The following is a 72089-nucleotide window of genomic DNA, read 5'->3' on the forward strand; positions in this document are numbered from 1 at the left end:
GTTAGGGTATTTCATTTCTTGGTTCTTTTTTCTGGTTTGGCCAATGAAACTAAGATGTGGTAGGGTCCTTGGAAGATTCTTTTTTCATTTTAGAAGAAAAATTTGAGGGCATTGGCAACCTCTCCTCTTCAGCCAAATTCATCAGTATATCCAAGAATTTGTCAGAGTTAGTGCTAAGTTGTGCTTTAGTAAGGTTATCTTGATCCTGTAGCCGAGATTCAGACAAATCATCCCCTTCTTTTTGTTTGCCTTTAGTCCGAGTGCTAGGGAGTGAAGCTTCTTTAGAGTCCAAGGATTCAGCAAAGGACAGCCCCTATGCTTGACTCATGGGGCCGTCTGGGGGGGTTGTAAGATTCTGGGTTTGAGCATTATTAGGGTTCATTGGAGTAGTAGGAAATGACTCTAAATCCACCTCTTTTGCATCATTATCTATTGTATCTAGCTACTAGTTTTCGTTATCTGCTTTATCCTCTTGCAAGTCATAACTAAAAGGGTCAAAAACATCTTGAAGTAGGAGACTAAAGCTGTTTTTGTTCCTAGCAGCTCACTGTTTAGGATATTTGCAAATTTTGGCACTATTTATTTTTTAAACTAGTTGAACACAATCTTTTTTTTCCCCTTGAAGAAGCTCCTCTTGTGGGGGCTGAGGTTCGAGGTATGGGCAATCCTTGATGCAATGGCCCTTGAATTGGTTGAAAGGAATCTTTTTTTTGTTAAGAAGATCCTCTTGTGGGGGCTAAGGTTTGAGGTTTGGGCAGTCCTTGATATAATGCCCCTTGAACTAGTTGAAAGGAATCTTTTTTTTTAAAGATCCTTCTGTGGGGGTTGAGGTTTGAGGTTTGGGTAGTCCTTGATGTAATGCCCCTGCTTTATACAATGAAAGCCGACATTGGGAAGGTTTTTGTGCATAATAGTTGGCAACAAATGACAGTTCGCAAGTGAAGGTAGCTACCAACAAAGTCTGTGATTGGGATCAACCCCTTCAATTTTGTCTTCAAAGCGACTTTAACTAGGAGTTGTGGGTCCCATTCAGGGTTAACCACCCCCCCCCCCCCGCCAACCCCATCTTTTCCCTAAAACCCTGCATATGCATGAACCAATAGTCTTAAGCCAAGGGTAGAATTCAATAGGGAGGTCAAGGAAATCCACCAACACATGGGCCTTGGTTGGGAGCCAAGTGAGTTTGGGGAAAAAGGATTATGTTGGTGTGATATTTATGCAAAATGATTTCAATTGTTTGAATGAGGTGGTGTAGTGGTGTCTTGGAGATTGGAGGCTTGTTTTGTTTGGTAGTGTGCTTATTGCTTCTACACCATTGTTTGGGATTATGATATTCTCCTTTTTTGCTAGGAGGTTTGAGAAGTACCTTGATAAACCGCGGGTTGTGTAAATGATAAGCCAAGTTAAGGTTATGTTTTTGTTTTGTCTCCTGGAAACAAGTTATGGATTATTTTTGAATGATGGGTCGTTTCGTACGGATGGGTTGGAAAATTGCACCCATTTATATATGCTTGCTACATGGAGGCTTGTTTTATTTGGAAGTGTGATTGTTGCTTCTATAGCATTGTTTGGGATGGTGTTGTTCTCAATTTTCTTTTAAAAGGTGGAACTATATTTTTTTTATTAAAAAAAAAGAAAAAAGAAAAAAGAAAAAAGAAACTTCTTTAATAACTCCTTGGGGGGTTCATCTCTTAGACATGTAACTTGTTACGTGAGTTCAAATGAATGGGTTATTTAAAATTTTAAAATTGTAAAAGAATTATATTTGCATAAGGGATTTTTTAATCGATTTTAGAGAAAACTCATAAGTTTTTGAAGAAAACGGGATCATGTTAATACCTTAAGCATGTAAGTATCTGGTTCCCTTTTGAATCACAAAATTCCTTGGACACATATTACCTACCCTTGTTTGTTCTTAGACACGTTAATCTCTTGCCACATTTGTTCTTCACAAGGGTGAAAAATTTATATAACATTGTCAAGACATCATCATTTTTTTATAAAAGATACCCCCACACCTTGCATGAGAAGTCATCTACAAGTGTGACAAACTATGATGCACCACCCAAAGATAAAGTAGGCATAGGCCCAGATAAATCACATAGCCCAAAGATAAAGTAAGCATAGGCCCATAAAAATCACTACGAATGTGTAACAATGGTCATTGTTTGGCCAGTGCAGCTTGCACGCATTCTCCTCGTTAGACACACAACCAAAATTTTGATATATTGTATCGTGTTTTTTTGAGAACCATGTAAATGAGCATGTGCAATTTGATCCTAGAGCTGAACTTTTTGACTTGTAAATGTCTGATTATGTACTCAAGGCTCAGAGTAGCCGACAAATGGCCATTTTTGAAAGCCTTAGGTATAAAAGCCAATAGCTCTAGTTTGAAAGGGATAGACATTTTTTTGGATAGAAGAAAAAGGAGCTCTTTTGTACATATTGTCAACTAGCTACTCTGCTTAGATTTTTAATCAATATATCTCATGATTGAGTAATCTAAATCGAGTTTCAAAAATTGCATTGTGTTCCTCTTTTCATGCTCTTTCATTCAAGTGTAAGCATTTTCAAGTTATGTAATGGTTTGTGACTTCGTGTCTATAAGCCTTATCTTTAGTTTTGATTGCTCAAGTCATTGTTTTTTGACATTTTGACTATAAGAAAGTGTTAATAGACCTTAGGGTGACCTATTTGAATCGTTCTATTGCAATTTTTATGACCTGGTAAATGATGGATCGTGATTTTTATACCTTGTCAAAATGTTATCAAATTTTGTAGACTTGTCCCCTTAGGTCTAACATAGCTTCCCTGAAAGGTTCATGGCTATCCAAGTCCATTTAGTCATTGAAATAGCGTGATGATCAAGAGAGGTGAGAAAGGACATATGCAAATTTTTTGATCGGTGAGTTAGTGATTTGCTTATTGAGACCCAACATGTTTTCTTGTTAGGTTCACTTCTTGAGGATTGACTCCTCCCGTGCCTTGTGTATTGACATGAGTATGTTAGTGCTAAAAAGCAAGGTACATATGGATTATAATACAAATGATTATGTTTATCTTTTGAAGTTTTTATGTAGAATAATTGAGGAGTTTCTAATTGGCTGTAAGATTTTGCCAAGGACATAACATTAATTCTCTACGAGTTTTGAAAGTATGTCTCCCAATTCTTCTTATTATTTGTATTATTCCTATGAACTCCTCATTAGTTTCCCATGTGTAGCGGACTGGATCTTTGCAAGCTAATTATGGCGCGTGCGCAGATATGAGAGAGAGAGAGAGAGAGAGAGAGAGAGAGAGAGAGAGAGAAATGAAATGAAATGTTTATTAACGTCAGCAAAAGGCCTAAAAGACCTATGAGACCAATACATCACATCCTCATCAATGTGCCAAGTGTCCAATACAAATTACAAAAGATAGTGTGCTGAAGTAAAGACCAAACAACTAAAAGGGAAAAAGGGGATGACATACATCCTAGTAGAAGCAACATTGTGAATGGGAGAATCAAACCAATCTATGTAATTTGATCCTAAAGCTATAGATTTTTAGCCATAACTGTCTAATTATCTACTCAAGGCTCAGAGCAGCCGACCAATGGCCATTTTTGAACGCCCTAGGTATAAAAGTCAATAGCTCTAGTTTGAAAGGGGATATATATTTATTTAGATAGAAGATGGACATCATATGCGTATGATGTCTTTTGTCTACAAATAGCTTGTAACTCATATGATAGGATGTCCACATCATCATGGGCATAGTGCCTATAGCTTCAGAACTAAAATTGAGCTTGAAAATGGATGTCAAAAGTCAATAATGGGATTTGTAAGCTTAGATTTCCATCATATGGGTGAGAATAGGTCAAATGATATCCAAATATGGTGAAATTTTTTTGGCAAGCTCATAAAGATGTAATAAAAGTGTTGGGGTTGTAAAAAATACTACATCATGTCAATTTAAGGGGTCTAGACATATTTAGGTTGGCTTTTTTTTCTCAAGCTTGATGTATAGCTTTCTCATGATGTACGCATCACTGTGATGTGTCAGATTTGAATTTGGACAAGTGCCAAGGGCATAGAAGGTGTTTGTGGCACTTGAATTTGAAAAATGAAGTATATAATGACCAAAACATGTCCAATCATGTCCAGTTTGGTGTAGATGCTATATATGACATGAGAATGAATTTGGATTATCAAAATAATGACATAGTCACTATTTAGCACGTATGATGTCTATACTTGAAAAACTGAAATGTGAGCATGGGGATAGGATGTATATCTCATATATATGCTATGTGCATGCCTTGTCTCTAGTTTTCGTGAGTTTGGAGCATCATTTCTATGGATAAGATCATATTTTTCTTGAGGAATCCAACTTAGTGGTTTTTGACCAAATGGTGGCTTTATGTGGTCCAATTTGCATGAGACTAGGTATGTGAGCTGTAATGAACATGATGAAGAGGTTGGTGTGTAATATATACCATTTTCATGTGTAAAAGGGCCTACCACATCATACATATATGTTGTCTGGGATGCAAAATTTTGGTTTCAATGCATTGGAAATACCTGTTAGTACCCTAAGCACTTTTAGCTTTGGTTCATCTATAAAATTCACTAGTTTAGCTTAGAACTCTCTGTTTGGTACTATGGACTCTGAAGTCAATTTTTGCTCTCGGAGACGACTTTCCACGATGATGTTAGTTGAGCTTGATCACCTAAGCTTGTAGATTTTGTGGGGCACCTTTCCATGCCGTAGGTGTAGCCTTGGGTCTTACAGATGTCCTTTATGTGATGATTTTTCGCTCTGGAAGCGTCTTTTGGTTGAGTGATGGTCCGGTGGCAACTTTTCTTGATGTTTGACCACATTTCTTATTTTTCAAGGTATGTCGATGCTGCTCATGAAGTTTGGTGGCAAACAGACGCTCCATCTAGCGATGAGAGCCAAATGATGCTTTGCGTGTTTGAAGCTGAGATCAAAGTTTTGATCCACTTTTGGTAGATTTCTTATGGAGGAAGTTACATGGGCTTATAGACAACCTCAAGGAGCACCTACCCATGAAGTTTTGTGCCATTTTGGAGACTTGTCTCCGATTGTCCTCTGCAAGGTCTGAGAATGTTAGGGTTTTTACTTCTGACCTAAACTGGTATGGAAGGGCATATGCATGCTCATTTAGCCTAGTCTCAACCCCCATATCAACTCTTGTAGCTATCGGGTTAGTGGTCTTTGAGTTACGGTCCCGTTTTTCTCTCTACCCCCTCTCATATCTAGCACCGACCGGTGTGTTGTGGGCATCGTACAAATCCGTAGAAGATGCGCGCGTTCTAGGTCTCTCAAGCTCTCTCTAAGTGTGAATAGTGAAAATGAGCTAGTAAGTGTCAAATTTTCTTATATCGGGGATCTTGGAACCACTTGCCACAAAATTTGACATGTGCTTCTGTGTCATAGAGAAATGCACTTAAGACTCGAAAATTTCTCGATTTGGACTCTGTTTTCTCAACTTTCGAAACTAGTCGGATTGGACTTTTCGCAATGTTCTCATAATTGCACCCCAAATTCACCATATAGTGCCCTTGACTTGTTGATCAATCCCTCTTTTTTTTTGGCCATTACGTCACCATCTCACCTGCTTTCTCTATTTTTCTTTGGTTTTCTTCAAGAAATTACAAAAATGAAAGGAAAATAGCAAATCAATTTAGAAAAATACCAATAAATCAAAGTATTAAAAAAACAACACAATAAGCCACTATGTATATTTATTTATAATATTTTGGACTGGATTTCTTTGTTTTATCATATTTCAGCTCAAAAAATTGCTATTTTTACATACACACACACACACACACCCAGAGGCTCATTTTTGACATTTGTCCTCATATATCTGTAGATTCAAGTTAAGAAAGGGCATAAATACTTGATTTCACAAAAAATATCCGCAATCAAACACAAAAAACCCAAAAGAATAGAAAACAATGCCCTTTTTAGCACTCTTTTATGTGCTTGTTGAGGGTTCGCATTACCAGTGCCTCCCCCCGTCCTAGTTGGAGTCCTCGTGGACAATGGTGTATTTCCCTAGGGTATGTGTTGTGCATTGATATCAACATTGTGTCACTGGCATTTTTTCGTTGTTGGTCATAACTACCTTGGGTAGGACTTATGCAAAAATGATCTCCTTTGAATTGCTCTTTGGTATCCATTGCTGAAATGCGGGAAGGAAGGGTTTTTGGCCCTTATCTTTTGACTCCATTGGTTTGTCGATTGTGTGGGTAGCAAATGGAACCACCTGGATTTCCATTGCATGTTTAATGTTGATTGTATCAGAGCTCCAATCAATTTATACATTGTACTTTCTCTGCCATGGCTAACCGAGCAATAGCTGATGTTGTGCTGGCTTATCTTCGACCCCATAAAACTTATGCAGATAGACATATTGGTTAATTTCCAAAAGTATGACTGTCCATCCCATTGACTTGATTGAATGCTTGAAATAGCTTTGAATGTCGTATTGGGTGGGTTGGAGTTTTTTCTCAAGTGCAAGCTACTTGTATAAGCTGTAGGAAATAATATTACCTCGAGCTCTTGAATCTAGAAGCACATTTGCTTCCACTTGATTACTTCCAACCTTGATTCTGATTGTTGGATCCATCGTATTCTTGTTATCAAATTTTGTTACTTTGAGTGCATTGATCTGTAGTGGTGGTCAGTGTTGTTGCCCTTGTCATAGAAGCTTTCTCTTTGCCATTTGTTACTTTGCTTCCTCTTGAGCTTCTTTGATTATGTGCTATTTTTCTTGAGCTCGCTTCTTCTCTTCATGGATTTATCAAAGCATGTCTTAGGTTAGTGGAAAATATACTTTTTAAGCCGACATCCACTAATCCAATTGGGCATTTCTTCACCATCCAATGTAGCAAGCTTGACTGTCCCACTTGGTGATAGATTTTTTACCCCAAAGGGTCCCATCCCTCGCTTTTCAAGTTTCTTAACATGTTTCAATGTATATACCATGACATAATCTCCTGTTTTAAATTCTTTCAAACGAACATGCTTATTAAAAAAATTATTTTTCCTTCTTCTAAGCATAGATAGAAGCTACGGCTTTCAAGCGGAGCTCATCTAGCTTTTCAAAGTCATCTATTCTCAAAGGCAATTCATGGCTTGTCCATTCCAATTGTTTAACCACCCTCAACGTTGGGATTAAAAACTCCATGGACAAGATAGCATTACCAAACACCATGTTATACAGTGTTGTTCCAATAGATGTCTTATAAGCTACCCTGTAAACCCACAATATAGAGTGTAACTTTTGATCCCAATCGGTCCTTGAATCAAATACTATTTTAGTCAATACAGTGCACAAGGTTTTGTTTGTAGCTTCAACCATTAGCCTGTGGATGGTATGGAGATGATTTTTTGTGGATTACCATGAATATATCTAGAATAATTTCAATAACTTCATTAATGAAATTTGTGCCACAATCACTAACAGGTTCTATTGGTAGACCATATCTGACAAAGACATGTTCATAGAGAAACTATTAGTGGTCTTAGCATCCACTTTTTATGTGGATTTTAATTCAATCCATTTAGTGAGATAGTCCATGGCAACAATGATATATTGGGCATGAGTCCAAGCGGGAGGTGAAATAGGACCTACAAAGTCTATACCCCACTTAGCAAAAGCTCTAGCTCCCATCATAGGTCTTAAAGGAATCTCATCCCTCTTTATTGGCACTTTGGTACGTTGACAAGCATCACATCTTTTAGCATATTCTTCAGTGTCCATATGTAATGTATTCCACCATATTCCCATGGTTAAGACAAATTTTTTTGTCTTATCTCCTGAGAAATGGCCTCTGCTTATTCCTCCATGTGCCTGCTCTAAGATTGGAAAATACGTGCTCTCTGCTGCACATATCCCAAACTAATTATCCTTTCCTCTCTAATAGAGAGGATTTTCAATCAATGTGAAGTCTTGAGCCTCTATAGAGAATTAATTGAAAGTTCTTGGATTATTGAATCGTGTGTCATTTAAATTCTTGCTCAGTCCTATCCAATTCTCCTCCATAGGACAATAAACTGACTATCTCCTCAGACCACTTGGGTACCATTTCAACATTGAAAAGATATGCATCGGGGATGTCATCATCTATGCCTTCTGAAGCTTCTCCATATCGCAATCTGGAAATATGATCTGATCAAAGATGCGTCTTCCCTTTTTTAACCACTATTGTAAAATCAAACTCCATCAATAAAACATCGTACAATGCATCCGCTATTGCATGGTTTGTTTACAAGGTATAAGAGGGCTTGATGATCAATGAAAAACAAAAATTGGTTTGCACGGAGATAATGCCAAAATTTCTTAACAACATATATAATCCCTAGCCCTTCTCTTTCAATGGTAGTGTAGTTCTTTTTAGCACTGTCAAGTTGTCTGTTGGCATAATAGACTGGGAAGTCCATATTTCCTTCTCCTGGCTGAGCCAAGATGCATCGTATAGCAAATACTGAAGCATCAATGTGAACCAAAAAGATCTTTCCCCAATCTGGTGCTTTTAAGACTGGATTGGATATGAATGCTTTGAAATGACTCGTCACACTCCTCTGTCCATTCAAAGACTACTATAAGTCTATACAGGGGTTGAGCAATGAGTGCATACATGTCTATAACTCCTGTAATAACCACAGTGTCCCATAAAGCATTGTACCTACTTTGTGTTTTTTGGTATATGCATCTCTACAATCACCTTTATCTTATCCAAATCCGTAGATATATCATTTTTTGAGACAATATGTCCCAAGATTCTAGCTTGTCTAACCTTGAATACACACTTTTCTGGGTTAAGGCAAATCATATATGTTCTACACTTCTTGAATACTTTTTGAGGTGTTCCGTATGTTCATATCTCAAGAGAGAGTGTACACATAGATCATCCATATAAATCTCCAAGAATATCCTCAAGTACTCTTTAAAAGCATGTGCCATTAATCTCTAGAATGCTGCAGGGGCATTAGTCAATCCAAAAGACGTGAATCTATACACATATATATCCCATTCTATGACAAATGCCATCTTATATTGATCTTCAGGAGCGATTGCAAGCCGGTTGTAGCCAGAGAATCCATCTAAGAAGGAATATGCCCACTTGCCTGCCACTCATTCTAGAACATGGTCAATTATAGATAAGGGATAATTGTCCCTTATTGTCGCCGCATTAAACTTCTTTAGATTGACACACACTCAAAGTTTACCATTCTTCTTAGGCACTACCACAATTGGAGATACCCAATTGGTGTGTTCTATCATCTCGTAGATGAACTCATCTTCCTTTAGTTTACCTTGATGCGCTTAGCAAACGTATCATTATATGTGTACTGTCTCTGTCAACTAGGCTTTGCATCAGGTTTTAATGGGATCATGTGCTGGCATATTGTTGGATCTACTCCCTTTAGGTATTTATATGACCAAGAAAACACGTCCTTGTACTCCTTGAGAAGGCTTTTGAGCTTCTCTTCTTCTTTCAGACTCAGATCAGTTGCTATATAGATCAGCCTTGGCTCTTCTCCTAGTCATGCCAAGTCTACATTCTTAGCGTCCTTTGGCCCATCATATGACTCCTTGTCCTTTTGCTCTTGTATGGGCTATTTCATCACAATATTTCTGTCTTGGATAGTAATTTTTTTGTAGTGGGAAGGTACTCTCATTTTGCCATCATCTCTCATTTTGCCATCATTTTTCTCAGCCTCTGCTTCACCATCTCTATTTCCATTTTTGACACTTCCCTCAGAATTTTCTTGAGCTCTCTGTATTTTTTCTTTCTCTCAACCTTGGTCCATTTAGTTTCTCCGAACTCGTCTAGCCCTGGTTCTTTTGTTTTCTTGGGTTTTGTTTCAATTTCAGACTTTTGCATTTGTTTTTTCACATTTCTTATGATGTCTTGTGTCTTTGGATCTTGAGCTCTAGAGAATCTCCCTAAAACTTTGTCCTTAACACAATCTTCAACTTTTGCAAACATTAGAAAGTGTGTTTTGTCTCTTAATTTAGGCATCAGATTCTCTCTAGCCCTGTGTTCAGCTCTCTTGCTCTTATAGCATTGTTGACGTCTAGGCTTTTGATTTGGAAAGTCATAGAACCTGATATCCACTATTGTTTTCTCTGGTTCACTCGGGTTTTTAGAGCATTCATTATCTGCATTCTCATCTCTCTCAAGATACTTTGGAGAGTCAGAAAACAAATCCTCTTTGTCTACTTTCATTGGCTCTGTAATGGAAATTGATAACTTGATATTTATTGTAGTTGATAGGTGGAAAAATAATGATCAAGCTATGATCTATGAAAAAGGACATCTTATTTATTTATATTTCATTATTCAAGTGCTCTTTTATGAGCTATGGCCATTTATGTCCAATCGGCCAGTATGTACTCACTTTGAGCATTCAAGAAATCTATAAATAAATACATGCAAGAGAAAAATGCTCACTCTTGCACGGGGGGAGATTGCACCCAATGTCTGTGTCATTCTTCTCCTCTCTCAGACTGATGGTTTAGAGCATGACATAGTTGGTGCAAGAGAGGTGAGACTATCATTACCGAGTGGTGCATCATATGTGCTTAGACATGTGTGTCATGTGCCAGACATGACAGTGACTTTGATCTCAGTTAGTCAACTCAAAGATTGTGGGTTCCATACTTCACTTTGAGAGAAATTCTTTATTTTTAATTTGAGTTCACGGGTCCTTGCGAGAGGTTTGAGGGATGGCATGGTTTACCCTATGGACATGGATCAGGATCGAGACAGCATAGTCTCGGTATTGTTGCTGGCATGATTTGAGCAAAAGAAAATACATGTCTCCTTTGCAGGTGAGCTCCACCATGATCACAAGACAAAAGAATTTACCTCTGCAGGACATGCCAATAGACTCTGTAAGAAAAAGGTAGAGTAGTAGTGCTCTAATCAGACACAACAAGTGTTGTCAAAGTTTGTGCAGGCATAGATAGAATAGTTCTGCTCCCTAGGGACACATGCAGAGATGATAGACATGGAGTTCTTTGATATGCTCGTGTTAGAGGCTAATGAGTTGTGCCATCACGCATAGTTCTACCTATAGGTGAGAGGGATGTAGCCATCCCGGGGTCGGTGTTGACACATCCATATGTGATGGGTAGTCATGATGATGCAGTACATGTAGATAGCATAGGGGAGGTGAGTATAGCAAGGTTTGTGTAGATTTTATCAACGTTCATGCATCTCATGTACAACCTACTAGTGTCAAGGCCTGACATAACAGCTATAGTGGGAGCATTTGTAGTAAGTATTGTCAACTATACAATGGCTTGCAGTACCATGATGCATAGTGGAGTTTTGCAGACCATACACAGTAGTCTGTAGGATTTGTATGTAGGCTCTATTGTGGGTATGCACACTCGCCTATCCCTAGAGCCGATATGACTGCATGTAGATTGACTCAGCGAGCCAGTGGGTGTAGGTTGAAAGAGTCTCTCACCTGTTTTCTTATACATAATAGTAGGTTAGCTTGTAGGACCCACTTATCATCACATTTGCCTTTAAGTGGGAGATTGTTGGGGACAAGCGCATATGCCTTGCCCGATCATCCAAATTATGGCGTCCACCCACTGACACCTTATTCTTGTGTACATATACAAAGAATAAGGGGCGCTCATTGGTTGAGTCCTACTCCACCTACACACTCTCTAGTATCTCCTTCTCCCCTTCTCACACGCACACCGGATGCATTTGCACACATGCACTCTTCAGATAATGCCTAAATTTCTTTACGGCATGTATAATACCTAACCCTTCTCTTTTTGTGGTTGTGTATTTTTGGGTCCGCAATGTTCATTTGTTGACTAGCATAGCAGACTAAGAAATAAGTTGTTTCTTCTCCTGGTTGAGCCAAGATATAGCGTATTGCAAATGTTGAGGCATCAATGTGAACATGGAATATTCTATCCCAATCTGATGCTTTGAGTACTAGTGCTGATATTAGCCCATCTTTAAGTTTTTCAAATGAATCCTTGCACTCGTTTGTCCAATCAAAGACAAGTATCAACCTATACGAGGTTTGTGTAATGACTGCATACATGTATATGAATTGTCGATAGTATCCACAGTGTCCCCTAGATTGTACTTGCTTGGTAGTACTTGGCCTTGGAATTTCCATGATCACCTTGATCTTGTCAAGACCCATGGATATACCATTATCAGAGACAATATGTCCCAAGATTCTATCATGTCTTACAATGAAGACACATTTTTCAGGATCCACGCAGATTCTATAAGTCATGCACTTCTTGAATACGTTTTTGAGATGTTCAATGTGTTTTGCCATGAGGATAGAGTGAACACAAAGGTCATCCATGTATATTTCTAAAAATATCCTCAAGTATTCTTTGAAAGCATGCATCATTAGAATTTGGAATGTGGAAGGTACATTGGTTAAGCCCAAATGCATTACGCTATAAGCATAGATTTCCCATTTCGTGGTAAATGCCATTTTGTATTGGTCTTCTACCATGATATCCAATTGGTTATATCCTGAGAAAGTGTCTAAAAATGAGTAGGCCTATTTGCCAACCACCCATTTGAGCACATGTTTCGTGATTGGTAAGAGAAAGTTATCTCTTATTGTTGCAGCATTCTCTTTTTTGAGATTCAAACAAACACGTAATTTTACATTTTTCTTGGGGACAACCACAATGGGTGACACCCAATCAATGTGTTCAATCTCATACTTGAATTTTCCCTCCTTAAGCGTGTCAATCTCCTCTTTAATCCATTTGGCAAATGTGTCATTATAGGTATAGGGACGTTTTTTGCAAGGTTTGACATAAGGATTCAAGGGAATCGTGAGTTGACATATCAAGGGATCCACCCCCTTGAGGTCTTTATATGACCATGCAAAAACATCTCTATACTTCTTAAGGAGTTGGATGAGCAACTCCTCTTCTTTTGTGTTCAAATTCGTTGTTATTTAGACCAGTCTTACAGCCTCTCCAGGTTCCATAAGGTCTATTCATTTTGCACTTTTTGGCCCATCATAAGATTCATTTTTTTTCCCTCCCTAATCAATTGAATCATCACTATTTTCCTGTCTTGGATATTAATTTTTTGATAGTGGGAAGAGACATCCATAATTTCTTTTTTGGTGCTCTCTCCTTCCTCACTTTCTGGATCTATTGCCCATACTTCCTTTAATGCTCTCTTGAGTTCTTGGTATTTATTTTTACGCTTAACCTTGGTCCATTTTGGTTTTCTAAACTCATCCATCCCTGGTTTTTTTGGTTTCTTTTGTTTTATCTCTTTTTCAATCTTTTGAGCTTGCTCCCTCAAGCTCCTAATACCTTTTTTGATTTTGTGTACTAAGTTTTTGTGAATTGACCTGAGATTTTGTCTTTTACACAATCTTCTACCTTTACAAGCATCGAGAATTTTGTTTTACCTTTTACTCTTGGCATTGGATTTTTTATGGCCATGTTTAAAGCTCTCTCTTCATAGAGCGTTATTACCGCCTCAATTTTTGATTTGGAAAGTCATAAAAATTGACATCCATTATGGTCTCTTCTTGGTCACTAGAGTTGTTAGAGCATTTGTCATCCACTTCATCATCATACTTGAAATGCTCCAAAGATTTGTAAAATAACTCTTGCTCTCTTTCTTCACCTTGATTTCTTCTTTTCGGTTTTGTAGAAGGTGGGAACCAACCCCAAGTTGGACTGGCGGATGAAGGAAGTTCCTAGAAGTTGTAACTAGTGAGTCACCGCTCGCAGTAATTGACAGTACACAGTCAGTCAATCCGATAGCCTATAAATAGGACTGATTACTCATTTTGTATAGTTTTTGACTCTTTAGAATCTACACTAGTCTATGTCCAGAGCTACTTGTGCTCTTATAATCATTTTGATGCACTCTCTCTCTTCTTTTATGACAAAGATAGCTTTTGGAATATCAAATGCTCTTGTGTACTTTGCATATCTGAAATACAATTCCAGTTTCAATTTCCTTTACAATGTCTTGTCTTCAGTTCCAGTATTTCACCTTTTGATTCTAGTGTTTTCTAGTCTAGTTTCAGTCTTTTTTTCCAATAATCGTCAAATCTTTGAATCTGACATCTTTAGTTCTAAGTACCAACCTGAAATAGTTGTCAATACTTAAGTTATGGAGCATGCCGGTCAAGGGAAAGATATGGCCAATTGAATGTCGGGGGCCAATTATGGGCCAAGTTGATTGCATTGGTAGGCATGCCATCCAATGCTCTTTTGGACTTGACCAGGTTTTAGAAGATAATGCACATCATGTGGCGTTGACAAGACTTGATGGTTTGTCCATCGGGCTCACGGTTGCCAAGTGGCCTTTTGAAGCTGGGGTTCAATACTGAGCAAATGGGTACAATTTTTTTTCTCCATTTTTGGATGCATTGTTCAAGGGCCCGACAAAATCAAAATGTGGGGGGGTTTGTGCAGGTTGAGGTCGAGAAAGTGAGGTTTTGGTAGGAAGTCTTGGCTTTATGATTGGAGCATCAGGCAGAATGGCAAAGACTTAAAGTGGGGAAAATTTTGTTTTGATCACAAGTTTTTTGAGGAAAATTTTGAAGTCCAAGGGGTGGGTGAACCCAGGGCTGCCACATGGCCAATAGGCCCATATGCAATGGCATGCCATGAGGTAGAGAGTATTTAGCCTGGAGTGGTGCTTCAATTAGGAACATCACAAGGAGAGAGAGCTCCCTTGGAGCCTTGGCCATGGTGGAGCCTGTAGGCCCTGTGTCGTGGTTTGGTGGTGGTGCTATGTGGTGGTGTCGTGGTGTTGTTGGGGCTTGTGGCTGTTGTAGCTCGAGCGGGGGGGGGGGGGGGGGGGGGGTCACTATGTATAAATCGAATGGAAAAGTGTTATGAGCTCCATGACTTGCTAAAAATGGTTGAGGTGGCCTATAGAACCACTTTTTGAACTCATTTTTGGTGCTTTTGGCCCGATGATCAAGAGTATCCATCGTCAAGTGTGTCTAGTTATTTTTGAATGAAGTGAAGGATTGCCAATAGCTTGACTACACCCCGACCCCCCTTTCTTTTTTGTTGCATCTCTTTGTGTGAGTATCGGTCTCGGTGGATGTGTATGCCAGCAAACCGCTTCTTGTGGTGCACACACACACACACAGAGAGAGAGAGAGAGAGAGAGAGAGAGAGAGAGAGAGAGAGAGAGAGAGAGAGAGAGAGAGAGAGAGAGAGAGAGAGAGAGAGAGAGAGAGAGAGAGAGAGAGAGAGAGAGAGAGAGAGAGAGAGAGAGAGAGGTTGTTTGTGTGCGTTGTTGGTCTGTGTGGTAGAAATTTTGCAAACGTTGTGAGTGCATGTGTGTTTGGTCTTGGTGAGCATGTTGGTGCACTAGGTTATGTGAAAATGGTAGTTTGTTTGTGTGAGTGCATTGTTTGAAGGTGGTTTTTGAGAGTATAGGGGTGTTGTGAATACCCTGGGCTACAAAGAGGAATTATTTTTGTGTACTAGGTGTGCTTCCCATTCCCCCTCTCCATCTTTTTGTCCACCCATTGAGGAGCACGTTGTCGAAGTGCGCGTTTCTCCAAATTATTTGATTGGGAAAGCACCGGGCTTCTGACAGTATAGACGGAGAAGCAGACGAGGTGTGAACCGATGGAAACCGGTTTGGTTTGGGCTGATTTAAATTAAATAGGACCATTTAGTGATGGTTAGAGCGATTTGTAAGAGAATATCATTGATCAGAATAGAGTTGAAGGCTTAAATCCAACGTAGAATAGATATAAACACTTGATCGAGGCTGCAAACAGAAGATGTTTCCATTAATTAAATATTTGAAACCTTTGATACAAAACGGTTGCATACTCCAACATTGGTATGCTTGTCGAATTGAAATCCCTCATCTAGATAACCTAAAACCTGATGGAACAGTACACAACTTGTCACCCTGCTTATCCCTACTCGTACCCTTCTTCTTCTTTGACTCCTTCTGTCTCCTCAGAAAAAAATCTCCTCTTTTCTCTCCCTTCTCAAAAACTATCCCCTCCACACTGCCGCTTAAACTGTCCTTTAAGACGTGTCCCCCCTCCTATTTTTAGCCTCCCCATCTTTATTTAGCTTTTTCATAGCGTGTGTAATTCTTGCTTTTCCCTGTTTCTCGGACCCTAGATGCTATTATTGGCTTTTCTTAATCTCCATAGCTCAAAGAACCATGAGAAGTGGCTACATTGTTGTTACCACCTTTTCTTTAAGTAGCATTAAAGGCATGTTCAGCTACATGCCTTGTTCTTTCTTGAGAGTGATTCTTGAAACAACAATGTACATAATGCATCAAACTTGACAAAATCATGATTTCCTTGGGTCATAAGTCTCCAAGTACCAGCAAAAGACTGGTACAAATGTAACAATGCATTAAGAATAGTCTACACAAGTAAATTGTCATAAATGACTTCCCTACATAAATAAGTTGCTAATTAATATCCTTGATACTAGCAAAGAAAGTGTCCTTGTCATCTTTCTCATGCATAATCTTTGAATCCAACTCTTTACGCAACAACACAATTTTAGCCTCATTGCAACTTGCACAAAGACCAACCAAAATATCCCAAGCATGTTTTGTTGATTTAGTTGAGCAAATGTGAGGAGTAATAGTGAGCTTCACAATTAATGAAATTAATGCATGAGTTTGTGCATCTCTAACATCCCAACAAGACTGCTGAGACATAGGATTAACAACTCTAGTAGCAATAGTCCTACCACCAAAGCCTGCAACATCCTCAACATAACCCAGATCCATAGACGATAGACGTACATCAATGCCCTGCACAACATTCCAAATTCCCTTTGACACAAGAGCATGTTGCATCATGTAAGCCCACATTGGGTGGTTATCTCCATCCAATTTATCCTCAGTAGCCTAACATCTTGAAAATGTCATGTAGTGGAAATGAAGGTCAAAATGAGTCCGAATCAAAATTTTGAGCAGACCAAGCTCTACTAGTTCACCCAAAGTGCTTGTTGACCTATTGACGTCATCAAAGCTCAACAAGCAGGTGTCGGCAACATTGGCAATTATGGTCGGGAGGACAAAAACCTGCTCTGCTACTAATTGTTGGAAATAGGGTTGCAAGGAAAGACACACAGCTTGGAGATGATGAAGAAGCTCAAGACACACAATAGAGAGTATATTTATTAGTGCACAATGGAAAGATAAGTGACCCCTAGAGTGATAGGTATATATATAATGTGTAACATTTAATGGCCTAAAAACTTGTGTGTAGCGGAAATTAGCATGAACATAGTGGGCATTTCATTAGAATAGATTCCTAATGAGAATTACAAGAGTGCTTGGGTGGAGAGAGCAACAAAAAGCATAACACCTAGTTAGATAGCATGAACAATACTTTCAAAAGAGAGAGAAATTAAGCTATTGACAACAGTTGAGGACCGGATTTGCATGGAGCCGGTCCCCCCTCCAAAAGGCTTTGTATTATGGTTTCTCCCATCAAGAGCGACATTGTACAATACAATTCTTTGTGTTCCTTCAAGACTAGCTAGTGCAATGAAGATGAAATTCATGCACTAAGCAAAACACTTAGCAAACACAACATTAATTATCCCCGGTCCCCGACCCAAGACCTCACACACCTTCGAAGATGGTGAGAGCTAGCAAGGTATGAGAGTAGATTGAGAGAAAGGAGTATCTTACAAGAAAGATGTACATCTCCTCACATAATCACTCATATTAGCATAGCTTAGCTTAGTAATTAGCTTGGTAGAGGAGATGAGCATGCATTGAAGCTTGGCTCTTGGTTGGATTTGCATCCACGTGCCAAGAGTGTGTCGATGTAGGCTTCTATCTCACAAGCTTGGAGTAGGTGATGAGCTCTCCATTAAAGCTTGGGAAGAGATAGTCTTCTCTTTCTTCACCATGAGATTGTGTGAGTGTGTGTGTGATAATGCCTTGCAAAAATCAGCCCCCCCTCTCTCTTGGGCGAGCCCTCTTGCTATTTGCTCTTGCTATCTCCCCATTGGACCTCCCCAGGGCTATAGCCAATGACTATTAAGCAGCATAAGTGATAGCCTTCTGACATGTGTCCCCCTTTCCCCTTTTGTGAGAGCTTTAGGTCATTTAATAATTTAACTAAACTCTCATTGGACCTCTTTGCCTCCTAGCCAATAGGAATCAGGCAAGCCATTGGGCTCCTGAATGCTCATTAGACCCCTTGGGAGACTGTCCAATAGTCTTCTAGAGGACTTAATTCTCATTGGTTCTTTTATTAAGTGTTTTTAAATTAATTAAACTAGATTTACTCTAGCCTAATTCTCATTGGTCCACCTCCAAGGCCATCCAATACGAATTGGGCACACCTTGTGGGCATCTGGGCTAGGGAGCTGACATGTGTCCCTCATTCCCTTTGTGTAGAGGGAGCTTGTGTGTGTGTGTGTGACTTTCTCTCTCATCCCCTACAAGAAAGGCTCGCCCCCTCCTATGTAGGGATGTGCAAAGACTTTTTTGGACACACTCAAAGCATCCAATTCCCCTATGGTTGACTTTGGACACAACCTTTGAATTTTGGAACCTTAGCATTTTGGAATTCTTAATCGGCTGAACCTTAGGGTCTTTTTAGCCCATTGTTGCACATGGCTCTTTTGCAAATAGCTCCCCTTTTGGATCCCTATTTTTCGTCCTTTGGATTCCTACAGTGGCCGGTCTGCTAGCTTAACCAATAGTCTAGCTTTTTCTCCCCTGGCACTTCCCCACATTAAATGATCAGTTTAATATGAGAAAATCATTTAGGAGAATTAGATATTGATTATTATGACATAATGCACAAGGGAAAAACCTTTTTGTGATTGAAAAATGCACCGGTGTCAGGGGATATGGGATCGAAATGTGAGCCAAGAAGGCGTCTCGCCTCTGGTTGTGAGAGTTGTGACAGAGAATAAGAACAACAGGTGAAAAAGGCTATGGCAATCACCATAAACTTCAATTAATTGAATAATGCTTTGAGTTCATATTAATCAATGACCAATGCAGCCTGTTAGCAGCACCGTCACTCGGATTAACTAAAAATTAGGAGTTTAAGCTCCCTTTTTACAAGATTAACCGGGTCATTAATGACACCGGGACTTAGCAAGATGATTAATCAATCTTCAAGCTGATTAAGGTGATGGAGTTTTCCTCCATGTGCCTCTTCCTGCTTCAAGTTCCCTTATGAGCTCTGCAAACTAACTCTCTGTAGCATTCTCTAATCGCCTCTGTTGTCCTCCTCATGCTTAAATTAGAGAAGATTGAGAGAGATCTGCAAAAATCCCCCGTCTTTCTCGTTCTTCATCTCCTTCATAGATGCTCACTTTTACTCCTTCATAGATGCTCACTTTTACTCCTTCAATTTCCCTTAAGGGATCTGCCAAACTCGCCGATAGCTAAGGATTCCATAGTTCTTGTTTTGGTTCTTTGCTTGCTCTCTCCATTACTTAACCTCATGGGTTTACCTCCCCTCATCGTGTTCATCTTGCTCCTTTTTTCTTCTGCTTCCTTGCTTCACCAAGGTAGAGATAGAGCATACCCCTTGCTTATCTATGGTCAAGAGAGACAAATATCTCTATTGGAGTGAGAGATAAACATTGCCTTCCTCCTCTGCCAACAAAGAGAGAGAAAGAGAGAGAGTGAGAAAGAGAGCTTGCTCTCCCTTGAAATACACGGCTTACCCTCTCGTGCTTCTCCCTCCATCTCGTTTAACTTACTCCTCTTGATTCATGCAATTATCCTTGCTATGGTCAAGAGCGAGAGCGGGAGCATGCTTCTCCATCAAGATCTTGAGACTCCTCCGTTTCTCGATTCCCTCCTTCCTCACATCATCACCTTCCTTGCTTCTCTAGCTTCCTCTCCTCCTCAACCCTTTTTTGTCACTTCTTCGTTCCTTCTTTTTGTTTCACGCTTGCCTGCCCTATATAACCCCCATTTTTTGTTTCTTATCCCTCTTGCCCATCAATCATGGAACCGTGACAGATGTGGCATGTAAATTGGGACTTGATGATGTGACAGGCCGAATTGGGGGCAATGCCAAACCTAGCAAAACTGATGATGAATAGGGTTTCCATGTCCTGCTTAGCATCTTGCCTTTCTAATGCAAGCTCGTCTGAGCCTTCTGCCGCTCAGTGTGAGCCCATATCCTTCCATTCCCTGCGCTGCCGCCCGCTGGTCGACACCCTGCATCCCATTTTTTTCCCCTCTTCACACTTATTTACCCTTTAATTATGGGCGGCCAGCTTTTTCCTCAATTGGGTGGCCTAGCCTTCCCTTGGGCATTGGGCGGCGAAGCAAATTTGGGGGCCAATAAACTTTGTAAGGGCACCACATTTGGTATATATATTTGTCAATGCACTGCTTAGCACTCCCTGTTGCTGCTAGGCATATCCCACAATCAATACGCCCTATGAGACGAGCTGTTGCAATGAAACCTCATCAAGAACCTTATGCTTTGTTAAGGGCACCACATTTGGTATTCATATCAACATGTGTTTTATTGCCCATATCAATGTCTTGTAGGGTGCCACACGTCATCAAGATGCAAGTATCAGTGATTGCATTTGCTGTAAGGCATTCCCTCCGCATTTGGATAAAACTACCCTGAGCTTCTTTGCCACAACCATATCAGCCATATCTTGCTATCAATGTACTGCATAAGATGACATTCTGAACAAACCTCACCGTTAGTCATTGTCGCCAAATTCAAGCATTAATTTCTTACAGCTCCGGACTCCAATTGGCAATCTGTAAATTCCTTTGGCCTTCAATCATCATATAGTCTCGATACAAACCCTTGCGAGGTTGAAAGCATCTCAGATGTCATGCTGACCAAGGTGACCAGTCTGGCACGGAAATGGCCCTCGGTGCAACTTCAAATGGCAATAACTGGGCAGCCAGAACTTTGATTGCTAATCTAAAAAGACAGACATGCTCCACAAAATGAGCACTTTAGCCCCATGCATTCACTTCATTTCTATCCCCTCAGTTGCAGTTGCTCTATCCCGTACGGATCTGCATCAACTCAAACTTCAAACTAGCATAACTTTCTCACCGTGGCTCCAATCAATGAGCCCTAAAGACAGATCGGTAGAGCACTTCAAGCACTGCAGTTCAGGACCATAATCTCCCATCTATAATCACTTCAAGCATACTCTGTTGTAGCATCATCGAGGCATTTTTTGGCTCTTTAAAGACGCATATGGCAAACATTACCCATAAAACTAGCATGTTAGCAAGCCATAAACACTAATCATTAATTAGGTAAGATTAAATTATTCTTGGTATATTTCTTAGCATGGGAGCGGAGCTGCACGATATCCACCCCCTCTAAACCTGTACAGCCTCCGGTCTGTGCCAACTGCACTTCAATCTTGAGTTGCTATAGGTACCTTAAGCTCTTTGCCATCAATAGAGTCATGTAATTGGTAAACATGTGAAGAATAAGATAAGGCTTATACCCTATCATCAATAGTCTAGCTTAATCATTAGGTAGCTGCCCATTTGAATTCTTTGAACCATATCTGCCGTATCTTCAAAGCATTCAATTATGGAAAACGTCTTTAGTGAATTTTGTCTGACTCAAGTGATCCAACTAATGATGCACACGGCTTGACTATCAAGCTCGCTTTAGGGAACCCTATCAAGCTCAATTATGCCTTTCTTTGTTTGCACATGGAATGGCTATCAAGTCCTTTACTTCAAGTTCTGGTAGCAGAACCAACTCAAAAGATGTGAAGATACTTTATCAATTGTCCAAGGATGTCAACTGGAAGCTAGCCATGTAATCTTATTGATCGCATAACCAAAAACTCTTCTGACTTAGCATAAATCCAAAAAACAAAACCTTGTACCATGAAACCTGCTACAAGAGGCACTCGGTATCCTTTGAATCTGCAACTTTGCACTTTAGTAGATCCTAGGATCAAATGGAATAATAAGGAATTGCCCAAATACTAGAGCAACATAATATCTACATTAGCATACATTTCTTGTATCAATCAACATCAAGTATTTTTGGTACAAATATGCTACCCCTGGTTCAAATAGCACGCAACTACTATGCATACTTAACAGTATCTATCCATCTTGAATCTGCTTATGAATATCCTTACAATCTCTTGGATCAAACAACATTGAGATCACATAGCATTGATGGACTTCATAATATACTAGAGCTTCACCTGAAGCATAGTGCAACACCCACATCTCATAAACTTTTGGCAACTTAACCTTGTTACCAGCAAGCATTAAAGAATTCTGACTGCCTTTTACTAGCAGCCAAGACATCACTGAAATAAGCATCAATCAGAATAACATCCAAATCTAGCCACATTTGGCACATTGTCCAAGAAAATGGAAAACCCTGTGGACTTTTTGCAGTATCAATGATTATTTAGCATCATCACCCCCTCTAGCTTCATAGCCATAACAAAAAACCTTGGGAGTCTCTGGACCTGTATCATCAGAGGAATTTTTACATGTTGGGGTTTCAGCTTGATCATGAAAAAGAGCTTTATCTTGTATATCTTCATCCATAGCATCCTCGGGAAAATCACCCTTGAAAGTATCAACATTCATCAAGACTATAGGAGTTATCTCCTTATGCAGCCCATGTACAAGCATAGATGTAGAATACTTGTCAATAATCTGTTCACCATCAGCATGATCTAGGTAATCTTCATACTCATCAATATCATCCTCTACTTCCTCATCTACATCCATGCTACTTATCAATCCATCATAACACTGTAATGGTTCATATGGCACCCCTTCTAAAGAGGTACATACATCATAAAGCTCTTCTATACTGTTATAGTCACCTCCTTCAGATCTAGTCAAAAAATCATCGATTATGGCATCTTCTTCTGTGATAACAACATCTGCAAACATATTGTTGGTAGAAATCATAGGTTCATTGACATTCTCAAGCTCATCCTGTGCTGGATCCACAATCTCGGTCACTTCATCAGCTAGTGTGTATATAATAGCTTTATCTATGAAATCATCTGTAGCAAACATGTTGTCTTGCTCGACTATAATGCTAATAGTTTCAACAATATCCTATAGAGGCTCATCTGCTTGATGAACACATTCAAGATAAATCATGTCAAGGTCAACAGCTTGTGAACCACTTGATGTACAGTCTACGTCTTCACTCGAACCATTATTGGAGGTAGCTTCCATGCAAGCAGTCTTTGAAAACATTTCATCTATTTTTGTTTCAGCATTAAATTCATTGTTTATCTTTTTGAGGTTGCTCAGATATGGTCCTCTAAAGCTGAATTTGCTACCTCCAAAGTTGTATTTACTTTGGCTTTACTTCTTGCAGAAATGTGTTCCCAAAATTCATCATAGTTGAGGAACTGCATCTGATCCCCTTCACCTTTATTGAAGACAACCTAGCTTCATCACTAATCTCTTTTATTTCCAAATCTAGAATCCTTGAGCTTTCGCAAATAAATTCCTTTTCAAAATACTCCCACTATGTGGGATATGCTTATGTTAGCTCTTGAACCTGTTTTTTAAAATCTGAGTTTACAACCTCTTCAAAAGATGCAATCATCCAATTTTTGGAAACATTTCGACTCTTCATCTTGGCTTCATAACATGCAATAAAACCTTCTGGATCATATCCTTGAAAATTACAATACTGATCCCATACAGCATCGAGTGCTAGCTCTACAACATCATAAATCTTTTTTTTTATTTGCATGGCTTTTGCTTCCTGCAGACATCCCTAAACTAATTCCATCATTTTTGGTAATTCTGCAACTGCTAGATTTTAATCAAATCCATTGAATTGAAATCATCAATAAACTGCTTCAATTGTTCTGGCATCTCCATCTTTACCTCCCACCCCAGCTCAGTTTCATGTCGAGTTCATTAAATATGTTGGGGAATATGGGTTCGAAACATGACCCAGGAAGGCATCGAGCCTCTGGCTGCTGTGAGAGGTGTGAGAGAGAATAATAACAACAGGTGAAAAGGCTATGGCAATCACCGTAAACTTCAATTAATTGAATAATGCTTTGAGTTCAATTTAATCAATGACCAAGGCGGCCTGTTAGCAGCACCGTCACTTGGATTATTTGAAAATTAGGAGTTTAAGCTCCCCTTTTACAAGATTAATTGGGCTGTTAACAACACCGAGACTTAGCAAGATGATTAATCAATCTTCAAGCTGAGGATGGTGATGGAGTTTTCCTCCATGTGCCTCTTCCTGCTTCAATTTCCCTTATGAGCTCTGCAAACTAACTCTCTGTAGAATTCTCTGATCGCCTCTGTCGTCCTCCTCATGCTTAATTTAGAGAAGGATTGAGAGAGATTTGTAAAAATCCCCAGTCTGTCTCGTTCTTCATCTCGTTCATAGATGCTCACTTTTACTCCTTCAATTTCCCTTAAGGGATCTGCCAAACTTGGTGATAGCTTAGGATTCCATAGTTCTTGTTCTGGTTCTTTGCTTGCTCTCTCCTTTACTTAACCTCAAGAGTTTACCTCCCCTCATCTTGTTCATCCTGATCCTTTTTTCTTATGCTTCCTCCCTTCACCAAGGTCAAGAGAGAGCATACCCCTTGCTTATCCACGGTCGAGAGAGAGAAATCTCTCTATTGGAGTGAGAGATAAACCTTGCTTGCCTATTGTGCTAACAAAGAGAGAGAAAGAGAGAGAGAGCCTCCTCTCTCTTGCCTCTCCCTTGAAATCCACGGTTTACCCTCTTGTGCTTCTCCTTTCAACTCATTTAACTTATGCCTCTTGCTTCATGCAATGATCCTTGCTATGGTCAAGAGTGAGAGCGTCTCGATTCCCACCTTCCTCACATCATCACCTTCCTTGCTTCCTCTCCTCCTCAACCCTTCTTTTTCACTTCTTCGTTCCTTCTTTTTGCTTAACGCTCGCCTCCCCTATATAACCCCCATTTTTTTGTTTCTTATCCCTCTTTCCCATCATTCACGGCGCTGTGACTGATGTGGCATGTGAATTGGGACTTGATGATGTGGTAGGCCAAATTGGGGGCAGCACCAAACCTAGCAAAACCGATGCCGAACGGGGGTGCCATGGCATGCTTAGCATCTTCCCTTTCTAGTGCAAGCTCGTTTGAACCTTCTACCGCTTAGCGCGAGCCCGCCATCCTTCCGTTCCCTGTGCTGCCGCCCGCCAGTCGACACCCTCCATCCCCTTTTTTTTTCCATGTTCACACTTATTTACCCTTTTAATTATGGGCAGTTCGCTGGCTTTTTCCTCAATTAGGCGGGCTAGCCTTCCCTTGGGCATTGGGCGACCAATCAACTTCGTAAGGGCACCACATTGGTATATATATCTGTCAATGCATTGCCTGACACTCCTTGTTCTAGGCATATCCCACAATCAATACGCTCCATGAGACGAGTCGTTGCACAGTGAAACCTCATCCAGAATCTTATGCTTTCTTAAGGGCACCACATTTGGTATTCATATCAATGTGTGTTTTATTGCCCATATCAATGTCTTGCAGGGTGCCACAAATCGTCAAGATGCAAGTATAAGTGATTGCATTTGCCGAAAGGCATTCCCTCCGCATTCGGTTAAAACCACTCTGAGCTTCTTTGCCACAGCCATATTGGCCATATCTTGCTATCAATGTACTACATAAGATGACATTCTGAACAAACCTCACCATTAGTCATTGTCGCCGAATTCAAGCATTAATTTCTTACAGCTCCGGACTCTGATTGGCAATTTTTAAATTCCTTTGGCATTCACTCATCATATAGTCTCCATACAAACCCTTGCAAGGCTGAAAGCATATCAGATAACATGCTAACCAGTGACCGGTCTGGCATGGAAATGGCCCCTGGTGCAACTTCAAATGGCAATAACTGGACAACCAAAACTTTGATTGTTGCTGAATCTAAAAAAATGAACATGCTCCACAAAGTGAGCACTTTAGCCCCATGCATTAACTTCATTTATGTCCCCTCATCTGTAGTTGCCCAATCCAGTATGGATCTGCATCAGCTCAAACTTCAAACTAACATAACTTTCTCACTGTAGCTCCAATCGACGAGCCCTAAAGACAGACCGGTAGAGCACTTTAAGAACTGCAGTTCAAGACCATAATATACCATCTATAGTGTCATTAAAACTAATATCTAATACTCCCAAATGATTTTCTCATGTTAAACTGATCATTTAATATGGGGAAGTACCAAGGGAGTAAAAGCTAGAATATTGGTCAGGCTGCCGTAACGGTCTCTGTCAGGGATCCAAAGGAGGGAAAATAGGGATCCAAAGGGGGACCATCTGCAAAAGAGCAATGTGCTTCAATGGGGCTTAAAAGACCTAAGGTTCAACCCCATTAAGACTTCCATAGGCTAAAGTTACTAATTTTAATTGAATTATCCAAAGGCCAAAGTAGGCGAAATATTGGATGGTCATGGGAAGACTATAAAGTCTTCCCACATCCCTAGGAAGGAGGGGGCGAGCGCTTATTGTAGGGGATGAGAGAGAAACACACCCACACACACACTCTAAAGCTCCCCCTTTACACAAAGGAAATATTGGACACATGTCAGGCTCCTAGGCCATTTACTCCCAATCTCCCCTCAAATCTTATTGGATGGCCATAGAGGTGGACCACTGAGAATTATGCTAGAGTAAATTTAGTCTAACCAATTCAAAAATGCTTGATAAAATAGCTAATAGAAATTAAGCTCCCTAGAAGACTATTGGATAGTCTACCAAGGGGTCCAATGAGCATCTAGCAACCCAATGGCTTGCCTGATTCCTATTGGCCAGAAGACAAAAAGGTCCAATGAGAGTTTCGATGAATTATTTAATTACCTAAAGCTCTCACAAAAGGAGAAAGGGGGACACATGTCACAAGGCTATCAATTATGCTTCTAATTTATGATTAGCTAAGCTTTGTAGGAGCCAATGAGAGGCCAGCATGAGCAAAAAGCAAAAGGGGTCGACCAAGAGAGACAAAGCTTGGCATTTTTAGTATTACACATTTAGTTACACACACACACAAGTTATGTGTTGAGCAAGAACTCCATCTCCTTCTCCAAGCATTGAGAAGTAGAGGCCTACACCAACAACTCTTGGCTATGGAATGCAAATCCAACCAAGATCCAAGCTTCAATGGCATGCTCCTCTCCTCTACCATGCTAATTACTAAACTAAGCTATTCTATTAGAGTGATTATGTGAGAAGAATACTTCTTTCTTGTAAGATACATCTTCTTCCTCTCAATATATCCTTATTCCTTGCTAGCTCTCACCATTTTTGAAGGTGTGTGAGGTCTTGGGACTGAGGCTAGGGACACTAGGTGTGTTTTTTAAAGCATATTTTGGTGTATGAAGCTTCCATCTTCATTGCACCAACGAGTTTTTATCAAGGAACACAAGAATTGTATTGTACAAAAGTCTCCTTTGATGGGATAAGCTATAATACAAAGCCTTTATGGAGGGGGGACCGGCTCCATGTAAATTCGGTCCTCAACTATTGTCAATTGTTCTATTTCTCTCTCTTTTCAAGTATTGTCAATGCCAAATTAGCTAGGTGTAAATTGCTATGTTTCTTTCTCAAATTAAGTACTCTATCTATGCTCATTAGGAACTTCTTTTCAATGGAATGTTCACTATGTTATCAATTTCCGCTACACACAAGCTACTAGTGCATTAAATGTTACATATAGTCACTTAAAGCATACTCCTTTTTAGCATCATTGAGGCATCTGTTGGCCCTTTAAATCCGCATCTGGCATACATTAACCATAAAACTACCTTATTAGCAAGCCTTGAACACTGATTATTAATCAGGTAAGCTTCAATTAAGCTTGATGTGCATCATCCTGGTATATTTCTTAGCATGGGAGCGGAGTTGAACGACATCCACCCCCTCTGAACCTGCACAGCCTCTGGTCTGTGCCAAATGCACTTCAATCTTCAACTGCTATTATAAGTACCTTAAGCTCTTTGCCATCATTAGAGTCACATAATTGGTAAACATATGAAAAATAAGATAAGGCTTATACCCTGTCATCAATGTTCTAGCTTAATCATTAGGTAGCTGCCCATAAAAAATCTTTGAACCATATCTTTCGTATCTCTAAAGCATTCAATTATGGAAAACCTGTTTAGTGTACCCAACCTGACTCAAGTGCTCCAGTTAATGATGCACACGGCTTGACCATCAATCTCGCTTTAGGGAACCCTATCAACCTCAAGTATGCCTTTCTCTGTTTACACATGGAATGGTCGTCAAGTCCTTTACTTCAAGTTCTGGTAGCAGAACCAACTCAAAAGATGTAAAGATACTTTATCAATTGTCCAAGGATGTCATCAGGAAGCTAGCCATGTAAGCTTATTGATCGCATAACCAAAAACTCTTTTAACTTAGCATAAATCCAAAAAACAAAACCGTGTACCATGTAACTTGCTACAAGAGGAATCTGGTATCCTTTGAATCTGCAACTTTGCACTTTAGTAGCCCCCATGATCAAATGGGATAATAAGGAATTTCCCTAATACTAGAGAAATATAACATCCACATGAGCATACATTTCCTGTATCAATCAACATCAAGCATTTCTGGTGCAAATATGCTACCCATGGTTCAAATAGCACGCAATTACTATGCATACTTAACAGTATCTATCCATATTAAATTTGCTTATAAATATCCTTAGAGTCTCTTGGATCAAACATCATTGAGATCACATAGCATTGATGGACTCCAGAATATACTAGAGCTTCACCTGAAGCATAGTGCAACATCTACATCTCATAATCTTTTGGCAACGTAAGCTCCTTACCAGAAAGGATTAAAGAATTCTGACTCCCATTTACTGGCAACCAGGACATCACTCACATAAGCATCAATAGGACTAACATCCAAATCCAGCCACATTTGGCACATTGTCCAAGAAACTGAAAAACCCTATGGAATTTTTACAGTATCAATAATGATTTAGCATCATCACCCCCTCTAGCTTCATAGCCATCACGAAAAACCTTGGGAGTCTTTGGACCTATATCATCAGAGGAATTTTTACACGTTGGGGTTTCAGCTTGATCATGAAAAACAGCTTTATCCTGTAGATCTTCATCCATAGCATCCTCGGGAAAATCACCCTTGGAAGTATCAACATTCATCAAAACTATAGGAGTTATCTCTTTATGCAGCCCATGTACAAGCATAGATGTAGAATTCCTATCAATAATCTATTCACAATCAGCTTGATCTAGGCAATCTTCATACTCATCAATATCATCCTCTGCTTCCTCATCTGCATCCATGTTACTTATCAATCCATCATAGCACTGTAAAGGATCATCTGGCACCCCCTCTAAAGAGGTACATGCATCAGAAAGCTCTTCTATACTGTTATAATCATCTCCTTTAGATCTAGTCAAGAAACCATCGATTATGGCATCTTCTTCTGTGATAACAGTATCTGCAAACATATTTTTAGTAGCAATCATAGGTTCATTGACATTCTCAGGCTCATCCTATGCTAGGTCCAGATTCTCGGTCACTTCATTAGCCATTGTGTATGTAATAGCTTTATCTATAAAAACATTTGTAGCAAACATGTTGTCTTGATCGGCTATAGTGCTGATAGTTTCAATAATATCCTATAGAGGCTCATATTCTTGATGAACTCCTTCAGAATAATTCATGTCAAGGTGAGCAGCTTGTGAACCACTTGCTGTACAGTCTATGTCTTCACTTGAACCATTATTGGAGGTAACTTCCATGCGAGCAGTCTTTGAAAACATTTCATCTATTTTTGTTTCAGCATTCAATTCATTGTTTACCTTTTTGAGTTTGCTCAAAATATGGTCCTCTAAAGCTGAATATGCTACCTCCAAAGTTGTATTTACTTTGGCTTTACTTCTTGCAGAAATGTGTTCCCAAAATTCATCATAGTTGAGGAACTGCATCTGATCCCCTTCACCTTTACGAAAGACAACCTGGCTTCATTCAATAATCTCTTTTATTTCCAAATCTAGAATCCTTGAGCTTTTGCGATTAAATTCCTCTACAAAATAGTCCCACTGTGTGGTATATGCTTCTGCCAGTTCTTGCACCTGCTTTTTAAAATCTGAGTTTACAACCTCTTCAAAAGATGCAATCATGCAATTTTTGGGAACATTTCAGCTCTTCATCTTGGCTTCATAACATGCAATAAAACCTTCTGGATCATATCCTTGAAAATTACAATACTACTCCCATACAACATCAAGTGCTAGCTGTACAACATCATAAATCAGTTTTTTTATTTGCATGGCTTTTGCTTGCTACCGACATCCCTGAACTTATTCCAACATTTTTGGTAATTATGCAACTGCTAGATTTTAATCAAATACATTGAATTGAAATTGCCAATAAACTACTTTAATTGGTCTAGCATATCCATCTGTACCTCCCATCCCGACTCGATTTTCATATCAGGTTCACCAAATATGTTGGGGGATATGGGTTCAAAAGGTGAGCCGGGAAGGCGTCGGACCTCTGGCTGTGAGAGGTGTGAGAGAGAATAAGAACACCAGGTGAAAAAGTCTATGGCAATCATCATAAACTTCAATTACTTGAATAATGCTTTGAGTTCAATTTAATTAATGGCCAAGGCAGCCTGTTAGCAGCATCGTCACTCAGGTTATTTGAAAATTAGTAGTTTAATCTCCCTTTTTACAAGATTAACCTAGCCGTTAACAACACGAGGACTTAGCAAGATGATTAATCAATCTTCAAGCTGATGACAATAGTGGATTTTTCCTCAATGTGGCTCTTCCTGCTTCAATTTCCTTTATGAGCTCTGCAAACTAACTCTTTGTAGCATTGTTTGCTTACCTCTACCTCATGCTTAATTTAGAGAAAGACTGAGAGACATCTGCAAAAATCCCTCGTCTTTCTCGTTCTTCACCTCCTTCATAGATGCTCTATTTTAATCCTTCAATTTCCCTTAAGAGATTTGCCAAACTCATCGATAGCTTAGGATTCCATAGTTCTTGTTCTGGTTCTTTGCTTGCTCTCTCCTTTACTTAACCTCATGGGTTTACCTCCCCTCATCTTGTTCATCTTGCTCTTTCTTTCTTGTGCTTCCTCGCTTCACTAAGGTCGAGAGAGAGCATACCCCTTGCTTATCTACGGTCGAGAGAGAGAGATCTCTCTATTGGAGTGAGAGATAAACCTTGCCTTCCTCCTTTGCAAACAAAGAGAGAGAAAGAGAGAGAGTGAGAGAGAGAGCTTGCTCTCCCTTGAAATACACGGCTTACCATCTCGTGCTTCTCCCTCCAACTCGTTTAACTTACTCCTCTTGCTTCATGCAATTATCCTTGTTATGGTCGAGAGCGAGAGTGGGAGCTTCTCCATCAAGATCTTGAGACTCCTCCGCTTCTCAATTCCGTCCTTCCTCACATCATCACCTTCCTTGTTTCTCTAGATTCCTCTCCTCCTCAACCCTTCTTTTTCACTTCTTCGTTCCTTGTTTTTGCTTCACGCTCGCCTCCACTATATAAACCCCATTTTTTGTTTCTTGTCCCTCTTTCCCATCAATCATGCCGCCGTGACTGATGTGGCATGTGAATTGGAACTTGATGATGTGGCAAGTCAAATTGGGGGTAGTGCCAAACCTAGAGAAATCGATGCCGAACGGGGTCGCCATGGCCTGCTTAGCATCTTCCCTTTCTAATGTAAGCTCATCTGAGCCTTCTACCGCTCAGCACGAGCCCATATCCTTTCATTCCTTGTGCTGCCACCCGTTGGTCGACACCCTCCATCCCCTTTTTTTTCCCCCTCTTCACACTTATTTTACCCTTTTAATTATGGGCGGCTGGCTTTTGCCTCAATTGGGCGGCCTAGCCTTCCCTTGGGCATTGGGCGGCCAAGCAAATTTGGGCAACCAATCAACTTTGTCAGGGTACCACATTTGGTATATATATCTGTCAATGCACTGCCTGGCACTCCCTATCGCTGCTAGGCATATCCCACGCTCCATGAGATGAGCCGTTGCAATGAAACCTCATCAAGAACCTTATGCTTTCTTGAGGGCACCACATTCGGTATTCATATCAATGTGTGTTTTATTGCCCATATCAATTATAAGTGATTGCATTTGCCAAAAGGCATTCCCTCCACATTCAGTTAAAGTTAGACTGAGATTATTTTCCACAACCATATCGGCCATATCTTGTTATCGATGTACTGCATAAGATGACATTTTGAACAAACCTCACCGTTAGTCATTGTCGCCAAATTCAAGCATTAATTTCTTATAGCTTCGGACTCCGATTGGCATTTTGTAAATTCCTTTGGCCTTCACTTATCATATAGTCTCCATACAACCCCTTGCAAGGCTCAAAGCATCTTAGATGTCATGCTAACCAAGGCGACCAGTTTGGCATGGAACTGGTCCTCGATGCAACTTCAAATGTCAATAACTAGGCAACCAGAACTTTGATTGTTGATCTAAAAATACGGACATGCTCCACAAAGTGAGCACTTTAGCCCCATGCATTCACTTCATTTATGTCCCCTTACCTGCAGTTGCCCAATCCGGTAGGATCTGCATCAACTCAAACTTCAAACTAACATAACTTTCTCATCGTAGCTCCAATCGATGAGCCGTAAAGACAGACTGATAGAGCACTTTAAGCATTGCACTTCAAGACCATAATCTCCCGTCCATTTGCCCTTAAAAGCCGCATCTGGCATACATTAACCATAAAAATAGCTTGTTAGCATGCCCTGAACACTGATCATTAATCAGGTAAGCTTTAATTAAGCTCGATGCACATCTTCCTGGTATATTTCTTAGCATGGGAGCGGAGCTACACGACATCCACCCCCTCTGAACCTGTACAACCTCCGGTCTGTGCCAACTGCACTTCAATCTTCAGCTGATACTATAGGTACCTTAAGCTCTTTGCCATCATTAGAGTCATGTAATTGGTAAGCATATGAAGAATAAGATAAGGCTTATACCCTATCATCAATGTTCTAGCTTAATCATTAGGTAGTTATCCATCAGAAATCTTTGAACAATATCTATCGTATCTATTCAATTATGGAAAACATGTTTAGTGAACCCCGCCTGAATCAAGTGCTCCAGTTAATGATGCACACGACTTGACCATCAAGCTCGCTTTAGGAAACCCTATCAAGCTCAAGCATGCCTTTCTTTGTCTACACATGGAATGGTCGTCAAGTCCTTTACTTCAAGTTCTGGTAGCAGAACCAACTCAAAAGATGTGAAGATACTTTATCAATTGTCCAAGGATGTCAACAGCAAGCTAGCCATGTAAGCTGATTGATCGCATAACCAAAAACTCTTTTGACTTGGCATAAATCCAAAAAACAAAACCTTGTACCATGCACCCTACTACAAGAGGCATCTGGTATCCTTTGAATTTGCAACTTTGCACTTTAGTAGCCATCAGGATCAAATGGAATAATAAGGAATCACCCAAATACTGGAGCAACATAATATCCACATGAGTATACATTTCCTGTATCAATCAACATCAAGAATTTTTGGTGCAATTATGGTTCAAATAGCACGCAATTACTATGCATACTTAACAGTATCTATCCATATTGAATCTGCTTATGAATATCCTTAAAATCTCTTGGATCAAACACCATTGAGATCACATAGCATTGATGGACTCCACAATATACTAGAACTTCACCTGAAGCATAGTGCAACACCCACGGCTCATAATCTTTGGCAACGTAAGCTTGTTACCATCAAGCATGAAAGAATTCTGACTCCCTTTTACTGGCAGCAAGGACATCACTGACATAAGCATTAATAGGAATAACATCCAATCCAGCCACATTAGGCACATTGTCCAAGAAAATGAAAAACCATGTGGACTTTTTGCAGTATCAATAACGATTTAGCATCATCAACCCCTCTAGCTTCATAGCCATCACAAAAAACCTTGGAGTCTCTGGACCTGTATCATCAGAGGAATTTTTACATGTTGGGGTTTCAGCTTGATCATGAAAAATAGCTTTATCCTGTGATTGATCATGAAAAATAGCTTTATCCTGTAGATCTTCATCCATAGCATCCTCGAGAAAATCACCCTTAGAAGTATCAACATACATCAAACTATAGGAGTTATCTCCTGATGCAGCCCATGTACAAGCATAGATGTAGAATCCCTGTCAATAATCTGTTGATAATCAACATGATCTAGGCAATCTTCATACTCATCAATATCATCCTCTGCTTCCTCATCTGCATCCATGCTACTTATCAATCCATAATAGCATTGTCAAGGCTCATCTGGCACCCCTCTAAAGAGGTACATGCATCAGAAAGCTCTTCTATAATGTTATAATCATCTCCTTCAAATCTAGTCAAGAAAACATTGATTATGGTATCTTTTTTTGTGATAACAGTATCTGCAAACATATTGTTAGTAGAAATCATAGGTTCACTGACATTCTCAGGCTCATCATGTGTTGGATCCACAATCTCGGTCACTTCATCAGCTACTGTTTATATAATAACTTTATCTATGAAATCATCTGCAGCAAACATGTTGTCTTGCTCGGCTATAGTGCTGATAGTTTCAATAATATCCCAAAGAGGCTCATCTGTTTGATGAAATCCTTCAGAATACTTCATGTCAAGGTCAGCAGCTTGTGAACCACTTGTTGTACAGTCTATGTCTTCACCAGAACCATTATTGGAGGTAACTTCCATGCAAGCAGTCTTTGAAAAAATTTCATGTATTTTTGTTTCAACATTACCTTTTTGAGGTTGCTCAAAATATGGTCCGCTAAAGCTGAATCTACTACCTCCAAAGATGTATTTACTTTGGCTTTACTTCTTGCAGAAATGTGTTCCCAAAATTCATCATAGTTGAGGAACTGCATCTGATCCCCTTTACCTTTACTGAAGACAACCTGGCTTCATTCAGTAATCTCTTTTATTTGCAAATAAATTCCTCTGCAAAATACTCCCACTGTGTAGGATATGCTTCTGTCAGCTCTTGAACCTGATTTTAAAATATGAGTTTACAACCTCTTCAAAAGATGCAATCATCCAATTTTTTGGAACATTTCGGCTCTTCATCTCGGCTTCATAACATGCAACAAAACCTTCTGGATCATATCCTTGAAAATTACAATACTGCTCCGATACAGCACCAAGTGCTAGCTCTACAACATCATCAATCTGCTTTTTTATTTGCATGGCTTTTGCTTTCTGCAAACATCCCTGAACTTATTCCATCATTTTTGGTAATTTTGCAACTACTAGTTTAATCAAATCCATTGAATTGAAATTTCCAATAAACTACTTCAATCATTCTGGCTCTCCATATTTACCTCCCACCCCGGCTTGGTTTCATGTCAAGTGATCGCCGATGAGAGGCGCACTCTAACTGGGACATTCAAGGGATTAGTTGGCTAAGGATGGGCACCCAAGTGTGAATGGGGTGAGCTCATATAAAAGCCAACTAAACCTAAAATTCATTCATTCTCTCATTTGTGCAATAGAAGAGTGCTCTTGCTCCATCTCCATCTCCATCTTCTTCTTCTTCACCTCCTTGTGTGTGTGTGTGTGTATGTGAGAGAGAGAGAGAGGGAGAAAGTGTGTGCGATCGAGCATTATGAAGGCACGACGGCGGCGAAGCGGTTGACCGCGGCACGACTGCAGCTTCTTCTTCATCGCGGCGAGGAATCCACCACGAAGGTGAGTGTAGAGCGGTGAGTGACACACCCTTTGCTCTCTTGAGCTTGCTAGTTTAGGCTTGTTGTGTGCTTGGAGCCATTTGTGGCTCGCACACGGTGTATCGGCAAGTCCCTTGCTTCGACAGTGCGGCAAGGAGCGCACATTTTTAGCGCCGTTGCCGGGGAAATGCCCTACACTATGCTCTGTTAAGCACTTTACGCTTTCTTGTGATGCAATTTCAATTGAAGGATTTGTGAAGAAGGAAGGTGTGGTTGTGTGGAGAAGGATTTGTGAAGAAGGAAGGTGTGTGGTTGTGTGGAGAAGATTTTTGTTACACTGTATTGTCTTTTCTGTTTTCTGTAAAGAAGGAGTTACAATTTTTTTGCAATGTATTGTTAGAATTAAGGTATTAGCTATGGAATGTTAGTTCTGTAAGGTTCAATGTTAGTTCTGTAAGGTTAGTTTTGTAGATCTGTTAGCTACTGTAGTATTGTGTAAAGAGTGTTAGAGTGTGTGTGGCAATATCTCTATTAGCTGTAAGTAGATAAGCTAGGTGTAGGTTAAGTGTGTGTTATACCCGCTCAAATAGGAGATTTGGCAGCATTTGCTCAAACTATCGGTCGCTCTATTGCGGAAAACATGCGTAGTGCACCTGATAGAGAGCCTAGGAGCAAGGCAGTTCAAGTAGCCAAGCTCACACAGAAATTCAGTGGAGACGGAGATGCTAGAAAGCATATGGAAGTCTTTGAACATGTGTGCGATTCCTTGGAAGAGCACAATGAGCTACATAAGTGTAAGGCTTTGAGTTTGACCCTAAGCGGAAAGGCTGGAGATTGGTATAGAACCTTAAGAGTAGAAGAGAAAACGATCTACTCTACTCTTAGGAGACTGTTCTTAAAAGAATACATACGAGAGGGAGTACTTTGGGGTGTAGCCTCTCAGCTCCAGAAAGCCCAACGAGAAGAAGGTGAATCCGTGAGAGACTTCATTAGTCGCCTAAAGAATTTGAATTCTCGATGCAATCCAAACGAGCGATTCAACAACAACCAATTGTTCGATAGATTCATTAGGGGACTACGACATGAAAGTATCTTTAATGGCCTAGTCATTAGAGGTATCACTACTTGGGAAGCAGTCACCATGAACGCAATCCAATTGGAGGATAATTTAATGATTGCAGGAGAAAGAGTGTCTGCCGAGCCGAAGTCTAGTAGCTCGCAAGCATCAGGGCATGAGCCAAGGAAGATAAAGCCAATCGTGAAAGAGCAAACGATATCTGAGATGACTTTGGCAGATCTCACCAAGGCCATCCAAGAAAGCCTTAGGGGTAATCGTGCTCCACAAAACACTCATATGTATCCAAGAAGGGAGCAACAATGGTGCTCAATTTGTTTGGGCCCACATACTACGAGTGAATGCCCTACTTTCAGAGTAAAGTTTAACGGGACTTGTAACACGTGTGGTAGGTATGGCCATCAAGCGAAGGATTGCCTAATGCTTAAACGCATCATGGAAAATAGACCGCCTATAGCTTGGGCAGACTCACCTCGAGTTCCTGCATTGATGCCTACCCCACCCATGGAGCAACAGTTGCCATTATAGCACATGGTCCCTAGAACCCAAAATGTGGTCCAAACCACACCGTTGCCACCTCCAGTGCTAGGACCGCAACCCCCTCATCCAAGAGTTACACCTATGAACCAAATAGGTTGCGAGTCATCTAGTACTTATGTAGATTGCGAAGAGGACATAGACTCTAGTATCACCTATGGAGTCGACATGCTTGAGGAGCGTCCCATGTACTATATGGAAGACCATTGGGGAAAAATCAAACCGGTATATCAAGCTACTGCGCTAGCAGCAAGAGGCCAAAACATTAATAGTTTTGCCAGGAGACCACCTCTTCAGTGCTACGAATGTGGTGGACCACATCGAGTAGCTGAGTGCCCCATTAGAATGCAAAAGAATGCTGCACTAATGCAAACAAGTCAAGGGAGTGCATTGGCAATGCCAATACTCATTTGTAATCGTTGTGGCATAGATCATTTGATCGCACAGTGTCCTAACAATCCAAACGCGCCGAAAATCACACCATTGAACTTAATAGAGATTGTTGATGGGACACCACTAACTATAAACATAGCACCAGTGAATGCACTCACACGGTCGATGCTCCAAAAGCAAAATTACATCCTCGAAGAGAGAGATACTGCATCCATTGGCCGAGCGAGAAAGAAGAAAACACGAAGAAAGAAATCCCTTAATGCTTCTAGCTCAAAACCTAGTTCAAAGACTAACATAGGGACAGGAGAGGATCCCGTGTATATGAATGACCCTGAGGATGACTCAGATTCGATAGAGACCACGGAGACCAAAACTATTACTACAAAGTAAAAAGCCAGTGAGGAGGATCACGAGAGGGAATTACGACGAACACCAAAAGAGTATTCAAAGTTAAACCACCCAGTTGCGAACCCCAAAGATAAGCCACGAGAGACAAAAAATGAGGATTGCAAGAGAAAGATTGGAACCTATCCAAACCCAACAGTGGAAATTGAACGAGTCCAACAACTGAGGGGTTTGGTGGAAGAAACTCAACGAACATTAGAACCTGAACCCAAACATATCCAGATGTCGGGCACACTGTTTCCCACACAAGTTCAACCTCACAAGAACTACAGGCCGTTAGCTATACCTAGTATCATTCGGGAAGAGAGTGAGGGTAGGACATCTGAACGTGGACACATACCTTTCCTACTAGAGAGAATGTTCAATGAGGGAATGCCCGACCCCCTTGAGGAAGTGGAGATTCCATCTTCACCATTCTCTTGTCATGGTCCTACGTCCCACAAGATGCCATTAAATGTTGCCAAATTGATGGATTTCATGTCTTCAGAAGTTAGAACCACCATCATGTCCAAACTATATAAAGACCCCGAGCTAGTCTCAGCTCTTCGAGCCTTCCTCAATGGAGAATTACAGGCCGGATTACCACAGTTTGCACATATGAACAAACCTGAATCGGTAATGAATGATGAGTAACATTTAGCACCACCATCTGACCTAGCGGGACATGAATCTGTAATTGAAGTACCCGTTAACAAGTTGGGGCAATACTTTGAAGGTGATGAATCTAATGCTACTCTACCAATCACTACTAAAGGATTAATTGTAAAGGGGGTCCTTGACGGTGGTGCGGGTGACAAAGAGTTGTTGGGAGTCTATGGGGCGACCTCACCTTGAAGCCACAAGCGTAGTGGTAAAAATGGCTAATGGATCTATTGTTACGCCTATTGGAATGCTAAAGGATCTCAGGATCAAGGTCTTGGGACACAAGGTAAGGCAAACTTTCATTGTTATGGATTTTTCCAAGCATCCTATGTCATTTGAGATGATCTTAGGGCGTCCATTCATGAGGGAAGCAAAAATGGTGCATGACTGGTCCAAAAACCACGTCTACTTACAGTTCCAAGACTCTGTTATTCGAGTTGATCTTTTAAGTGGTCGAACGCATCCTCTAGGAAATAAATTCATCATTGATAATCAATCAGACACAACAATTCACTCAGCTCCATTACAGTATTGTTACACGTGTAACGAAGACACGGATATTGGGGAGAACTCTCCTTATATGGATATCCTACCTGGGATGACTGAGTCGGACAATGTGGATTGGGTCCACCTAGCAGCAACCATAGACACTTGGGGAAATAGGGGGACGACCTGGGTAACACCTGAGGGGATGAAATGCCTGTACCCTTAAATATGCTACAAGAAATGCATATAGCTTCTGACAAGACTCATCCTAATGTAACGAAGAAAACATACAAGTGGGTCCCTAAAGCTTCTTTAGTGACCATAGCGAGTGCTAAAAAACAGAAGCCTTGTAAGAAACGTACCACTCGCTCCAAGAAAAGTAAGAAAATGTTGCGATGGATCCCTAAACGACTATTGGAAGCCCAAGGCTACTATTAAGGAAATGATCAAATCTGGGTGCCAAAACGTAGATTGTGCTCTTACCTATCACCTAACCCATGTGAGCCCAATCCCGTAGCTCCAAAACGAATCAATGATCGTGAAAGAAAAAAATCACAGAATGCTACACACCCGCTCCCGAGCTAGTTTGGGTACCAAAGAAAGAATGATTTGTTCCACCTAGCTCAGGAAGGGGGGAGTCCCATGAAGCTTCTAGCTCCTCATGTAATGCATCTGTAGAGGTAAAAGCTTCTCCACATCCTCCACCTACAATAATGGACCTCCATAAAGCTACAAAGGAATCCACACCTCCCAGTGTTCAAGAATCACTTGATGAACTACTTCAAGTTCGATCTTGGGAGAGTACCTTACCATCCTTGCAACTCGACGAGGCGCCTAAGGTAATAGAAAACTACTGGCAAAAATCTCCACCTATTACCAACTAGAACAATTGGTTTCAAAGGGTGACAAGCTCATTTCAAACGGTATGATCTACCCAAGGAAGGGGGGAGTGTTTGATGACAGTCATCATTCATTTGTTTCCCTCTCAACCTTTTTCCCTGACCTCTCAATCACCAATCTTAGGGAATGTACATATAAAGCTTTATACTCACAAAAAACAAAAAAATAAAGAGCAAGAGCAATTAGCAAACGAGTATGCACAATAAAATTCAAAACATTGACCCAGACCTACACATTTACATCCGGTACACTGAAACAGAAACATATGTCATGAAACACCTTTGATCCTCATCACTTGAGTGATGGAGGGTAGGTAAGATTAGTACAATAGGAGTGTTTCTGTTTTAGAGTTGAGTGATTAGTAAAGTTCTCTTTTCCCACTAATGTGCCTCCTGGAGATATTCCTTTTGTTTCCTCGTGTGTACAGGAGCGTGTTGCTATTGATAGGATTTGGACCTTCATGGAATCTTTATCTCGACTCACTCTTCAAATCAAGCGCGACCATCGACACAAACAGGTGTTTCTTGTCCATTAGCATTGCCCCTTATCTTTTTTGCATATATGATTGTCTGCTTTAATTGTGATTGGTAGGATAATATCCAGCACATTTGCTTAGTAGCAAACATTTAATTCAATGTAATTTTTTGTCATAATCACTTGTCTAGGTTTAAAAATCAAGCAGTCCAACTAAGCTAGTTTGACCAAGTTAGGTGTTAGAGATCTTCTCTTAATACCATGGGGAATGCCTTCCTAATAATCAATGGTTACTTAGGTTCTTAATCCGATTTAGGCAACATTGTGTGAAATGTACTAGGGCTTTCTAGTGGGCTTGACCCTATTGACCTTTAGCTTAAGTATTATAAAGGGAGTTTACTAGTGTGATGAGCCTGGGGAGGTGTATCAGTGTTATATGACCCCCCAAAGTTACAAAATTAAAATGCTGAAAATGAACAAACAAAAAATCAAAGTGCCACACTGTAAAATCTTAAGCTGGAAGAGAAATCTCAGCTTGATTTGGTACTTCACTCACATGTATTGCCTATCGTACTAGAGCCCTAGAGGTTCCCAGTATGGGCGCTTTTACTTGAAAAGCAAAAAACCCAAGGCATACAAAATAAGCACACACATCAAAATTGAATCACTGTGAAAAGAATTTGGGGGGTCAAAGAAAAAGTAATCAGTCAGGCGATGATTTCATGAAAAATTCATTTTATGGTAGCTTAACTACAAGGTCTTCTAGATATAGCCTCTAGTCAGCCCTCGAACATGAATACTTGGCTCTCACGATTAAACAACTTAATTGACCACAGAAAATTAAGAAGCTTACCCATGGTATTAATATTCGATCTCTATTGCCTTTCGACTGTCAAATTAGTGACCCCAGACTTGTTTAATTTTTTACCTTTACATCTGTTTATGCATTTGATTACATTGCAATTTAATGTTCATTGCTGACAAATTGTTTGAAATTCTTTTACCAATCAATTTGTCTACCTAAAACTGCATATGCTTTTCAATCACTTATGAGAATGCAATTATTGTGCCAATGTTGTTTGATTTTGCAGTGACTGAAGGAGGCTAAGGACATTCATCTCAAATGCTCTTCCACCTCGACGAACGAGCTTCAAATCAATAGCTTCCGAGGATGGAATCTACATCAGGAAGGGGGGCATGTTAACCCTCACGGCTCACGGACACCCCATCACCTACGACGGACGTGTATTATGTATTTGGTAGAGTCAGGTACCGGGCTTGTCGGACCAATAGGAAAAGGGTAAGAGTGATCGCCGATGAGAGGCGCACTCTAACTGGGACATTCAAGGGATTAGTTGGCTAAGGATGGGCACCCAAGTGTGAATGGGGTGAGCTCATATAAAAGCCAACTAAACCTAAAATTCATTCATTCTCTTATTTGTGCAATAGAAGAGTGCTCTTGCTCCATCTCCATCTCCATCTTCTTCTTCTTCACCTCCTTGTGTGTGTGTGTGTGTGTGTGTGTGTATGTGAGAGAGAGAGAGAGAGAGGGAGAGTGTGTGTGCGATCGAGCATTACGAAGGCACGACAACGGCGAAGCGGTTGAGCGCGGCACGACTGCAGCTTCTTCTTCATCGCAGCGAGGAATCCACCATGAAGGCGAGCGTAGAGCGGTGAGTGACACACCCTTTGCTCTCTTGAGCTTGCTAGTTTAGGCTTGTTGTGTGCTTGGAGCCATTTGTGGCTCGCACACGGTGTATCGGCAAGTCCCTTGCTTCGACAGTGCGGCAAGGAGCGCACACATGTGAATTGGGACTTGATGATGTTGTCGTGTCACTCCGCTTCTAGATTGGGAAACAGGGCCAAAGGATAGAGATCATGCTTATTTGTCAACAAGTGCTTGAGGGGCTTTTCAGAATGTGTCTTTTACAGTGAATTTGTAGAAGGATATGCAAGGCAATGACGAGGATTACGAGCCAAGTTTTGTTCATGAAGCATGTTAAGCCAAGTAATGCTTTGGTGGATATGCCAATTATAGTGCATTGAAAATCATATTGAGGTAGAAGGGCAATATATGGCCGCTCATTAAAGGGCAGTAGTAGCAAAGGAGGGGAAGGAAGCTATTCTTGATGCACTATTCGGCAAGCTCGATTATGATGTATATGCCAAACATTGCTTTTAGCAAACCAGAGGAGATTTTTAAGCTCAGTTTATTGGATCTCTAAGAAGTGCTAAAGTTGGGTGGTTGGATATCCTTGCACCCAATGATATCATGATATGTATGCAGAAGTTGAAGTCTTTGGCAAGCTCATGTTTTTTATGCTTGAAGTGAAGAATATTGTAGCTCGTTGATCGGGAGCTATTATAGCTAGCTATGGCTCATGGTTCATAGCAGCGGGGCCCTTTGCAAGGATGATTGAGTTCGATTGTAGCCGTATGATCATCGCTATGAGAAAAGTATTTTTTGAAGTTAGATGCGGACGGCCTACTATGTTTATGTCCTGTCCTTTAGAGGCCACTTGTTCAATTTGATAGGAGGGGTATATGGATCTTATATGGTGTTTTTTTTATAGATGTGGAAGCGGGGTGTTCACCAGGGAGTGGATCGTGGGAGATGAGGCCAAGTTGGCATTTTTTGTAGGAGAAGCCATAATTAGCATAAAGCTAATAAAAGGAAAGTGCAAGGAGGATCAGGGAGCGGGGGACTGTAGACTACATGAGGGGCAAGGTGACGTGTGGAGGGGTTGCATGGGAAAGTCTGGGAACTCGTGAGTAGGTTTGAGGGAAGGACCGCCATCTGGAAGTGAATAGGGGGGCGATTATGGAGAGTTGCAGGCCAGTGGGACGAGGAGGCGGAGGTTTGTAGCCACCGAGAGGCTAAGAGGAGAAGGTGGGCATGTATGGGTTGCCCTTAGCAAGGTTGTAGATTGTGTGCAAGGGAAAAACCAAAGAAGCAGAAAGAAAGGAGGGCGTCATCAACTGGCAGGAAAGTGAGGGTGCTATCAGCTGGCAAGGAAAAGGAGAGGAAGCGCCATCTATATGGATGCATGGCAAGGGGAGAAGGAGGGCCAGTGAAAAGGGAATCAAGGAGAATGAGCCGTCAAGGGCTTGCATAGAAGGGGAGGGCACTACCAAGGGGAGTGGACAGTGAACGATTGGGGCAGTGTTTGGTTGAACCAAGCCAAAGGAAAAGGGGGAGATGCTTTGTGGGTGGTAAAGACTTGGGGGATCTCCATGGGGTTGGGAGACAAGTTGCCCTATTGTGCATGAGGTCGAGTGCATGAAAGGAGAGATTGGGTGCTACTGTGAGGAGCACAAAGCCCTTTTGCTGCAACACGGATTGAAAGGATTGGTTGTAGAGGGAAGTCAAAGGAGTTGCACTACATATAGGGAGGTATGGCCTACCTATAGTAGGCAATAGAGAGGAGGAGAAAGAGAGTGCTCCAAGGGAGCGCTATACGTTGAAGGCTGTTAGAGGGCTGCAAAGAGAACCGCCAGTTGCATGGGGAGAAAGCAGCACCATCCGAGCGCCATCAATTGGCATGAACAAGGGGGCCACAAGTGCATGAAGCGAAGGAGGTGGTCGGCTGTAGTGGGGGAAAAAAATGACTTGAGGAGGTTGGGAGCTACAGAACTTGATGAGGCAGGAGAAGGGTTGCTGAGAGGGGTCATGAGTAGACCAGGAGAAGCCAAGAGCGGTGACGGAGGCCGTGTTGAGCAACCACCTGCAGTCGCCAGTGATAAGGGGTGGCCGCCTACACAATAAGGTCATCAAGGGGAAGCTTGATCTTGGTATGCTACAGAAAGGGCCGTCAAAGGGAATTTCCAAAGAGTGCTACATAGATTGAGTGTGAGGCTGGCTTTGAAGTAGCTACAGACAAAACACCGTGGGGCATGAGCCGAGCGCAGGAGGTAGAGGATGAGCCAAACCAAGGGAAGGTGTCCACGATCGACATCCGATCACCCACCTACTTTGTCGATCAACAGTAGCAAAGTTCTCAAAAGAAGACAATAAAGAACTGCTTCATCACATGTGCCCTGCCGTCCGCTAGTCGACGCCTGTAAGGTCCCCAACCCCGAGAAGATTGGGGCGACTCGATAGATGGCCTTCCTTTATTCTCCTTTTCCATTGACGACACCCTACTCCATTTCCACAAAGTAGAGATACAAGCAATAGAAGAGGCGAAGTCCTCTATCCATTGTTTTCGTGGTTATAAGGGTCATACACCACAAGCCAAGTCGATAATTCAAGGATTCTAATGAAAACTACTTCCTAACATAAAGATGAAATCCCATTGATATATTTAGAATCCATTAAAAACGCTTTTTTCACCACATTTAAGAGGCACAGCCGCCATCCATAAACCATAAATATGATATGAGACTTAGTCTAAACTAACTAGTAATCTTGTGAAAAGTACCCGACTAATTGGGTCCATAGCTTTCAGGGGCACGTAGATCTGGGACATCTTGACTCTTGGCACAATGAGTCTCTAATTTCACTTCTCTTAATAAGAGGGAGTGGAGAGTTTCTCGACAATTCAGACCACCCATCCTTGACTGGCAACCTAAGCCAGCCCCCACTTTCCACCCCACGCTCATACCTTTTAGCTTGTTTTCTTATTACTACCACACTATTTTAAATATACAAACAGTGTTCCTTAATTAATTCCAAACACAGGTTCTTTTATATAGCCCTTCAAACAATACCAAAACAATTCAAACAAGACCTAATGAAGATAGTCCTATAATTCAACAAACATAACTTTTGCAATTTCTCATGAGTTGTCGCTACCCGCGAACTTTCTCTGTCTAACCAACAGAGCCTTTGCAAAGGATTTATTCGCTAATCGCGAATTGCACAACCTTCCCATCTTGCTAACCACGAGGCATCTTGCTAACCGACAAGCGTCTCGCTACCCGCAAGGAATCTTGCTAACCGCCACCAGGCATCCCGCTACCCGCCAGGCATCCCGCTAACTGCGAGGAACAAAAGAGAGTCGATAACCTCAGCTTAATCTCCGCTAACTGCAGAATCATCTCGCTACCCACGAGGAACAAAAGATATTCCTTTCAACAATTCTTCTTTTTAAAAGATTCTTCAAACATGATCAACCAATTCTTCATATCAATCAGTAACAACTTATCAAACAATAAAAATTTATCAAGAAATAACGGTTTAGCAACAGTGACAATTTATCAAACAGTTCTTTCACTAATCTATAAAAACATATACTTGTTTCTTGTGATAGAATCACGTTTTTTGGACAATTTAAGGGAATCCCTATGCTTAGCTTCCCAGGTCAACATGAATAGCAATGCAGAATTATAAATTTGTCTTACATACTGGATTAGCTACATGATTGGTTACCTCCCGTAATTGAGGTCGAACGGCGTCCACTTCTTCCATAACCGGAACCTTCGCTTGAGCTAAAGTTGAAGTAGTTGATGCCTTCCTTTGCACCTTTTTTGAAGTTGGAGCGACATGAGTGTGCTTCGAGCTTCGAGCCACTCATCGTATCGAGGTAGAGAAAAGGAAAAGAGAGAAAAAGAACCCAAGAATCCAAAGGGCAACACGACGATGGTAGAGAAAGACTTAGAGATGGAGAGGTAAGAGCCTGAGTGAGAGAGGTTGAGGGAAAGAAGGTAACTTGGACGTCAAGGCAAGAGAGATTCCGTTTCTGAGAGTGTGTGTTTGTGTCTTGAAAGTGAGGGAAGAGGGATCTTTATATAGGCTCTCAAGGCCAGCTAAGAATAGAGGGAAGCAAAGGGAGATAAGTTCGCGTACGTTCGCAGCTCTTTCTTTCTTTCTTTTTTTTTTGCCGACACGGAATCCGATGCGCGATTTTAGTTCTCAAATTTTAGAAGAAGCTTGGCTTCCAAGACAAAAACTTTAAACATTACTCTCTCCTCTTCTTTTCTAAAATTGCTCTCTCTTTCCTAAAAGGTCAACGCTTATCTTTAGATACAGTCTTAAGGCTTAAGTTTCCCATCCACCTATTGTTTTCAAGTGAATAAGGGTCATAATTAGCAGTTCTAGAGTCCAAATTTCAATCCAGTCGTTTTGTTTGAACGCATTATGACTTAACAAAATGCGAACCTTAAATATTTGCAAAGTGAATAAAATACTTTTATTGAAAAAATTTGGGTACATTACAATCTCTTCAACTTAGGAATTTGAGATATCCTCATCTCAAGAAAAAGTGAGGATACTCCTACTTTAATTACTATCATTAGTACCCAAAAGCGTGGTGTCTTTAGTTTGCTTCACTTGCTATTGCTGCTCCATTAGTCAATTGTGGACAAGAGTTTTGATAATGTCTCAACTCTCCACATTCAAAGCATCAAACATTCAAGGTAGAGAATCTTGAGCATTAGCCGCATAAACCCTTTGTGGTTGTCTATCGTTAAAGCTTTGATTCCGTTCAATTCTTCTTACAATCCCTTGTTCCTTCATCAAAGGTTTAGCTCGTAGTAAAGCATCTTGTACAGTGGTAGGCTTTCGGAATTCCAATCGCGAGCTAATTGGTTCTCTTAAACCTTGACAAAAGCGAGCTACATGATGCTCTATAGTCATTGATGGTGCATAATGTCTAAGCCTTATAAACTTTGAGTAGTACTCTTCCAAGGATAAACTGTATTGTTTCAAGCTAAAGAACTCATTCATCTTTATCGCTTCATGAGCAGGGGGAAGTATCTTTCCTTCACCGCTTGTTTGATTTTCCACCAACTCTGAGAGTTCTCCAACACTCCCATGGCACGACAATGTTGTTTCCACCATAATTTTGCTTCCCCTAAGAGGCGAAACATCTCTAGCATCGCTTGCAGCAAAGAAGTAATCATCCATAGCTTCAATCCATACTTCTGCATCTTTCGCAATATCAGCACCCTCTCCTTTAAAAGAAGGTGGTTACATTTGTTTGAGCAACAATTTCTTTTCTTGAATTTCCATGTAAATAGCATGGTTTTGAGGGTTTCCAAACGTAGAAGTGATTTGAGGATTTACCTGAGTGTACATCAATGTTTATAATAACTCAAATCAATAGAGTATTTTCCAAACTTATACTTATCCATTCCACTAATAGCTCAATCGTATGACTTAACCAATCATTACTTATCCGATGCATTAAAAATCAATCACATGACTTAGCCAATCTTGACTTAACCAGTCCATCAAAACTCAGTCACATGACTTAAACAATCACGAATATCTCAATCACATGACTTAGCCAGTCATGGGTCATCCAATCCACCAAAAAAACTCACTTGCATGACTTAACCAGTCAAACAATTTCTTTGTAGAAAAACAACTCAGTCTTCTATAAAGTCATCAAAATGTCATATAGGGGTCTACAAAAGATCTCTCCATGAGAAAACATAATAGAGGTCTCAACCATAACTATGGTACATATCAATCGGCATAATGTAATATCTTTGCGAGTCAGATTATGGGTATAGAAAACCATACATATGAGGAAGCTTGAAGTAGCCAAAAAAAAAAAAAAACCTAGGCTTTGATACCAATTGTGAGGTCCCCAACCCCGAGAAGATTGGGACGACTTGATAGATGGCCTTCCTTTATTCTCCTTTTCCATTGACGACACCCTACTCCGTTTTCACAAAGTAGAGATACAAGCAACAGAAGAGAAGAAGTCCTCTTTTTATCGTTTTTGTGGTTATAAGGGTCATACACCACAAGCCAGGTCAATAATTCAAGGATTCTAATGAAAACTACTTCCTAACATAAAGATGAACATTCACATATTTAAAATCCATAAACAACGCCTTTTTTCCCACATTTAAGAGGCACAGCCGCCATCCATAATCCATAAACCATAAATATAATCTGAGACTTAGTCTAGACTAGTAATCTTGTGAAAAGTACTCGACTAATTGGGTCCATAGCTTTCAGGGGCAAGTAGATCTGGGACATCTTGACTCTTGGCACAATGAGTCTCTGATTTCACTTCTCTTAATAAGAGAGAGTGTAGAATTTCTTAACTAATCGAGACCACCCATCCTTGAATGGCAACCTGAGCCAACCCCCACTTTCCACCCCACACTTACACTTTTTAGCTTGTTTTCTAATTACTACCACACTATTTTACATATACAAAAAGTGTTCCTTAATTAATTCCAAACACAGGTTCTTTTATACAGCCCTTCAAACAATACCAAAACAATTCAAACAAGGCCTAATGAAGACAGTCCTATAATTCAACAAACATAACTTTTTCAATTTCTCATGAGTTGCCGCTACCTGCGGACTTTTTCTGTCTAACCAACAAAGCCTTTGCAAAGGATTTATTTGCTAATCGCGAATTGCGCAACCTTCCGACCTCACTAACCACGAGGCATCTTGCTAACCGCCAGGCATCCCGCTACCCGCAAAGCATCCCGCTAACTGCTGGCATCTTGCTAACCGCCATGCATCCCACTACCCGCAAAGCATCCCGCTAACCGCTAGGCATCTTGCTAACCGCCAAGCATCCCACTACCCGCGACACATCCCACTAACCACGAGGAACAAAAGAGAGCTGATAACCTTAGGTTAATCTTTGCTAACCGCGGAATCATCTCGCTACCCCCGTGAGGAACAAAAGATATTCTTTCAACAATTCTTCTTTTTAAATGATTCTTCAAACGTGATCAACCAATTCTTCATATTAATCAGTAACAACTTATCAAACAATAATAATTTATCAAGCAATAACGATTTAGCAACAGTGACAATTTATCAAACAGTTCTTTCACTAATCTATGAAAACATATACTTGTTTCTTGTGATAGAATCACGTTTCTTGGACAGTTTAATGGAATCCCTATGCTTAGCTTCCCAAGTCAACATGAATAGCAATGCAGAATTATAAATTTGTCTTACCGGATTAGCGACATGATTGGTTACCTCCCGTAATTGAGGTCGAACGGCTTCCACTTCTTCCGCAGCCGGAACCTTCGCTTGAGCTAAAGTTGAAGTAGTTGATGCCTTCCTTTGCACCTTTTTTGGATTTGGAGCGACATGAGCGTGCTTCAAGCTTCAAGTCACTCGTCTCAAGGCCTTGTATCAAGGTAGAGAAAAGGGAAAGAGAGAAAGAGAACTCAAGAATCCGAAGGGCAACACGATGATGGTAGAGAACGACTTAGAGATGGAGAAGTAAGAGCTTGAGGGAGAGAAGGTAACTCTGACATCAAGACAAGAGAGTTTTCGCTTCTGAGAGTGTGTGTGTGTCTTGAAAGTGAGGGAAGAGGGGTCTTTATATAGGCTCTCAAGGCCAGCTAAGAATAGAGGGAAGCAAAGAGAGATAAGTTCGTGTACGTTCGCGGCTCTAAATTTAAATTTATTTTTGTTTTTATTTTTATTTTTTGCGGACACGGAATCCGATGTGCGATTTCCATTCTTGAGTTTTAGAAGAAGCTTGGCTTCCACGACAAAAACTCTAAACTTGACTCTCTCCTCTTCTTTTCTAAAATTACTCCCCTTTTCCTAAAATTGCTCTCGTTTTCCTAGGTGTTGTTATCTTAAGATACAGTCTTGAGGCTTAAGTTTCCCATCCACCTATTGTTTTCAAGTGAATAAGGGTCATAATTAGTAGTTATGGAGTCCGAATTTGAATCCGGTTGTTCTGTTTGAACGCATTATGACTTAACAAAATGCGAACCTTAAATATTTGCAAAGTGAATAAAATACTTTTATTGAAAAATGTTGGGTACATTACAGCACCCTCTATCTCCTATTCTTTTTCTCTCTTCACACTTATTTACCCTTTTAATTATGGGTGACTGGCTTTTGCCTCGATTGGGTGGCCTAGCCTTTCCTTGGGCATTGGGTGGCCAAGCAAATTTGGATGGCCAATCAACTTCGTAAGGGCACCACATTTGGTATATATTTTGATCAATGCACTGCCTGGTAGTCCTTGTTGCTGCTAGGCATATCCCACAATCAATACGCTCCATGAGATGAGCCACTGCAATAAAACCTCATCAAGAACCTTATGCTCTCTTAAGGGCATCACATTTGGTATTCATATCAACGTGTGTTTTATTGCCCATATCAATGTCTTGTAGGGTGCCATATGCCGTCAAGATGCAAGTATAAGTGATTGCATTTGCCGAAAGGCATTCCCTCAGCATTCCGTTAAAACTACCTTGAGCTTCTTTGCCACAACCATATCGGACATATCTTGCTAACAATGTATTGCATAAGATGACATTCTGAACAAATCTCATTGTTAGACATTGTCACCAAATTCAAGCATTTTCTTATAGCTCCGGACTTCAATTGGCAATCTATAAATTCCTTTAGCCTTCACTCATCATATAGTCTCCATACAAACCCTTGCAAGGCTAAAAGCATCTCAAATGTCACACTGACCAAGGCGATCAGTCTGGCACGGAACTAGCCCCGGTGCAACTTCAAATGGCAATAATTGGGAAAATAGAACTTCGATTGTTGATCTAAAAAGACAGACATGCTCCACAAAGTGAGCACTTTAGCCCCATGCATTCACTTCATTTCTATCCCCTCAACTGCAGTTGCCCAATCCGGTATGGATTTGCATAAACTCAAACTTCAAACTGAAATAACTTTCTCATTGTAGCTCCAATCGACAAGCATAAAGACAGGCCGGTAGAGCACTTCAATCACTACATTTCAAGACCATAATCTCCCATCTGTAACCACTTCAAGCATGCTCCTTTTTAGCATCATCAAGGCACTCGTTGTAGAACACATCCACAATTGATAATCATTTTCTCTCTTGTAGAGGTGATCTTCAATCAACACATAATTGTCCACTTCAATTTGAATGATTTAATCCTCGCTTTGCTCAATCCTTCCAGCAAAAGTGTGAATCTCCGTGTTTTGTACATGACCCTGACTCAAATACACACGTCTCTCATTTGGCACTATACATAGCCTCAATATTCTATCATTTTTTTAATTATATAGCCTTCCAACTATGGTCATGAGTGTTCTGGTTTCCTCAATTATGAATGCCTATCTTTCAACTTGTAATGATCCAATGTGAGCAAACGCATAACATGTTTGCTCACCTTAGTACCATCTCAATGTTGAAACATATGAGTTAGGAAAGTTGTCATCAATTCGAATGGGTGCTTTCCCATTATTTAATCTTAACAAATGGTCAGCCCTCTAATGTGTGGTTCCGTTTTTCACCACAACTGTGAAATCAAACTCAAGCAATATAATGAATCATCTAACATTACACCCTATGTAGCAAGGTTTGTTTACCAAGTACAATAGTGCTTGATGATCCATAAAGAACATAAATTTGTTTTTAAGGAGGTAGTGTCTAAACTTCTTTACAACATAAATCATTCATGACCCTTCTCTCTCCATGGTCATGTAATTCTTCTTTGCACTATTCAATTGTCGACTGGAGTAACATATAGGAAAATCCATATTGTTCTCTGCAGCTTATGCTAGGGACATGAATTTTTTTGTCCAATCAAGAGCCTTCAGGATTGGAGCACAAACAATCTCTACTTCAATGTTTGGAATGCTTCTTCACATTCATCTGCCCGCTCAAATTTTGTGATAAGGGAGTAGAGATGTTTGGCAATAATTGCATACATATAGATGAATCATCTATAATATCCACAATGGCCCGTAAAGGTTTATACCTCTCGTACTTTTGTAGATCTTAGTAGAGCAACAATCACTTGAATCTTCTCAAGATTTGTAAAAATAGTATCGTTCTCGGACACGATATGCCGTAAAATCTTTCCTTGTCTTACCATGAAGACACATTTCTCTAGATTTAGGTAGATGTGATATGTTCTGAACTTTTCAAATAATTTTTTCAAGTGCTATATGTGCTCACTCCTCGATTGAGAATGCATGCATATTTCATCCATGTAAATCTCTACGAATTGTCTTAGATATTCCTTAAAAGCATGTTTCATTAGCCTTTGGAATGTGGCAAGTGCATTGGTTAAGCAAAACAACATCAGTCTGTGAACAAACATGCCCCAGTTTATAGAAAAGTTTGTCTTATGTTGATCCTCTGACTTTATGGCAAGTTGGCCTAAAAAAGCCATCAAGAAATCTATAAGCTTCCTTTCTTGCAACTCATTCTATCACATGGTCTATAATAGGCAAGGGATACTTATCTCTTATCATGGCTACATTTACCTACTTGAGATTCACACATACTTGTGTTCTCGTTTTTTTTGTGTACTACCACAATCGGTGACACCCAATCTATGTGCTCAATTTCAAAAATAAAATGTACCTCTTTAAGCTTGTCTTTCTCCTCCTTGATCTTCTTCACAAAGGTTTCATTATATGTATATGGCATTGTCTGTGCGGTTTTGCATCAATCTTAAGGGGTATTGTGTGTTGATAAATGTTCAGATCTACTCCCTTAAGGTCTTTGTATGACATGAAAACACATATCTATACTCTCTGAGCATGGCTATCAAGAACTGATCTTCCTCCTCTATGAGGTGAGTGACAATGTATATCGGTTTTAGTTCCTCTCCTGGTTTAGCTAAGTCTATACGCATGGCTTTCTCAGGTCCATTCTAAGATATCCCTGGTTCTTTAAGTCCTTGCATTGATTATTGAAGTATGATCTTCCAATCTTGTATTGTGTATCTCTTGTGGTAAGAGGGTATGTCAAATTGATCAATGTATGAGTCCTCTTCACTTTCCATCTCGGTTGTCCAAACTTCCTTTAATTTTTATTTTTATTTTTTATATTCTTGTTTACGCTCAATTTTGGTCATTTTAAAGTTGTGTCTGTGGTTTTTGGTTTGCTTTGTTTCTTAGGATTTGTCATCTTGGTTGAAGTAGGTTTTGTAAATATCTTTGTGATCTTGTCCTTGACACAATGTGGTGCTCCTACGAGCATCACATATTGTGTTTTATTCCTCATAAGAGACATAGATTTTTCTCTCATTTTCTTTTCCTTTTTTCACTCGTTTTACACGATACGTTTCTTGTCTTTTGGATTTTTGGTTAGGGAAATCATAGAAGATTGTCTCTTTCTTTGTTATTCTTGTCTTGTTTCAGAGTTACTTGATAGCTTATCCTTGGAATCTATCTTTGGAAGTTCATCATCTTGTGAATCATAGAACTCTTCCTCATTTTTGTTGCTCAAATCCCTGATGGACACCTTATCAGCTATGCATTTACACTCAACAATTTTCTGTGTATCTAGCTCCCCAGTCTCTGATCTTGATTCTATGATAACACTCACCATCTGGAAGGGTACTATATCATAGCCCTTTTTATCACAATATTTTGTTCGAGTTACCTCGCTCACACATATGTCTGGAGTAGCCAATATCCGATTCCATCCAAAAGGGTCAAACAATTTCTTAGAAAATGGTTCCAAAAAATAGTCCATATCTTCTACATGTCTTTCTAGGATACAATCTTCCCTTGCCAAGCTCTCACACTCGAAATCCCCACACATCCAAAGATGTGCTTTAGTTTTGGTATCTCTTGCTCATTGATCGTTGCAGAGTCAAATTCCTCATAGGAGTTTGACTAACATCTCTATAGCTATGGGCTATTATGATGATCCTTGCCATAATTTTGTCTCAAGTAGATGTAGTCATAGTCCCAATCTTGTCTCACTAGAATGACATCAAAGTTGTTGCTTTTGCCAAAATTGACTATTACAAAAGTATGATTATATTCTATTCCACAAGAGGTTACTATAAATTGTTCCAACATATCTACAGGTCTCTCAACATAACCGTCTGTGAGAAATAGTTTCATCTTGTTTTCCTAAGAGTTGGTCTTCCCCATTTCTCCCATATCTCTTTGATGGAAATGGCCACTCCAGCCTCGCTATCTAATATAGCAATTGTTTTTATCCCTTTATTTTCCGTTAGCAAGGTGATATTCCCTTCTTCTCCTTCACAATAATCACCCCACCTTGTATAAAGGTACTAGTTTTGCCTTTGGTTTGTTTTGTGTATTTTTTCCCACTTGGTCATTAAAGGGGATGCCTTGAAGAGGAATTTTCCATCCCATCTTCTCTAAGTTTTTTTCCACTTCTCCCCACAGATGTGGTCTAATCTATAATAAGTTTGAGAGAATTATCGTGCATTGTATAGGAGTCGACATTAGTTCATGTAGGCTTTTAGTGTCCATCATCTTTTGGAATTGGCTTCCATTGTGACCACAACCCTAAACTCTAATTTTTTTTCATGTTCTCCTATGGAAGATGGCAACTTTTTCAATGTTTCAAGCTTACTCTCCATTCATGCTTCTCTTTTGGCATCACCATATAGAGATTGTATGTCTCTTAGGTAATACTCGTGATCCATGTTGATCTCAATGATAGGTGCAGACTTGAAAGTCGCACTACCATCCTTTTGGTTCCTTATTGTTTCTCATGCGTCTTGTGGCCATGGCTCTTCCACTTTAGGAATTGGCATCATCACTTGTGACTTTGAGCCATCTGTGGTATTAGCCACTACCCTATTTTCCAATGGTGTTTCTATATCTCGTCTCATGTGATCATTTGTTTTCTTTCCTTTGTGCTCAATCTCCCATCCCTTTTGTAGATTAATACTTCTTATCTAGGGATGTTTTGTTTCTCTAGTTCCATTAGAGCTTGTGTTGTCTCTATGAACCTTTTGCACGTTCAAGTCTTTGTTCCTCAATCTCTTGATGTAGGTACGTCAACCATCTCTATTTCAATGTTTGATTGGTTTTTAGTCTAGCCTCATAAGTCTAAAGGGTCTATATCTTTATTCACCAAAACTAAATCTGTTTTGGATGACACCGCTCCTTTTTTTTATTCTTGTTTTTATTTTCATGTTCTAGCTGCACTCTGGTTTGTTGTAGCTCAATTTCTAAGGTAGTTTTTCTTTTAGCATTTTTGCTTTCATTTTGTCTCGTTTAGCATTCCATGATTTTCTTTGAGTTCTCCTTGATATGCTCTCAATTTTCATTTGAACAGGCAGTTTATGTTTGTCCTTGACAGTTTTACTTTTGGCAGATACTTGAGCTTGAGCTCTTGTCATCGCATTTATTGGAATTGTAAGCTCAATTTCAGATCCACTCAAGCATGGTAAAATCCCAATAGTGTTCATCATTGCTTGCCCCTTGTTATTAGGATTTTTGGGACATTCTTGAAGAATATGCTTGATTTCACATACATCATAGTATCCAAAAATCTTTACATGTTCACCATTGTGTGGACAACTTCTTGCCCAATGATCACCTCCACATCCATAGCATTGTCTTGCGTGTTGGGATACTTTTGGAGTCCCCATTGGTTGTCCTGACCTAGACAAATAACCTCTAGGTTTATAGTTTTGGTTAGCTATGAGCATGAGCATGTTCTTGTCCATAATATAACGACTTTATGTTGGTTGCATAACATATGATGGATGTGCAACATCACATGTGCTAATCCAAGAAGGATAATCTTTGTCAACATAAACATTACTCTTGGATTCTCTCATAAGACTCGATCGACCCTTCATAAGATGAAGTTGGTGGTAGCATTCCTTGACTCTTAAGTGTTTCTACAAGTTATCTGTATCTTACAGTTGCTTGGTTCTCTTAAGGCAAAGGAGGTTGTTGTCCCAACACTAGTTGAGGCTTGTCTTCCCTTTGGGCTACGTTATTTGGGCCTATTTTATCTCAATGGCAGTGGCAATGGTTGCACACTTGGAGGTCCATATGGAATTTCCCTCAGGTAATTCCTGTTATAAAAACACTCACTTGTTTTGTGGTTGGTCCATTTTTTCTCAATAGCACAACATTTCAAATTACTTGTGCATGTATAGCTGCGGATCTTGGTTGAGTGTAACACCATGGGGTGGGATGATCCCCTCTACACATGTCACGTCTTCTCGTTGGTTTTTGTCATATATTTGCATTTTTTCTATAACCTTGGTTCATTCTCCTTACTACTTTTCTATTTAATTGATCGATATTTGGCATGATAGGAGTTGTAATATTCCGTTTTGTGGATTCACTCATCATAGAAGAGGCAGTAATAGTTGTATTTTTTGCATCTTCGGTCACCTCTCCATAGACCTTAGAATTGTCAACTAGATATAAAGCTTGTCTAGTGACTTGCTCAAATGTTGTGCATGCTTTCAGGTGTAGGTCCTTCTTGAGAGTCTCATTCCTCAAGCCCTCTATAAAGAGAACAGATAGTCTCTCATCTTGTGGTAGCTCTCTCATAGGACACCTCTCTATATACTGTTTGAATCAAAGCAACGCTTCCTTCACTTTTTCATTCTCTTTTTTCTTGAAAGCATAGATTTGGGACACAGTGTTATGCTTGATTCCCCTTTTGGAGAATTCCTCAACAAATTCATGCAAAAGTTTCTCTATGTTTGGAAAATCTCCTCTGTTCAAAGGTTGGAACCATATCAAGGTTGTTCCTTCCATTATTATCCCAAATCCTTCATATTGTGTGTGGAAATTTACAACTTGTTCAACTCTTAAAACTTGTTTTGAAGAGTGAAACATGGGCAAATGGATCTCCCAATCCATTATACTTTTTGGACATACACTTAGCTACCTGAGATGGTCGTATTCATTGTGTTTTTGCAACCATTTTCACAACTCCTCGCTCTCCTGCTAGGGTATCTCTAGCCTCATAAACCCCACTAGGGACTCTAGTTGGATTTCTTTCTGTGTCTCTCCCCTCAAGACACACATCTCTTGCTTCTTTCAAGGTACCAGATCTCTCATCATATATATTGTGATAGGAGATTCACTGCCCTTATTCGTTTTCATTGGAACCTTGGAACTAAAGGATTCTATTGGTCTAAGCACTAAAAGTTGTTGTTGGCTCATTGAATCAACAATTCTCAATCTTTTATACTCCATCTTCTTGTCTTTGACCTGGTATTCAATACAGTGGGTCTGAATGTGCTAGGAGTGAGATAATATTGGTGGATTAGGCCTCCAAAATATGTATACCTCTCAAATTATCTTTGGTCTATTGTCGAGTACCTACATTCATACTTATCAAGCATGATTATGTGAGTGGCTCTGCCTTCAGTGTATGTAAAAACATACAACCGTTTGTGTTCCTACATAGGGTTCATCGCATTTGTATTAGTGTATTTGCTCACCAATATCATATTTGTATATCCCTACGTGAGTATTGTCCATGTTGACTCATTTTCCTTCATTCACACGTCTTATCGTGGCATTTGACTTATCCAACTTAGGCCACTCATCTTCTGGCTCCACATCAACTTTGTCTTTCATGTCTGTCATTCCCCATTTGTCCACAATATTGTGATTTTGCAAAACTAAATACATTAATCCTTTATCATTAAAGCATCAATCACCACTATAGTCAACAAGCACTAAGTCCTTGAGTAGGCGTCTCCTCTAATTTCATGCAGTAGAAATCCATACCATCTTTGTAGATCTTTGCACCTCATTTTTGAATTGGTATTTTAAGTACAACAATTTCACTTTAGGTGCTGGCTGGGATGGTCCCACTCCTATGCTCAGTCCCTCCTTAAAACTCACCTCGTTGAATCCCTTAACCATATAGGTGTAAGATCTCTTTGATGATGTATCAAACATAATTTCCTCAATGATCATCTAAGGGAGCCAATGGTCCCTAATTCACACTCTCTTCAACCAAAATATTACTCACTTAATCTCCTAAGGTAGGGTTTCTAATTGGGTAAAATCTATTTGATTTCAAATACATGAAGAAACAACCACTCTTGCAAAACTCTAACATGTTACGTCTTTGGTCACTTCAGAATATCCAACTCGAGATCACCTCAAGCTGCAGTGCTCTCACCTTCACAATGTGCACAAAAAATACTCGATGGATTTGAGCTTACAACAGCTTTGTTAGTCAAAAATTCTTGAATTGATCAAATGATTGCGCTCTTTTGCACAAAACCTATCTTAGCTTGCAGAATCCTCTAATGATGTCCAAATTCAAATCTAAAAAGGCCTATATGCTCCTTATGACTATATCTAGCTATGGTATTACTTTGGATTGAATTTGTGACAAGGATACTGGATCGTGATCTAGGTACCTCTATGGCAGAATGTGATGAACTTTGCTCATAAGTTTTCTTTGATACCCTGATACCAGCTATATGCTTTTTGCTCGATTTAGACTGATTTATGTTAACTAAAAGTCAAACCCTAGGTTTGACATTGCGAGTTTTTACCATGAATTATTTTTACCCCTTCTGGTCTACTTATATTCTTTTCACAAATTTGTTTTTGGGGAGTGTGTTTTTATAGGTTTGTGCTACATTCTGTACATGTCTTTATCGATATTCTCAAATGGGTGAATGGATGGCGATCCATGTTCCATCTCTTATGGACTTGAATTTTGGCTAGCTGGTAGACTCTATTGTTTAGAGCCTAGATTTGGATAAGAAAAGGTTAAACACCCCCCCCGCCCCCCCCACAATTTGGTCAAATGGACTAACTTCAAGTGATTTTCCCTCAATTTTCTTCTTTTGAGTGTGTTTCTTATCTCAATTTTACCCCAAACTTTGGTTTCAGTTGATTGAAGCCAATATCCATCAATTGGTCTCTGCTCTGCTCAATATGTCTCTAGGGAGCATGGATCATCATCCATGTTCCACCACAGAATTTGCTGGAAATTCTTAGTTTTCTTTTGATGAGTTTTGAGGTCATTTAGCACCCTCTTATTGGTTTTAGATAAGCTTTTAGGTCTCTACCATCAAATTTTTAATATTTCATAGTTATGGTCTTCTTTGCACAAATAATGGCAAAAGGTATATCCTTATGGCTTTGGACAAAGTGGGTGAAACCGAGAGCTATAAAAGATGTAACAGCAAGAAGAGTGGACTTTTTTTGTATGAACAAGTGTGTTGTAGGTTCAGAGCTCCTATGGATATCATTTTTTATTGTGGTCTAGGGTTTAGAGGAAAACTTGTTAGTGCCCTCGTGGAGAAATAGAAAATTCAACATAGGCATTCTTCTCCTTACTACCCACAATGTAATGGAATGGTTGAAAATTGCAATTGTCAAATTGTGAAGATGTTGTCAATGTATGCTAGAGAGCATCCCAAAGAGTGGGACTTGGACTTGGAGAAGTGTTTGTAAGCTTATAGAATTGCGTATAGAGTGTCTATATAGTTTACATCGTATGAGCTTGTTTATGGAAAGGAAGCTCTCATGCCTATACAACTGCAATTGGATGCATTGAAATCGTTGTGTAGAATGCAAGGTGAGCATAAAGACAAGCTGCAGGAAAGAATTTTTGCTCTAGAGTTGTTACAAATGAATAGAGAAAAAGCTAGTGATTATTATCTTCAATAGGTAGAGACAAGGATGGAGAAAATGAATAAGAGGCTACCATAGAAAGTTATTAAAGAGGGAGATCTTGTAATGAAGTATAATTGTCGCTTGGATTTCACTTTTAAAAAGAAATTGAGAGACAAATGGTTGGGGCCGTACAAAGTGAAGCATGTTTCTTTGAATGGCACCTATGAGTTGGAAAAATTATCTAGTGAACCTTTACGCTATAGAACAAATGGTTATAGATTGAAAAAATATTTTCCAAGGGATATGGTTCCAGATGCAAATAGTCTCTTGGTTGAGCATAAATGCTTGACCTAGAGGGTGGGCAATGATGATAGACAACTTTTGGCGTGTACAAAGTAGTGTGTATATGCATGGAAATATGTACAAAAAAGTCCAAATACATGCATTTGGAAGTTTTGCAATGTGATTTTGGGCTTCAAGCATGATGCAACATGTACACATCGCAAATCGTCACGTTTGCATGCCAACAGTCGGGCACATGTACATACCTGGGAATGGTATCAAAGCCTTAGGTGTGGTTCCAAGGAGCTTCTTGGATCTAGGGAATGTATTTCAGCTTTTTAAATTTAAATAATGCAAATGGGAAGTGTGGGCAATCCCCCCCTCTCTGAAATTTGACAGGTGCGATAACTGCCTATTTGCAACGTCTGATATGCAACGATGCGCAAACAGCCTTGAAAGTGGTCAAAAATAGAATTTGAGTATGTGGAAATGAATTTTGGTTATCAAGGATCAATCCTACAAAGTATTTTGGATTTCAAAGTCTGTTTGGTATTTTTCTCATGAAAAATGCCCATCAAAGGTCAAAATTGACCCTACGAAGGTCAAAAAATGGTCAAAACGGTGTGAAAAGGCCCGGGGGGGGGGGTTTGCCACATCAATCACACTGCAATGAGTGTCCAAGATTGGAGAGAGTGTATGAAGTTGAAACTTGGCACTTTCACCTCTATTTGCAAAGGAGGAAGTAGGGTTACTACAAGTGGTCCTATGCAGTCTCGTCTTGTTCGCCGCCTGTTTTTTAATATATGGAGGAGTGAATAAGAGTTTCTTCTCTTCAATTTTTGCACTTGGGAGATTCTATGGAAGTTTTGATCTTTTCATGGATATGTGTGTGAGAGGAATTGAGGGAAGAAGGTGCGGCTTTCTGCAAGACAATGTGACCCTATCATGGGCATCACAAACATTAGCATTTGGTCCTATGTCCACTTGAGGGGGCTTTAGGTCTTCAATTGAGTGAATGCTTGAGCGAAGGCACTTATGCAAAGCCAAATCTATGTAGGTAACCATCAGTGTTGTAGGGGAGTAGTGGTGGAAATACAAAGATAACAATCAAAAGTGGGTCATTTAATCACTATGATAATTTGACATAGAGTGTCTTTGGTTGGATTTTCACTTTGGATGCTATATATTCTTTGAAAGGAAACTTTTGATTGTACACTTAATTCTAGAAGAGTCCACAATCAAAGGGTGCTAAGAGTACATGGAGTATTCTCTAGAGCTTCAAAAGCTACGACTTTTGTTGTTTGCTATTTTCTTTAAAGGGAAGTTGGAGCTGGTAATGAGGCTCTTTTCAAACTCTAAACCATATCTTGTGATCACAACCAAATTGCCCAAATTAAATCTCTAGAAATTATATGTTGACATATACTGAGATAACAAACAAATGCACTTAATTGTGCATTAGAGTCGCTCGACCAGCGTCATCTAGATTGTCAAGTTGGTTAGCCCATTGAGCACTTCCCAAATCCAAGTATGACCCTCTTGTGCACAAAGATAATTCTATAAACAATGAGCTCATTGTAAGCAATAGCCCCACCATCAGTGATGTAAACATGTTAATGTGCTCTCGATCAAATTCGAAGCACAAACGTGGCTTATGCATGCACAATAACAAAATTTCATGTGTTCAACATGACTATATACCACCAAGCCATCACTCATCATTGCTACAACTTCAATAGTTTCTATGGTCGTAAAGCATGCTACATTGATTTCGACATCCATATCTACCTCGAGAGAAAACGCTACCTAGAGTTAAATACATTGATCCTACTCATGGAAGTACAACCACTGGCATCAAATATTTTTGATTTAAGGATAGTGGAAACATCAAAGCAGATAAAGTCTCTGGCAATGCCCATCCCGACAACTTGATAGACCACCCAACCTTGGTGCACCTATGCCACATGGCAAGGCTTAGTCTATATTGATGATCACAATAATATATATTATTGGAGAGAGGCTCATGCACAAATCCCAGTCAAGAGTCAATCACACCATCGACCTTGAGGCACCCAAGCATAGAAGGTACAAGGGAATGGATGGAGCCTTGTATTTGCTCATTTTGAGCATGGTCACAATGAGACTTGCAAATCTCTAATTCCAATCAAGATGCCCAAACCTAGAAAACTACATGAAACACCAATGCTCACATCAATAATGAGCTCTATGCTAAGTTTGGACCATAATGCTTACAAACATGGAGATAGTGCTAAGAGCCATGTGCATATGACTAGCAACCCTCTTGGGGGCCATATGATTTTTGAGAAAGTCTTCTCAATTGGCCCATATGCCCTCGATGATGATTCTACTCTACACTGGGATAGAGTTTCCAAGTCAAAAGTCATAATGAGATCACACATCGAGCCTCATGAAGAATCTATTACAGAAAGATAGCCATTTTGCCAGCCTTAGAGCTTAGTGCAATGCCATCAAGAGCACCCAATGAGCTAGAAACATCAGTATCTCAAGAAAATTCTCCTAGATCCCTTTTTCCAATGGATGATAGTGCTAAGAAAATGGAGAGCAATGAAGTTCTACAACTGATGCTTGTGTCTAGCAACCCACCACTAGAGTATGGTTATCAAAACAAATACAAATTCAATGTCCATGTGGTGAGAAAAGAAAATCAGCAAATAGATAAAACTAGACTCCAAAGAGACCCTACCATTGAAATTGTTGAGTTCATGGATAATTTGGGTAATGTCTATAGGCCAAGTTGTCCACCTAGCCTTGAGGAAACTAATGCTTGAGAGTCTCTCCCAACTTCCATTTGTTGGTTTCGCTAAGTGTGTTGCAACAACATTAGCTTGCAATATAGAGCTTTAAGTTGTCCACCTACTCCTCAAGCCTCAAGGAAACCAATGCTTGAGAGTCTCTCCCAACTTTCATTCGTTAATTTTTCCAAGTGTGTTGCAACAACATGAGCTTGCAATATAGAGCTTCGAGTCCACTAGGCTTGCCTATCCGTAGTCAAGTTGCACCGTGGAAAGAATTGTGAGACGTTGAACATCAAACACATTCCGATATAGTGTTGAATCTAGGAAGGGGGGTCATCCCCCTGATTGCCCCTTCTTAGCCAGAGACTATGCTACAAAAGATCAAAACACTAGACACACTCTAGTGGATGCTCCAACTAAGGAAGAAGCTAGCAAAGGGAGTTTCAACACATCAACTTCTGTAAGATAGACTCATTATAAGCCCACAAATTTCTAAGACTGAAACTTCTAGCCCTATGTTGATGAAGCCAAAGTTTAGTGCTACCCAGCTACTGTCAAAAAATGTACCAAATGAGGCCCCACAAACACTAGAGTAGATCTTGTAGATCAATTGAGTCCCATTGCTTCATTTGATAAGAAATTGCATTTATATAGGGATGTAAAGGGAAATTACTTCAAGCACCTCTTGCTTGATATGCTATAAGCGATAAAACCAATAGATTTGCGTACCTAAAAGATTATATACACATATAGTTTAAGGTGAGACTGATTCGAGAGAGCGATAGAGAGCACGAGAGTGTGTGCATGTGCACCTCCTAGAGCGGAGTGTTACGCATGACACAAGAGAGAAGAGGGAAGAGGAGAGAAGAAGGACACAAAGCATTGGGTACAATGTCCTCCCTACCAGAGTGAGCATTTTCCTCTTGCAAGCATTTTCTTTTAGATTTCTTCAATGCTCCACATGATTACAAATGTATGCCCAAACTTAAAAATGACCATTGCTCATAAAGAGATATTCATTAATAGAGTATCCATAAACTCACTATCCTTTGCAAAGTCCATAAACCAACCATGCTTTCACACACTGCTCATAAAGCGATCTTCACTAATAAAGTACCCACAAACTCACTATCCTTTGCATACTCTTTGCATATTACATAAACCAACCATGTTTTTCCTTGTGTAGCTATAACAAATGATAGCTAATTAAATCCCATTACATACCTCTTTGTTATTGGAAAGTGACTGTCCTTTATTGCTATGTTATTAATTTGCAAATCATACTTGTCCCAAAAAAACATACTAAATTCTTTATGCTTTCTGTCATCCACATCTTGATGTATCATGATATCATTGGTCAGAATAATTATTCAATAGCCAATTGCCATTAATTCTAAATCCAAAACCATTAACACTGTCAATATCCTCCTATAATCATAAATCAAATCCAAATAATTCAATTCATTTCCATTATATACCCGGGCAACAAAATCATACTAACAGGAGTAGTGGCCAACCACTACAAGATAATTTTGTGATTCGTGTTGCTTAAACTGGTGAATCACACAATAGGGCATGCTATCTTAATTGGCAAATTTTCACTTATGCTACCTAAATCGTTAGATCTACACTTGTACTTTTTAAACTGGTGAATTTTTTGTTTATGGATCTGCTACCTGAATCGATGAATTTGCACTTTTAGTTGGTGTTGCCTGAATTGGCGAATTAGACTATTACAAGATTTTCACACTTTCTATATTGGAAAATTTGTGTGTTGTGACCCAATGGGCTAGGCAAGGCATAAAGAATAATACATTTACTACTTGTTGGACACAAAATGAGGTAGATTTGAGTAGTGAAGTTCATACATACTATTGTGGATCATCCCAAATGACCTTAGCTCATATGATTAGATTTATAGCTTAATGAAAAACCATTGGACGGTCTCTTCCATCTAAAATTAGTCAATGGTATTCTCCCTTTCTCTCAAACTGCTTGAGCTTGTCCACTAAAGATATAGCTAGTAGCAAATAAGCAAGCCATCTAAGGTGAATCTATGTATCTCTGTTGTTCTCTTTGAATGGGATTACTAGAGTCTTCAAGGATTTTGGTAAGGAATCCTTCCTAGAATCTTATACAGTGTTGCTAGTGTAATATCACCTCAATTGTCTAAGTGACTTGGCAAAAATAAAAGAAATTAAAATGATGCACAGGGCATTAAAAAATACAACATAACATGCTACGAGCGATAAAACAGATATATTTAAATATTTGAAAGATCATATGCGCTCATAATCGAAGGTGAGATCGATCTAGAGAGAGATAGAGAGCATGAGAGTGCATGCATGTGCGCCTCCTGGAGCAAAGTGTTATGAATGATTCAAGAGAGAAGAGGGGAGAGGAGAGAAGAGGGACACAAAGCACTAAATACAATTTCCACTGTGCAAGAGTGTGTATTTTCCTATTTCACATATTTATTTATTGATTTCTTGAATGCTCAACATGATTACAAATGTCTGCCCAGACATAAAAATGACCATTGCTCAAAAAGAGCTCTTCATTAATAAAGTATCCATCTTGCTATCCTTAGCATAATTCATAAACCAACCGTGCTTTCCCACCTATAGTTGTAAAAATTAATTGCTTGTGAACAACCAATTCCACTCAAAGGACAAAACTGCCAAAGCATGAAGTAATCTTCCATAATGTCCCCTCCTAAATCACCTACAAAGAGGAAATTTTTGGCTCGAGTAACAATGGATCTGCTTAAATCCTAGGTCAAGGAGCAAAAGGAAAATAATGATAAGCTAAACAAGTTGAAACAGTAGATGAACCTAGTGTTGATGTGTTAAAATGTGCAGATAGCTCCAAAGAAATACCAAAGGTGGAGCGTAATGGTATGCCCTAGCCTCTCAAAATGCCACTAATAAGGAACATGCTAAACCTTGTGTGATGAGTAACGTAGGTACCTTTCAATAGGATCAAGAAAATTCAAAGGATCAATTTGCACTTATGCTACCTAAATTGATAGATCTACACTTATACTTTTTTAACTGGTGAATTTTTTGTTTATGGCTCTGCTACCTGAATCGACGAATCTACATTCGTGCTGCCTAAATCGACAAATTTGCACTTTTAGTTGCTGTTGCCAATTGGTGAATCTAGACTAGTATGAGCATTTGCACACTTCCTAAATTGGCAAATTTGTGTGTTGTGACCAATGGACTAGGCAAGGCATAAAAAATAATACATTTACGGGTACATTTACTACTTGTTTGTCACAAAAATGAGGTAGATTTGAGTAGTGAAGTTCATAAACTATTGTGGATCATTCCAAATAACCTTAGCTCATATGTTTATAGCTTAATGAAAGATCATTAAACGATCTCTTCCATCTAAAATTAGCCAATGGTATTCTCCCTTGTCTCAAATTGCTTGATCTTGTCCACTGAAGATATAACTAGTAGAAAACAAGCGAGCCATCTAAGGTGAATATGTGTATCTCTATTGTTCTCTTTGAATGGGATTTGTAGAGTCTTCAAGGATTTTGGTAAGGAATCTATCCTAGAATCTTATACAATGTTGCTAGTGTAGTATCACCTCAATTGTCTAAGTGACTTGGCAAAAATAAAAGAAACTAAAATGATGCACAGGGAATGAAAAAATACATAGCATGATCCGAGCGATGAAACAGATATATCTATATATTTGAAAGATCATATACACACATTATCTAAGGTGAGATTGATATAGAGAGAGATAGAGATCATGAGAGTGCATGCATATGCACCTCCTAGAGCAAAGTGTTGTGTATGATGCAAGAGAGAAGAGGGGAGAGGAGAGAAGAGGGACATAGAGCACTAAATACAATCTCCATTGTGCAAGAGTGAATATTTTTCTATTTCACATGTTTATTTATTGATTTCTTGAATGCTCAACATGATTACAAATGTCTACCCATACATAAAAATGACCATTTCTCGTAAAGAGCTCGTCATTAATAAAGTATCCATCTTGCTATCCTTTGCATAATTCATAAACCACCCGTGCTTTGCCACCTATAGTTGTCAAAACTGATTGCTAATCAAATCTTATTGCATGATCATGGTTAGACTCCAAGTAAGGATGGCGTTTCAAAGTGCATCAATATGTTCAAGTATTTGCAAGTGACGAGGTTCAACTATGTATCCATGCCAAAGAATATGAGCCTTACTGCCCACTGAAGCTTTAAAATTAGAGTCAAGTCTAGGAAGTCTAGCAAAGAATATCACTCATATATTGCTGAAGAACCCAATGCAACCACTTGGATCTCCAAGTCTTGATAACGTGAACAACCAATTCCACTCAAAGGACAAAATTGCCAAAGTATGAAGTATTGTCACCTCCTAAATCACCTACAAAGAGGAAATTTTTGTCTCGAGTAACAATGGATTTGCTTAAACCCTAGGTCAAGGAGCAAAAGGAAAATAATGATAAGCTAAACAAGTTGAAACAGTAGATGAACCTATTGTTGACATGCTAAAATGTGCAAATAGAAGAAATACCAAAGGTGGAGTGTAATGGTATGCCCTACCCTCTCAAAATGCCACTGATAAGAAACATGCCAAGCCTTATGTGATGAGTAAGGTAGGTATATTTCAAGAGGATCAAAAGAATTCAAAGGATTGTTTGACCATAGACCTCCCCTAGACAAAACTCTTATGGGGTTAAAGTTTCCATCTAGTAATTGACAAGGGTGAGATTTTTTTTGAAGTTATTGTCATAATTCCACTAAAGCAGAAAGAAGAGCAAGCCAATCTTAAGCTCATTTAGGATGAGTTTGTAGCTTGCTTAGAGCTAGCCAAGATCAATTTGGCAAGTAAAGCAAGTACACCCAATGAGCTCAAGGGAATTAAATCCATGAAGCCACAAATCGAACCTTTTGAGAACACAAGCAAATGAAGTTTATGCAAGTCAAGCATCAACAAGAGGGAAATCCATGGAAAACTCAAGCGACTAAATAAATTCAAGATAAAGCTCTAACATCTACGACCCATGAAGCAATGCAAGATTCTCTACACCTGAAAAAGAGCAAGGTAAATACTTAGCCATACCCACCAGGGTTCTAGTTGGCCTCAAAGACACTACAATGCTTGTGTTCTGCCTCATAGGATGAAGGGCTTAAGTATACTCTGCTAGCATAGAAAAAAAGGATTCTTCTAAGTCAACCTAAGTTTCATGAACCCCCTAGGCACCACTCTACTTAAAAAGTATTCACCATAAATCCATAGGCATATTGAAAACATTCTCCATTGGTTCTCACAATATAGGTGGAAATTTCCATGTCATAGTGCTAGGTAGCTTGCAAGTAAGCTCCGCCATCTTTCTATGTCAATATTCCTCTGTGTGTGTGTGTGTGTGTGTGTGTGCACATGTCCTAGTGCCATCATGGTGCTCTCCTGGATGTATATACCAGTGTTATTTGTCATGTACAAAGTCTCCAATAGAAGCTCCCTTCTTGCAACATCATCTCCTAGAATGCTCTGGCTACACGATAGGTTCAAACAAGTAGGGCCAATAAGTTCTTGACTATTTCAAAAAATATACCTTGAGGGGATCCTAAAAAAGAATCAAATCACTCGTGCATTTTCGAAACTTGTGATGCAATGGGAACCTTTAACAAGAGGAAGAAAGGCCATCTTCCTTGATGAGGTTTAAAAGTAGTGGTTATGTCAGTAGAACGGTAAGACCAAGGGGGGCATGATTCCTAGACAAGCCAACTAGGCATGTAGTTAAGGGGTCTTCTAAAGATAGGTCTAGGGCTAAGCTACAAGAGAAGGTGGTTGGGTGGAGAAGTGTATGCATTGTCCCTTTTCCACTTAGTGCCATCAGATCATTGAGTTTTGGGGAGGGAGAGACGTGGAGAACCTTCTTGCATGTGCATGTGCTTGGGCAAGGAGAGATAAGCTAAGGCTATGGCATGAAAAACCTCTTGCACACACAAATATCACGAGTGTGCATATCAATCCACAAATTTTGGGCCGTACGGGAGCACCCTGAGGAGACCACCAATTCTCCATTCATCGGTGCTGAGATCCAAAACACTCTGAAGGGACCACCTATTATCAGTTCATTGTTGAGGGTCGAAACACGTTGTATCAACTATCCCAAATTGTTCACCCTCTCCTTGCATTGCTCGTCTATTTGCACACCATGATCATAGCTTTGCTTCACAATTGAGCGCCCAAGTTTGAATTTGATATATTTTTTGTGGCCAAAATTCTTGCTAGAAGAGTTTTCCCACATGGGGTCAAGGCCTACCAAGCCTACATGAGAATTCAAAGGTGATATCACGTCGATGAAGAATGGGGTTGAAGAAGGTCAAGTGTATCTCAAAAAAAGTTGCATTTTTCTCTTGCTTTTCTTAGTTTTTTTTTTCAAATTTTGAATACAAGTGCTTGAAGGATTCTTGGTTGGACACCCTTTCCAACTTGTCTTGGGAAGTTAGTAAAGTCCTTGAAGTTGCTTCAAAGATTAAACAAATTGACGACATTACTAGCGAGCAAGGATTTGATAAACATGATCAATTTTGAATTTCTTTTTCAACTTTTTCAAATATTTGCAAGAGCAAGGGGGACTCTTATTGGGATTAACTTCTTGAGAGGCAAAGGCCACAAGTTTTGGGCAAAGCACGGCAAGCAAGAATTCCCTTGAGATTTTCTTCAAGCTTGACTTAATTTTCTGAATGCTTGTCCAAGATCTCTCTTATGAATTTTCTTTTCAACAATCTATTCGAGGAGCATAATTGCATAAGTTTTTTCAATCATGTCATCAAAACATGGTATTCTAGATGATCATAGGTTTGATTTTGAAGATCCTCCATAATCAAGGCAAGATGCAGCTATGCCAGATGTGCAAGCAAAAGAGGACAACTTTTCCGAACCAAGAATGATTTAGTTGACTTGAAAGTTTTAGACGCACTTATATAACAATCAAGAAAATTGAGAATAACTTGGCAGCCATAGGTTCAATGAGCTATTCAACGTTTTTATGGTGCAGATGGCCTTGAGTGTTTGAGATTCGAATCGTTGTTAGCCCTGATGGAGGACCACCAAATTGCCCAAAAACTTCATCATGGATGAAGGATTTAAAGTCATTGATATATATATCGAGAACGAAACAAAGATGTAGTTGACATTTTTGTACAAGTGGATAGACATCCACCACCTTCGTTTGTCACAAGATGTTGCACATCCTAGAGAGACTAGTCTAGCTTTGCAAGGCAATGCACACAAGTGCTGGATGACTATTCCACCTATACAAGCGGTGGATCACTATTCCACCTATACAAAAACCCAATATGCGGGAAAATTTAAATAGATATTTCAAATAGAAAATTTTCCCAGTAACAAAGTAGAGAAGAATTGGAAGGTGGTACAATTGGAAGATGTGGGCAAAGTTTAAATAGATATTTTAGAAAGAATTTTTTCCCGGTAGCAAAGTAGAGAAGAATTGGAATGTGGGACACCTTTTACATGCATAATTCTTCTATAACCATTTATATCTCCAAATACCATGAGATTAACCTCAAGTTGGACAGGTTAGACAAATTGCACAAAGTATAAATGTTCTTCATGGTCTACATCTTGATATCGAGGCTTTGATTACTTGTATGCATCCAAAGACATTGGAAGATGCAATTGTAGAAGCTTTGGTATATGATGCAAATGAGAAAGAGTTGCACCAACCACAACCAGTCTCAAATAATAAATCTCCCAAGAGGGGCATGCGCTCTATAGGTTTTCTATGTGCTCCTAATTTTGCATGAGCCAAGAGAGAAAATTTGTGCTTCCATTGTTTGTCAGATTCACATACCAAAAGAGAATAAACTTTACTCCAGTAGCAAAATAGGATGATAATTAGAGCCCAAGTCATTAGCTAGAATCTCCATAGTCATGAGATGTTTCTCAAGTTTGGATAGTTTCCCGATTTTGTTTTAACTATCAGTTGCAAGTAAAATAGATGCTATTTATTTGTAGAGTTTGGTTAGATAATCTTTTATCAAATGTATCTTTTGAAGCAATATACAATCATTGTTTTGCATCAAGAGTGTGTAGTCAATGTGTTTCCAGTTCAGTTTTCTCATGTATTGCTAATTTTGGGTTTCTTATTAGCATCTCACTGTAGGTCTTCTTTTAGGTCATAAGTGAGAGCAACAAGTTTCACTTAATTAGAAAATCTTGCTTAAGGTAGGCTCTACTATTAGTTGAGGAGTGGGCTTAATAAGTTTTGCTCAGTTAGAGCATCTCGCTTGAGGTAGGCTCTCCCATTAGTTTGAGATCTACATAAAGGTTCCTTTCGGCCAAAGGAACAAGCTCTTATGAGGATATTCGATTGTAATCATTCATTTCAATTTTGCTATGAGCAGATAGCTCCACCTACGAGTACATGAATTGACATTTAGTAAGTGGATCAATTGACCATATTAAATGATCAGTTTAACATGAGAAAATCATTTAGGAGAATTAGATATTCATTATTATGACATTACTTCTCTCTTGAAATCATAGTCGTCCTTGACTATGGGGTAGAGAAGATAAAGCATATTCATTAGTCCTTTTCATAGCGGCTAGAGGATCCCTATGTTACCCTACGACATCATTCCAAAATGGATGACTAGTCCATTTGGTGCTTGAGATCCTAAGTTGCCGCAAGCATGTCTGCACATTAGTCCTATCTGTCTTCCATAGTAGAGTGACAAGCTCTACTTGGTGTTCGGGAGACGTCGTCTCCGCAAACTGATCTAAGCATGCATACTACTTCATTTTTGTGCACAATAAAGAAAAAGTGAGTCTTATAAGACAAAAACTTTGTTCATTTTAAACATTTGTACATTTGCTTACTCTAGAGAAGCATTGTAAGCATTGACAAGGTTTAGGTTATCCTTTAATTGTATGCCTTGCATCCATCTAGCATCTTCAAAAGGATAATTCTTAAACTTAATAAGATATCGTCGGATAGTCTTACCGCCTCTTAGTACCTTGTCTTCGTGTCGGAGAATGGACTCGGGCTGCATCACCTCTTCTTGGTCCTCAATCTCCGGTAGGTCTTCAATAGTTGGTTCTTGAGGTGGCTCTCCTTTGTAAGGCTTTAGTAGGCTCACATGGAGAGCATTGTGTATGAGCCAATGACTCGGCAACTTG

The sequence above is a fragment of the Adiantum capillus-veneris genome, chromosome 9, assembly GCF_014529385.1.
Source record: "Adiantum capillus-veneris isolate H3 chromosome 9, ASM1452938v2, whole genome shotgun sequence".
NCBI lineage: Eukaryota > Viridiplantae > Streptophyta > Polypodiopsida > Polypodiales > Pteridaceae > Adiantum > Adiantum capillus-veneris.